The 59,592-nt window shown below is 32.6% G+C and overlaps 5 protein-coding genes across 8 annotated transcripts; all 5 read left to right on the top strand.

The window, feature by feature from the left end:
* The first annotated feature begins 6,572 nt into the window (after positions 1-6,572).
* Positions 6,573-17,802, top strand: LOC113760569 (2-oxoglutarate-dependent dioxygenase AOP3-like). 4 transcript variants are annotated; one of them, XM_027303202.1, is made up of 3 exons: positions 6,573-7,076; positions 16,853-17,174; positions 17,443-17,802. In XM_027303202.1, the coding sequence occupies exons 1-3, from the start codon at positions 6,712-6,714 to the stop codon at positions 17,680-17,682; spliced, it is 927 nt and encodes a 308-aa protein (XP_027159003.1). In that variant the 5' UTR covers positions 6,573-6,711; the 3' UTR covers positions 17,683-17,802. The 4 variants fall into 4 exon arrangements, 3 of the variants coding, with proteins under 3 accessions (XP_027159003.1, XP_027159002.1, XP_027159001.1); XM_027303201.1 differs by lacking the exons at positions 16,853-17,174; positions 17,443-17,802 and adding exons at positions 7,193-7,514; positions 7,798-8,267 and having other exon boundaries at positions 6,575-7,076; XR_003467074.1 differs by lacking the exons at positions 16,853-17,174; positions 17,443-17,802 and adding exons at positions 7,322-7,514; positions 7,798-8,267 and having other exon boundaries at positions 6,992-7,076.
* Positions 17,803-25,371: 7,569 nt separating this feature from the next.
* On the top strand, positions 25,372-27,181 carry LOC113760570 (probable 2-oxoglutarate-dependent dioxygenase AOP1.2). The gene is made up of 3 exons (XM_027303203.1): positions 25,372-25,880; positions 26,000-26,322; positions 26,616-27,181. The coding sequence occupies exons 1-2, from the start codon at positions 25,507-25,509 to the stop codon at positions 26,190-26,192; spliced, it is 567 nt and encodes a 188-aa protein (XP_027159004.1). The 5' UTR covers positions 25,372-25,506; the 3' UTR covers positions 26,193-26,322; positions 26,616-27,181.
* A 6,446-nt stretch (positions 27,182-33,627) lies between these two features.
* LOC113761679 (probable 2-oxoglutarate-dependent dioxygenase AOP1) lies at positions 33,628-35,244 on the top strand. The gene is made up of 3 exons (XM_027304765.1): positions 33,628-34,162; positions 34,289-34,610; positions 34,906-35,244. Exons 1-3 carry the CDS (start codon positions 33,789-33,791, stop codon positions 35,143-35,145), a joined length of 936 nt encoding a protein of 311 aa, XP_027160566.1. The 5' UTR covers positions 33,628-33,788; the 3' UTR covers positions 35,146-35,244.
* Positions 35,245-44,012: 8,768 nt separating this feature from the next.
* On the top strand, positions 44,013-46,003 carry LOC113762301 (probable inactive 2-oxoglutarate-dependent dioxygenase AOP2). The gene is made up of 3 exons (XM_027305689.1): positions 44,013-44,475; positions 44,611-44,935; positions 45,237-46,003. The coding sequence occupies exons 1-3, from the start codon at positions 44,099-44,101 to the stop codon at positions 45,486-45,488; spliced, it is 954 nt and encodes a 317-aa protein (XP_027161490.1). The 5' UTR covers positions 44,013-44,098; the 3' UTR covers positions 45,489-46,003.
* A 7,431-nt stretch (positions 46,004-53,434) lies between these two features.
* LOC113760536 (probable 2-oxoglutarate-dependent dioxygenase AOP1) lies at positions 53,435-56,017 on the top strand. The gene is made up of 3 exons (XM_027303162.1): positions 53,435-54,317; positions 54,453-54,777; positions 55,616-56,017. The coding sequence occupies exons 1-3, from the start codon at positions 54,232-54,234 to the stop codon at positions 55,862-55,864; spliced, it is 660 nt and encodes a 219-aa protein (XP_027158963.1). The 5' UTR covers positions 53,435-54,231; the 3' UTR covers positions 55,865-56,017.
* The last annotated feature ends 3,575 nt before the right edge of the window (positions 56,018-59,592 follow it).

Here is a 59,592-nt window from a genome sequence, read left to right as displayed (position 1 = left end):
TAAATTGATGACATTATCCTTACACTTAATAGTTACTAGTTGGCCAGGGCTTCGCGCAGATTTTCAGGGATTGAGTTTTCAGGAATTTTCAGGGATGTTCTTATAAGTATTTCTATTTTTACATTCATACATGAGATATATTTATATATGGCCTTTGGTAAGTATTCTCAGTAGGCCATCAAAAGTTAGCAAGAGCTAATTAGCCTCGACAAAAGGATTCTTCTAGCTGTTAGAAATACAGTGGATGGAGATGAGGCTTTTAAGTTTCACAAAAGCAGCATAAAGTGCATACTATACACATTAGCTAGGCAAAACCGCAAAAGTTGATCCCTACAATGTGATCGTGATGGTCGGAAGTTGATTTAGTTTGTCTTTGGTCACTTGGCCGGGGTGTTGTTGCGTGCAGGTGGGTTCTTGTTGATTTGCTGGAACTGGCAATAGTGCTCCTTCAGTTGGTAGGCATGCTGTTATGTTATACATTGTTACTATATTATTTCCGAGAGGATGAGTAAATTTCCTCACTTGGAGGCGGTAGATTTCTTTTCCAAGTCTTTTGCTGACATTAAGCACATCTGGTGGTTGTTGATTCCGTGACAGATTTTATTTGGACAATTGATTGAAGTTATAAAATTGATTGGGAAAATTTTTTACTGTAACAAAATATTACCTTTTGTGCCATCAGTAGTATATCATCTGCACTAATCCGTAGTATTTGATAGGCAAAATTTGTACCTAAAGATATATATGATATCATCTGCACTAATCTGTTGTATTTGATAGGCTAAAGCTATATATGAATGTTCTTGATGGGCAAAATTGGTACCTAAAGATATATATGAGATCATCTGCACTAATCTGTAGTATTTGAAGGCAAAATTGAGACCTAAAGATATATATATGAATGAATGTTCTTGATGGTCCTAATCATAAAGGGGAAGTTGATGAAATGTAGCATACAGAACCACGCAATAGGAAGCCACTGCGTGGGAAAAAGCGCAGCACGCCGTTTGCTCTGTGAAGACAATTCAAGAAGCTGGGCGATCAGACAAAAAAGCCAACCTTGGCTTTGATAACCAATTAGTCACTCGGGGGCAAAATTGGTACCTAAGGATATAATGGTCAGTATACAGTCCCCAAACGAATTCTAGCCACAAATGTCTCCAATGGCACCGCTTTACTCTTTGGAAATCACTGCAAAAGGACCAAAAAGCCCACACACTCAAGGTGCCAATGAGGGGCCAAATTCACTGTTCATTTCCTCGTTCGCTCTTTTATACTCTTTGGATTTAACCAAAAGTCAAAACAAAATAAAATTTTTAAACTAAAAATGTAGATTAAAAAAATAAATCGCTATCTAATAATTGTCCATATTTTTCTATATCGAGATCATAGTGGAACAACAAAGGACGTAGATAAATTAAATTTAATCAAATTCAATTACTTACGAAAATTTTAGTAAGTAATTAACACCTTGAAAAATATCGTGGATAGTTATAAGGAGTCAAGAAAATTTTTAGGAGATATATTTTAATACATGATGTAGTTTAAGTTGTGCTGAAAACTAAAATAATCTCCTAATGTGCATAGTTTGTAATATAAATCCTACTTCTAGAAAAAAAACTTTCTAAATAAGTCAGAATTTAAAAATAATCAAAAAAATTATCTAATGACCAAATATATATTTAGAAATATCCTTTATTTTGTTGAACATCATGCATTATATTATATAATAGTTGTTGTATATCTATAAAATTACTCATTATTGCATTTATAACCTCTCATATTGTCCTTTTTTATTTGTTAACCATATTTTTTTTTATTGTTCGTGTAAGCTTCATAAGTAGGATAACATAAGGGTAGTAGTGGAATAAAAGTTTTGTCTTTCTTGTATTTTCTCCAAAGGGGTTAAAATGTTACAAAAAATATCAATCCAAGAGAGATATATGAGATTGTAAAAACTTAAGGGACATTGTGTGATATTATGCAAAAACATTAGGAGAGATTTCTAAAATTATCCCTACATCTTATGAACAATCAGGCATGGGTAAATTTGTCATATTGGGGAAATATGATGATATTTTTCCGAATATGGATATAGATATAATTTCATTTACTCGGATCCGATCTGGACCCGTTTATGCTAATCTAAAAATTGATCAAATATGGAATATTAAGTTTCGACTCAAATTTGACTCAAACGTGTTTGAATAAGTAATTATTTTGATTATGTATTTGAGTATTTAATATTTGTTTGGATTTTTTTAGAAATTGTAATTTGTAGGCATTAGAATAATTAACTAAAGTAATTTGTGATTTTTAATTGGAATTTGTGGTGTGCAATTAATATTTGTTTAGAAAAATATTTTCTTCATTTCTTTGCCTAAAATTTTTGGCCGGAGATATCCAACTTGTATTCAGACCCAATCAAACCTGGGCTCCATTTGGAACTTGAGTTTTTTGAAAGTTTGTTTAAACTTTACTGTAGTGCACTGTAGAAGTTTTTGAAAAAATTTTTTAAGATAAAAAACTTTTTATTCCTTTTCTTTTTTTTTCTTTTTCTCTTTCTTTTTCTTTTTCTTTCTTTCCTTTTTCTTTTCTTTCCTCTCTTCTTCTTCTTTTTCTTCCTTCCCCCTCCCCCTTCCCTCCCCTGTCACCTCTATCTCCAACATTGAAGAACCAGCAGATGGTCCAAATTTTTTTTTCTTTTCTTTCTTTTTCTTTTTCTTTCTTTCCTTTTTCTTTTCTTTCCTCTCTTCTTCTTCTTCCTTCCCTCTCCCCCGCCACCTCAACCTCTAGCGTTGAAGAACCAGCAGCGGCCTTACCCAAATTTTTTTTTCTTTTTCTCTTCCCCTCTTCTCCCTCTCCCCCTCTACTTCCCTTCACCCTCCCCCTCTCCTTCCCGAAGGCAGAGAACTAGCAGCCATGGTTTTTGCGTAACTAGATCGCATATGCGGTCTGGCGACCAGATCGCAGCTAGGGGAAGGGGGAGGTTGGCCAGGGAGGGGACGGAAGGAGAGGGAGAGGAGAGAAAAAAAAAAAAAGAAAAGAGAGAGGTTGCAAATCGATCAAAGGGAGAGGGGAGGGGAGAGGGAGAAGGAGAAAAGAAAAAGGAGAGGGGTTGCAAATCGATCAAAGGGAGAGGGAGAAAGGAAAAAAAAAAAAAAAAAAAAAAAGGCCGGCACCGGAAGCAGCGGCCGAGGTGGTGACCGGCGATGAAGGTGTGGTGGATCGGGGTGGGGGAGAAAGAAGAAGAAAAGAGAAAGTTTTTTGTGTATTAGATATTTTGAAGTGTGTAGATTAAAAAACTTGATAAGTTTTTTTGGGTTCTGTCGCTAAAGTTGTTAAAAAATTAGTAACTAAAAAACCTGGTAAAAAACTCTAGTTCCAAATAGGCCCCTAGATTCGAAAGAATAAGTTCAAGAGTCTTCGGGTATTCGGGTCAAATCCCATTCAAGCATAGCTAAGCATCCGGTCCAAACCCAATCCGTTGATAATTACATCTTCGCTTCCGCAAGGCTAATGAACTACCGCAAACGCCACCATTGTCGCTTTCTCTCGTTCTCCCCGATCGGTACCAGCATAAAACTCCTACAAATTGTCAAATCACATCCTACCACAGCGCATATTTCGAGGTCCGTCCCCAGCAACTGGCTAGCCCGCACCTAATTCCCTCCCTACGAATTTCGCAACGGCAAGCAACGTCATTATGCAAGGCAATTTTGGTGAAGGTGTGTGCATTGACAAGAGAACCTTTCTTATTGTCAAAGTCGTCGCTGGTGCAAGTGGCTATTATATTCTGAATCTTTCACGCAATGTGGTGGTCGATGCCGTCTCCAGACGGGATACCATTCCCCACTTGCTGCTCTGAAAGCGATCATGAGATGATGGTTTTGGCCCTTTCGGGGAAGGAACTAGGTACTCTTATTCCTTCCTTAAAAATCTTCAAATAGAGGGTCAAAATCTAATTGGCAGATTAATATATCCCCACTTCACTTGATCAAATTCAAATGCCGTCAACCAGCTTGATCAATATATTCCCACTTCACTTTACAAAAACAATCACAGGCATATACCATAATGAATTTCACGAGCTGCAAATGTTATTTATGTCCCATTCATATAGTAATTCCATGAACGAAAAAAGTAAGATGTCAAACTATAGCACAAATTAAGAACATTCAACAAACCTTTAATATTGTGATAATTAGTACGGTAACCAGCCACCAGCAACTAAATTGGCAACTGGCTAACTCTCACGAATGGAAGTTACAAAATTATTGAGGCAGTTTATTTTGTGTATTTATTAGTGCGGCGCCAGTTAATTTTGTGTATTTATTGAGGCATTATTGGTACGGGTCTGGGAGTGTGGTTGTGACTATTTTTGCTACACATGGGCACCATGGGTGGGAAAGTGACCTCAACGGATCTTCTGTCCCATAATTTGTGTCACTATCTGTCCCACTTTTTATTATATTGTTATTTCTCCTTCATAAATATTATGTTTTAGTTCTTTTTTATTTCCTTAAGATTCAATAACTATTAATTCAGTAAAAAATAAATACAACAACTTCAAAAAAGCAATATATAATAGAAAATTAAAAAATACAGTAGAAAATTCATAAAAAAATCTCATTTTTTATGCATTTTGATTTTTTGATTTTGTTAAATTTTATGTATTACTCAATTAATAGTTATTGAATCTTAAGAAAACAAAAAAGAACTAAAACATGATGTTTATGAAGGAGAAATAGCAATATAATAAAAAGTGGCATAGAGAGTGGCACAAGATGTGGGACAGAAGATCCGTTCCAGAATGCGACCCGATGTGACAAATTTATTCCCATTTGGTTGCGTGAAGGATGTAAAATGCGGCCGTCCCGCCGCAACCGCAAAAGTCTTATATGGGAACTCAAACGTTCGAGAACTTAATTGAAAAAAAAAATCTTGAAAGATGAAATTGATTTTACCGTAAAAGTTTAAAAATAAAATTGACAAATTTTTCAATATACAATTATTTTATTATTATGTTAGAAATACTGATAATTTTAAATATTATATGTCTTGAGTAATTTTAAGGACAAATAGATAAGTTAAAAAAAATTGATATTTGAGTGGAAAGTGCAAAATGCGTTATACCCAATGTTTTGAAAACCGGACCGGACCGGCCGGTCGACCGGTTGAACCGCGAACCGGCCATGGCACCGGTCCGATTCAATGACATTGTTGACTTTGCTAGAAAACCGGTCAAAGACCGGTTGAACCGTGAAAACCGCCGAACCGGATTGAACCGGCGGTTTTCCGGTTTTCAGCTTTCCCTTTTTCTTTTTTTTTTTTTTTTTAAAGTTTTGCAAAATGCAGCTATCAAGATTAGAACCAAGACCTTTGTAATAAAATACCAATGTATTAACCGTTGCACCATCACATCTTATTAGTTTTTTTTGATAACTTATTTATATAAAGCAAACACTCATATTTCTTTTTTCCATTTTTCTTACAAAATCTCATCCCCTCATGGCTCTTTCTTTTTAATTTTCAACTCTCTCTCTCTCTCTCTCTATCCTCTTTTCTTTTGTCACTCCCTTTTTAATCAAACCTCTTTATTTTTAATTTATTGATGTTTTCTTCCATCTTTTAATTTTGTTTTTGTCCATTAAATTGAAAAAAGTTAAAAAAGAATTTTTTTTAACCCAAATTATTTAATGCCACAACCACTCACTTTTATCTTATTTTTTGTTTTTATCAAGTTTACATTTCTATTTTCGATTTTCTTGACTTCCTTCGAACTCCAAATTTTCTTTTTTAAATTGCAATCTCTAAATCCCAAAACGTAAATTAAAATTTAAGTTCATAATATCTAAATTCTCAGAGACATGAATTTTGTATAATTTCAAAATATTGTGATATTTTGGGGTTGGATTTAGATATAATTGAAATTGAGATGAAATTTATTTGTTTTAACTTATAATTTAAAAAATTTATTTTTAAAAATCCAAGTTATTAAAAAATAGTAAACTTTTCATCATATAAAATATTAAATTAGTCCATTACATGTCTTATTTTGTACATATATGTATTTTTGTAAATTATTTTTTAAAAAATTCATTGAACCGAGGTTGAACCGGTCCGACCGGTTGAACCTCGACCCTTTCACTTCACCGGTTCAATTAACGGTCCGGTTTTTAAAACATTGGTTATACCTCGAGGACATATATTGGAGTTAACCTCAAGGGATGTAAATGTCTTTTTGATATTTTTATTAAAAAATATTTAACTATTGGTTTTGGAGATAAAGTAAGAAAAATATAACATTAGGGGGTAAAGTGCAAAATTGGTTAAACCTTAAGCGGAGTTTTTCTAGTTAATCCAAAAAAAAATATGGTATTTGGAGGTTGACAGTTGACACAACGGATAAGACATTTTTTCCCATTTCAATCTCAGTTAGGAATAGTTCAGCACAAATTATTTAAACTGACCAATTACTTCCTCCAACTAGAAAATACAATATTTCATCATTGATACAAATGTTAATCATTAAGCAAGATTAATATCCTTGAAAGCTCTCAAAATATCTACTTATTTTATTGGCTGCCGACTGTTTTATCTTCTTTCTTGGTTCTTTAAATACCAGCGCTGGCTGGCCCTCATTGTTAATTGGTCAAACTAAATTGAGCTACGGGGAAGTGCGTATAAGGAAAGAGGCTGCATAAAACCATGGATTCCGTGTCAAATATCAGGCTTCCGGTCATAAATTTAACGGAGGAAATCCTACGATCTGGAAAAGATTCTTGGACTGAAGCGCGAAACACAGTCACACGGGCATTTGAAGAGTATGGCTGTTTCATGGCTGTTCATGATAAGTATCCTTCAGATGTTAGTGATTCCATATTCTCTGAGCTGCAAGATTTGTTTGACCTCCCGTTGGAGATTAAAGTCCAAAACACTTCTCAAACTCCCTTCTTTGGTTATTATGCGAAGCTGCCCCTCAAAGAAAGCACGAGCATTGAAGATGCAACAAATCTTGAAGCAGTCCAGAAGTTCACAAATCAGATGTGGCCCTCCAAAAATAACCATATCTGGTAAACCTGTTTCCATTAATATGCAATTCTTCTTATAGTTTATTGCTACTATTCATTATTCATATCCGAAGTGCTTACCTTTTTTTTTTTTTTGAATATCCTGTTTCCATGACTAGTGAACTGTTGCATTGCTATGCAAATCAAGTAGCAGAATTAGATAAAATGGTGAGCAAATTGGTGTTTGAAAGTTACGGTGTGGAGAAGTACCACGAATCTCATGTGGGATCAGTGACTTATTTTCTTAGATTCACAAAGTACAGAGTACCCGAACAGAATGAGACGAATCTCGATGCTACTCCTCATACTGACAAGAACTTCATAACCATACTTCAACAGAATGAAGTTAATGGTTTAGAAGTTCAGTTGAAGAATGGAAGCTGGATTCCTGTTGATTTTCCTCCTTCCTCCGTAGTAATCATGGCTGGAGATGCATTCTCGGTGAGATATTTTCTTTTTTGTCATTAAATCTGCAAGCCTGAATCATGTTAAGCTTAGTTACAGCATTGCAATCTGGTTCAATTAGAAAACTTGATTCAATAATGGCTTCGCCATACATTATCTAAGTTGGATGTGTTATGGTCAAATTATAGCGAGAAGGAAAAAGGCCTCACAGATGTTTCTACCTAAATCATCTAGAATGTGGGCATGGCATTCGTGCCATTAACTTTCGGTATTTTTTGTGGATATTAATACATTGATTGTATACATTTTTGAAATGCAGGCGTGGAGCAACGGCAGAGTGCATCCCCCATTTCATAGAGTAACTATGAAGGGAAAAGGAAGAGGAAGGTATTCGATTGCACAATTTTCCTATTGCAAGAAATTGGTAGAGGCACCAACAGAGCTGGTTGACGATGAACACCCCTTATTATATAAGCCATTCGACAATTTTGGTTTTCTACGATTCACAAGCACAGATGAGGCTTGGAAAGCTCAAGATTCACTGAAGGCCTATTGTGGCGTCTAAAACACCATACGCATGGATTTTTAAAATTCTGACCTTGCAACTGGAAATCAATCCGGAACAAGACGAATGATGCAAACTATTGAACAAATGGATTGATTAACTTGTCTATTTAATTGAAGTCGTGCACCTTTTGTCCATTAACAATTTCTTCTGTTTTGTTTTTCCCCTGAGGAGCGGTGCATTTTCTATTTATTGAAAAAAAAAATTATGAATTGTGTTGGATAGTGAATTATCCATTAACACTGTTTTAATGAGATATATAAGACATAAAAATGTAGTTAAAAAATATGTTCACGATGCAATTAAACAAAGGCTCCGTTTAGCAAATGAGTTTTTTAGATGTTTATTTAAAACTTTATTGTAGTTTACTGTAAAAGTTGTAAAAAAATTTTTTAAAATGTGTAAATTTTAAAATATTTTAAAGTGTATAATTTAAAATTTTTGAAATTTTTTTTAAAGTTATTATAGTTAAAATTGTTAAAAAACTTGTAATAGATAAATTTGGCTAAAAATTTGCTTGTCAAATAGATCCAAAGTTTGGCAAATAATCTACCACCAATCAAAAGTATTTGGAGATTGACGCGACTGATGAGATATTTTTTCCCATTTCAATCTCAGTTGGAAATAGTTGGGCATAAATTATCTAGACTGACCAATTACTTCCTCCAACTAGAAAATACAACTCAATCATGAGATACATATGTAAATCACAGGACAAGATTAGTATCCTTCCAAAAAAAAAAAAAAGATTAGTATCCTTGTGGGCTCTCAAAATATCTACTTATCTGTGGCCTCAAGTAAAAAGCCAATTGTGACGAGACAATTGTCAAACTGCTGATAATGCACATTGCACCCTTATCTCATTGAAAAAGAAAAGAACGAGACCAGCCTGGTTCGAATTGATTTAGGGTTGGAAACGAATCGAATCGCTCGCAAGTGGAGTCAAGCTCAGCACGAGTTCGAACTCGAGTTTAAAATATTAAACTAGTTAACTCGCGAGTCGACTCACGAGTTCGAGTGTATATATATATATTTTTTATTTTAATAGTAAAATTATATATATCTTTTAATATTTTATTATTTATTAAAAAATATTATTTTATTTATTTTTTAAAAATAAAATAATTATTTTTATTTTTTCGAGCTCGAGCTCGAGTTTCAAAATTGTCAGCTCATCAAGTTTGAACTCGAGTTCGAGTTTAATAAAATTAGATCAAGGCTCGATTTGATTATGCCAAAATTCGACTCGACTCTGTTCGTTTACGCCCTGGAATTAACGTCTCACAAATCCACTATGGAAAAGACTTGGCAGCAGCCCCTTAAAGAACTTACCAGCACAGCGTCTAACTCGTTTAAAAAGAGCGAGTGAGGCCAACCTGACTCGAATTCTAAGATTGAGGGCATCTAAAACACGACGATTTTTAATGATCATAAGCCTGCGTGCCTTTTGTGCAATAATGATCCATGTCATTTCTCATCCATTCGAAATCGTTGAGTTGACATGTTTGTCGAGATGAATGAAAAGCTTTTGTCTTCTGTTCCGTCCATATATGTACTTCTCCCCTTTCGTGTCCACTTTTTCTAGGTTAATTTCTTCGTTTATTGCTAAAAAAAATAGTGCAAATATTGATCTGATAGAGGGAAGGTATTAAACTATGCTTGCCAGACTTAAGGCTACGAATTTTTGTTTTTAAATTGCTGGGCTGTCTGGCTGAGTCAGTCCAGCAATCACCTGGATTTAAAAAAATAATAATAATATTGGAGTTCACACATCAAATAATATATTAACTCTCACTTGACACTTAATTCACACACCAAATAAGTGGATTTCAAAAAAAAATTTAAAAGAAAATAAATGAAAGTCACTTTCTTCCGCTTTCCTTTTACTCCATCATTCTCTCTTACTCATTGTTTGGATGACTATGCAATATTTTAAATGTAAATTACAATAAATTAAATTTTGTTTATCTTTTATTTTTTATGATTATGATAAAGTGGGGTATGATTTATTTGCTTATTTTGAGTTACTTTTTATAATGATTGGTACAATTTAATAGTTTGCGCAAGGGTTGAGAAGATGTTGAAAAAAAAAATGTAAATCGGTTTTAAGCATATAAAGTTAAATTGGTGCAAATCTATTTCTTTTCAAATATTTTTTTATTTTTTAAATTTATATTTTTATGAAGTATAGCATTATGATATGGTAATACTACAAGAGATTATTTTTTAGGGGATGAATTTTTTGAAGTGAATAAAGTGATTTAGAAGTATTTTTATTTAACAAGTGAATGGGTAGTTTGGAGCTTTTAAAAATTTTGTTACACAAATAAAAAAAAGTAAGGAAGGTAAGTGATATTTTAAAATCTTAAGGGTGCCAGGTGATATTAAGAGAGATCTTGGAGGAGGTTTCTGATATAATACTAACCAATATAATTTTGCTCTCCTACAATGCTTTGCCTATCCATTCTGCCAAGGAACGTATTGATGCCGACCAACCATTTCCTGAAGAAAAGTTTGAATACCAGCCTGAACACCTGGTCATGACCGCTGACATTTTTTTTGGCCTTTTGATGATGGCAACCCCTCACTCAGCCAGCAGCCCAGCAATTTCAAAAAAAATAAAATAAAATAAAAAATTCATAAGCTGCCAGGGATAGTTTAATACCTTTTCCATGTCATATCAATATTTGCACGATTTTTTTTTAAAGAAGATGTTAGGGAGTAGCTTTCTCCAAGATTATTCTATGAAATAATTTATTGCAATGCACTATCTGTTTTCTACTGAGAAGTAATAAATAAATCAATTTTCATTCTGGCAAAAGAAGGAAATTCAATGTTCATTGGTAGGGTGCAAGATACTGATTACAGCCTGAACAGGGCCTAAATTACAAGCAAGGGCCTCACTTATACCGTCTTCCCTGCACAATTCAACCTATCTCTCCTTCTAAAATTTTGGACTCAAATTCTCATTTTACAATAAAAAAAATTATGATGAGTTACTTATACTTTGATATAGTTACGTAAGTGCATTGAAGGCATTAATCGAATTAAATTAAGCAAAAAATCTGAATGGCTCTCAAAATATATAGTTGATCAACTTTTAACCTCCAATTATTAAACACATACAATTATCCCCCAAACTTGTAAAATGGGTATTTTTTTTTACATTTTTGGCAAGAGATAATGTCAGAAACCTCTCCCAAGATTTGTGGTAATATCACTCGACACTCTTGAAATTTTAAAAATATCACTTAACTTTTATATCAATGAGATGGTACTATTAATCACTATCATACAATACAAAATTAATAAACTGTCTTCACTACTTTAACAATATTTAGGCAAAACATTATAGAAGAGAAAATTTTTAGGCAAGACATGTAAATCTTATATTATAGCCAACTTAGTAAAAAATTCAATATAAGACAATACAAAAGGGTAGAATTGGGAGAAAAATATATCTCTCTCGCTAACTGATTATTTTAATAATTTTTTAATAATACGAGGGCGAGATTATTACAAAGGCATAGTTTTATGGAAGGTTAGTGATATTTTTGAAATTTTAGAGATCCTAAATGATATTAAAGTAAACTTCAAGAGAGGTTTCTGAAATTATCTCTAGTCAAAAGGGTAAGGATATACCATTTTACAAGTTTGAGGGTGCAAAGGGATGTACTTAATAGTTGGAGGGTTAAAAGTTGACCAACTTAATATTTGAAGACCATCCAAATTTTTTACCCAATTAAATTATACTTACAAATCACATAGATATGGATTTATAATCCTCAAACTTTTAACTCCTTGTATTAATAAAATAATTTATATTTTTATAAAATAAAATAAAAATTTAGTTGATTAAATGAATCTTTCTTTGAATCGTAAGTACATTCAACAGATTAATAAATTTATTAATTTATTGGTTAATTAATACCTCTTTAAATTAATAAAATTTTCATGGTCCCAAAATTATTAATTTATAAAAGTTTTACTTTACATCTAAATCCGCTAGTGCTGGTGCTCGTATTTTAAATTTATAACTTATCATCAGTTTTGAATTATATATTACAGAATACAAAAGTATGTTGAAGTAAATGCTAAAAATCATATTTTTTTCTATCTTAAATGCAATATTTTAGTTTGAAGACATACATTTTAATAATTTAAAGAGAAAATGAAACACATTTAGGATCTGTTAGCTTAATTATATCGAGAGAGAGAGAGAGAGATAAAAAAAATCAAGAATCGCGTTCAAAACAAAAAAAAAATATTTGTTGTGCCACAATTTTTTTTCCCTTTATAGTAAGTATTGAAAGAGAGGATAGAATTTCCAAAAAGAGCATTTTTGGGTCAATACGAGTGAAAGGCAACCTACAGTCTACACCGATATGCAGATTTTTGCAGATGTTACCATCCATCGTACCTGTTCTCCAGAGGTTTGCAAGCTGATGCTGCAAGAGTAGCTAATGGAGGTTGATACCTTATTGGTGATTTATGGTTTGCAATTCTTCTAGTGGCATTTTAATGGACATGAAGTTCTAGTTTTTGTTGTTTATTGTATTATTTTGGTTCAACTACAGAAATAGATGGAGCAGGGCCCCTTGTAGAATACTAACGAAGAGTTGCCTCTGGTGAACTTGTGGATGGAGATATTTGCTAGGTTGGTTAACGGAATTACCACTCTATGATTTAATTCCTTTGAAGGTAATAGAGTGCATAATGATTAGTAGTTTTAACACAAGGCAAGGATTTTAAGAATAGTAATCCTATCGCTTGTACTCTTGTTAAGTTTGTTGCATCTACACTTGTTGAGCTACTCTCCTTTCAAAAGATTTTTTCTGGTTAGCTTGTAACAATAATGGCAAACTAGAAATGATATCTTAGCTTGCTGGTATCATGTGTAAATGTGCTGGATTTTTCAGACGTACTGGCTACAGATAATTTTAACAGTTAAATAGGTGTTAGGTAAAAATTTTGCTATACATAGTTTGGCGCTTTGAGAGAACTTCAGAGACTCTACGACCAGCTGGTTGAAAATGCTGATGCTTGCCAGCTTGATCGATATGCGGCATATGAGAAACAGGAAGGTATAGTTTATTGAACTCTCTACCATCTGTCTGTCATGAGTAATACTTGTAGCTTTGTCCTTTCATATAGTTTGGGGATAATTTCAAAAACATCCCTAGAGATTTTTAACAGTCTCACTCCCTTCTCCTGAGATTTCAAAAAAATTAGAGACCTCCCCTGATAGAATATTAGGTCCCAATTTTTACATCATCATGGGTGAAATAACTCAGATACCTGCATAACTTAGTAGATATTTCGCAATTATCTGGACAAATTTATTTAAGTTAATTATAAATATGATTAATGTAATTAACAATAATTTAAAAGTACGATCTGGATCTATTCTTCCCTTTGTATTGCTCAAATGTCTTCCTTTTCTTGGGTTGCTCACCTCTTGCTCTTCGGAACCTTCATACTATTAAAAAAAATCTATAATTTGCTCATCAAAAGTATAGCTTGTGTGGATTCTGTTCACTCTCGAAAATTTTAATTCTTGCTTTGCAATTATATCGGCAATATCTGTTTCTAATTGTAAATGATATAGGTGAATTCCAAAATTTACCTCTATTGCTTGAACTGGCTATTTATGTATGTGTTTGTTACTGCTGCAATTGCTTACTTCATTTGCTGCTATTACTTTTAGCTCATCCAATACCAAGCACTTTAATTGCATAAAGGCTTATACAAAGTCCCATCTTGCTGCTTCATTTTTGCTCTTATAAATAGTTTGCTGAAATGGCCTGTGTACTGTTCATATGAAATTATCTCACTAATGCAAGATTTGAGGGCATTTGTGATATCAGGTTGTTTTCTCTCTTCAACTCCCAATTTTTTATTGTTTCTTCTTTTGAATTGGATTGGATTTGATACTACCTAATTACTTTTAGGGGAAGTCTTTGATATATTGAAAACTTTAGGGGAGGACGGTGAGATTATTAGAAATCTCAAGGGAGGTTTTTGAAATTATCCCTATAGTTTGTTACAAAAGATTTTCAAGCCAAGTTCTCATATAATTTATTCTTCAAGTTGCTTTAAGCATTTTATGGATCTTTGGTCCATTTCAGGAGTAGGTGGTGGTGGTAGCCAGCTTTTTCTTCCAGATTCCTGACCGTGACATTTTTTTTTAACCTTTAGCCCAAAAAAAAAAAATTTCCATTGCAGGCATAGTTCAATACAACTTTCATGTCAGATCAATATTTTTGTGATTTTTTTTCGGCAATAAACAATGGAATTAGCCGTTATATCCAAGAATTACTAGAAGGCCTTGTCTGTCTTGGAATAGGTTAATCTTTTCTCCTCAAAATATTTTAGCATCCACGAGGATCATTAGTAGATAAGAAGTGAACGGGTTTTACCTATTAAGTGTGTCTAGGAAGACATGAAAAAGCATTAGTTATCTTTAATCCTAAGTTAATTACTTCCACTTCTTTGTTAAAGTTCTGACTATGCAACTGGAAATCAATTCGGAACAAGGTGGATTGATTAACTTTTTTATGGGTAAAAAACCGTTGTGGCCCTCGAATTTTTTATTTTGCGCACTTTTAATCCTCCAACTAATAAGTGTGTAAATATAGTTCTCCAATTAATAAAAATGTGTAGTCATAGTCCTTCCGTCTAATTTGGTTGTTAAGATGGACGAGATGATACAAAAATGATACAAAAAATAAAGGGATAATTTCAGAAACCTCCCTTGAGATTTTTAACAATTTCATTTAGCTCCCTTAAGGTTTTAAAAATTACACTTACCTCCCTTATCATTTAAAATGATAATACTACCCTTAAATGTTTTAATAAAATTTCCTTGTTTGATATGTGTATACTTAGAATGACTTTTAAAATTATTTTTTCATTCTTTTTCCTTCTTATTCCTTTTTTTAAAAAAAATTTTTTGCCAATAAAACTGTAGAACTACCACTATCACCTCTAGTTTCTATTGTAACCGAATGTCCAACTAGTGATCTTTTTGACGAGTTAACTTTATATGCAATCCAATGTATTTGCTGATCTTTGTTTTCTATTTTTTGGTATTAAAATTAACAATAAATGAAAAGAAAATGGTCCAAAATTACTATTAAATTATGATAATCCAACTACTCGAAAAATTCATAAACTCTAAATGAATTATTTCAATATTTTTTTCTATCTTATAAATTTAAATCCATAATAAAATACCATCAAAAGTATCCTATCATAGTGATAAAATTATTATTATAGTTGTTTATCAAATAGTAGGTATGGACTTGAAAAATTTGGGACATTTTTCTTATAATTATACTAGATAATCTTATAATTATATAGGGAAGTAAATTAAAACTCATTTCACAAGGGTATTTTTGGATATTCATTTAAAAATTTGAACAAGTCAATATTATTTTAAGGCTTTGTTACTAAAACAATCAAATCAAGGGAAGTAAGTGTAATTTTTCAAATCTCATGAGAGCTCAATGAAATTGTTAGAAACCTCTAGGGAGCTTTTTGTAATTATCCCAAAAATAAATGTCATGTGAACAATCCCTGATGCGTTTCCCATCCATCTTAGCGGCCAAATTGGACAGAAGAACTACAACTACACATTTTTATTAATTGGAGAACTATATTTACGCACTTATTAGTTGGAGGACTAAAAGTACGCAAAGTTGAAAGTTTGAGAACTACCGCGAGTTTTTGCCCCTTTTTTATTTAATTGAAGTCGTGCATGTTTTGTCCATGAACAATTTCTTTTGTACATCAAGGCATTTGCTTTCAGCAAAGCTCAGATGAGCATGTGCATTTTCTATTTATTGAAAAAAAAAGAATTGTGTTTGGATAATTTTGTTGAAAAAAATTGTAGCATTGTTTTGATGTTATATATATATAAAATAAAAATACAGTTAGAAAATATGTTAATGATGCAAATAAATAAAATTTGTCAGATAATCTACCACTAATCAAAAGTATTTGGAGGTTGACGCAGCAACTGATGAATTATTTTTTTCCATTTCAATCTCCGTTTTAAATGGTTAAGCATAAATTATCTAAACTGACCAATTACGTCCTCTAACTAGAAAATACAATTTAATCACGTGATACAGATGTTAATCACTGAGCAAGATTAGTATCCTTGTGGGCTCCCCAACACGTAAGCATGAATTGTTTAACCCAACACGTAATCTGAATTGTTTAACCTCTTGGCTCTTCAAATACCAGCACTGGCTAGCCCTTATTGCTACGGGGAAGTGCGTGTTAGGAAAGAGGCTGCATAAAACCATGGATTCCGCTTCAAATATCAGGCTTCCGGTCATAAATTTGACGGAGGAAATCCTAAGATCTGGAAAAGATTCTTGGACTGAGGCGCGAAACAGAGTCACACGGGCATTTGAAGAGTATGGCTGTTTCATAGCTGTTCATGATAAGTATCCTTCAGAGGTTAGTGATTCCATATTCTCTGAGCTGCAAGATTTGTTTGACCTCCCGTTGGAGATTAAAGTCCAAAACACTTCTCAAATTCCCCTCTTTGGTTATTTTGGGGCAAGTTGGGACTTGCCCCTCTACGAAACCACAAGCATTGAAGATGCAACAAATCTTGAAGCAGTCCAGAAGTTCACAAATCAGATGTGGCCCTCCAAAAATAACCATTTCTGGTAAACTTGTTTCCATTAATATGTAATTCTTCTTATCGTTTATTGCTATTATGCATTATTCATATCCGAAATGCTTACCTTTTTTTTTGGTTTTTTTCCTTTGAATATCCTGTTTCCATGACTAGTGAACTGTTACACTGCTATGCAAATCAAGCAGCAGAATTAGATAAAATGGTGAGCAAATTGGTGTTTGAAAGTTATGGAGTGGAGAAGTACCACGAATCTCATGTGGGATCAGTGACTTACATTGTTAGATTCACAAAGTACAGAGTACCCGAACAGAATGAGACGAATGTCGGTGTTCTTCCTCATACTGACAAGAACTTCATAACCATACTTCATCAGAATGATGCCAGGGGTTTAGAAATTCAGTTGAAGAATGGAAGCTGGATTCCTGTTGATTTTCCTCCTTCCTCCGTAGTAATCATGGCTGGAGATGCATTCTCGGTGAGATATTTTCTTTTTTTTGTCATTAAATCTGCAAGCCTGAATCATATTAAACTTAGTTAGAACATTGCAATCTGGTTCAATTAGAAAACTTGATTCAATAATGGCTTCGCCATACATTGTCTGAGTTGGATGTGTTATGGTCAAATTAAAACGAGAAGGAAAAAGGCCTCACAGATGTTTCCACCTAAATCATCTAGAATGTTGGCATGGCAACTTTCGGTATTTTTGTTGTAAATACTGAGTTCTCTAGCGGATATTAATGCAGGTGTGGAGCAACGGTAGAGTGCATTCCCCATTACATAGAGTAACTATGAAGGGAAAAGGAAGGTATTCGATTGCACAGTTTGCCTTTTGCAAGAAATTGGTAGAGACACCAACGGAGCTGGTTGACGATGAACACCCCTTATTATATAAGCCATTCGACAGTCTTGGTTTTCTCGGATTCATAAGCACAGATGAGGGTCGGAAAACTCAAAATCCACTAAAGGCCTATTGTGGCATCTAAAACACGATTTTTAATGATCACAAGACTGCACGCCTTTTGTGCAATAATGAGCGATGTCATTTCTCATCTATTCGAAATCGTTGTGTAGACATGTTTGTTGAGATGAATGAAAAGCTTTTGTCTTCTGTTCCGTTCGTATATATACTTCTCCCCTTCCGTGTCCACTTTTTCTAGGCTAATTTCTTCGTTAATTGCTAAAAAAAAAATCGTGCAAGTATTGATCTGACACAGTGAAGGTATTAAACTATATGTTTGCCGGACTTAAGGCTACGAATTTTTGTTTTTAAATTGCTGGGCTGTCTGGCTGAATCAGTCCGGCAACCACCTAGATTTAAAAAAAAAAAAAAACTGATGGCCCGGTAGCCATCATCAAAAGGAAAGGAAAAAACGTCAGTGGTCATGACAAAATTCTGCAAATATTATGGTAATCATGCTTTTTGACAAGATTCTGCAGATATTATAGCCACTGGTGCTTATCTTCTGGTGGTTCATTTCATGCATCTTTAATAAACTATTTGTCTCCGTCTACATCCTCGACCAGTTTGAATACTTAGTGTTGCCCAAAATTCTACACAAAAAAAAAAAAAAAAAATCAACGTAGTTGATATTGCTTCTTTACCAATTGGGATAATATTAGAAATCTCCCTTGAGGTTTTTCTTAGTATCATTTGACACCCTTAAAGTTTTTGAAATATCATTTAACTCCCTTAATAATTGTAAAAAGTTTATATTTACTCTCACTTGACACTTAATTCACACATCAAATAAGTGGAGTTCAAAAATTTTTAAAAAAAAGAAATGAAAGTCACTTTCTTCTCTTTCCTTTTTCTCCATCATTCTCTCTTACTCAGTGTTTGGATGACTATGCAATATTTTATATGTAAATTATAATAAATTAAATTTTGTTTATCTTTTTTTTATGATTATGATAAAGTGGGGTATGATTTATTTGCTTATTTTGAGTTACTTTTTATAATGATTGGTACAATTTAATAGTTTGCGCAAGGTTGAGAAGATGTTAAAAAAATAATGTAAATCGGTTTTAAGCATATAAAGTTAAATTGGTGCAAATCTATTTCTTTTCAAATATTGTTTTTATTTTTTAAATTTATATTTTTATGAAGTATAGCATTATGATGTGGTAATACTACAAGAGATTATTTTTTAGGTGATGATTTTTTTGAAGTGAATAAAGTGATTTAGAAGTATTTTTATGAGTGAATGGCCCAAAAGATCACTAAACTATTAAAAATGACACTCTTTGATCACCAAACTTTTTTTGTGGCCAAAAAGTTCATTAAACTCGCAAAAACTCTCCAGCGGAGCCATTTTACCGAATTTCAGCGGTTTCTCATCCCGTGGCAGGTGCAACATGGAATGGAGGAATATAGTCAAGGGGCAAAAATGTCTGAAAGGTTATTGGAATAGGTGAAGCCATAGATTGTCTCATTCCCAAACCACTTTTGAACCCATATATTAACTTCGTCTTCTCCGGCGGTAAAAATAGAGACTGTAATTTAAAATGAGAAACAGGGAATGATTAAAGGCGGTGGCAATAATTTAAGAGTATTATCGTTGAGCATGAAGAGAGGGGGATGGGGATGAGGACAGGAAGTGAATCAGTAAAATCTGCTGCTTTGAAATCAAATTGAGATTTCTCGTATTTTAAGAGCTTGACTGAAGCTATTGGAAGTGACTCAGGCTATACTCCAAAGTTGTCTGGGCTGGGTCCCTCAGCCCAATAGTTCGCTAGGGCGGTGCTCAGATCAACACAAATAAAAGAAGAAAACCCGTATGCCGTGTAACTGGCTCGCTGACTAGCAGAAGGCTTTATTCCTTTTCTTTTCTCGAAGAATGGGATAGCACAGCACTCCCTTCAACGGCTGCCCTCGGCAACCCACTGGTGACGGATGGGAGCACACGGCTGCGGAAATACAAAAAAAAAGTATCATTCTGTTCTTTTCTTTTTCTGTAAAAGAAAAAAAACATTTTTCTAGGTAAACATTTTTTTTTTTTTGGCTGGGTGTAGTCATTGGAACTGCCAAGACTCTTTCCAACTCAGCTAGGTGGCTGGCGAAGGAAATCGAAGACTGAGCAAATAATGGGTATGGCTCGAGAGACCAAATTGAGAAAGCAGTGATGAAACCTATGGGCTCAAAGGGTCATCGTCGTCGGAGTTGGATGTTGGGTCGGGGTTAGTGGTGGGGCGGATAGGGATAGTAGGGAGGTCAGAAGTGACGAGACAGAGAGGAGAGTGAATCTCGGTCACAACCAGTAAACTTCTACGCTGGGTCAAATTGAAAAGTGAAGTGTTCCCAGCTAGTAAACTTCACCGGAGAAGATGAAGTGAATGTCGATCGATTGGTCAACTTTGGGAATGAAACAATCTGTGAGTTCACTTGCCCCAATAATCTTTTGGACATTTTTGCCCATATCAGAATATTTATTCAACTCAAGACCCTTGTAACCGGATGATTCACCGCTAAAATTCGGTAAAATGACTTCGCTGGTGCGTTTACGTGAGTTTAGTGACTTTTTTGGCTACAAAAAAAGTTTGATGACCAAAGGGTGCCATTTTAAATAGTTAAGTGACCATTTCGACCATTCACTCTATTTTTATTCAACAAGTGAATGGGTAGTTTGGAGCTTTAAAAAATTTTATTACACAAATAAAAAAAAGTAAGAGAGGTAAGTGATATTTTAAAACCTTAAGGGTGTCAAGTAATATTACGAGAAATCTTAAAGGAGGTTTCTGATATAATACTAACCAATTATAATTCTGCTCTCCTTCAATGCTTTGCCTAACCATTCTGCCAAGGAACGTATTGATGCCGAACAACCATTTCTTGAGGAAAAGTCTGAATACCAGCCTGAACACCTGGTCATGACCGCTGACATTTTTTTTTTCCCTTTTGATGATGGCAACCCCTGACTCAGCCCAGCAGCCCAGCAATTTCAAAAAAAAAAAATTCATTAAGCCCGGCAAGCATAGTTTAATATCTTTTTCATGTCAAATCAATACTTGCACAATTTTTTTTTAGAAGATGTTAGGGAGTAGCTTTCTCCAAGATTATTCTATGAAATAATTTATTGTAATGCACTATCTATTTTCTACCGAGAAGTAATAAATAAATCAATTTTCATTCTGGCAAAAGAAAGAAATTCAATGTTCATTGGTAGGGTGCAAGAAACTGATTACAGCCTGAACAGGGCCTAAATTACAAGCAAGGGCCTCACTTATACCGTCTTCCCTGCACAATTCAACCTATCTCTTCTTCTAAAAATTTTGGACTCAAATTCTCATTTTACAATAAAAAAATTATGATGAGTTACTTATACTTTGATAGAGTTACGTAAGTGCATTGAAGGCATTAATCGAATTAAATTAAGGAAAAAATCTGAATGACTCTCAAAATATATAGTTGATCAACTTTTAACCTCCAATTATTAAGTACATACAATTATCCCCCAATTTGTAAAATGGGTTTATTTTTTACACTTTTGGCTAGAGATAATGTCAGAAACCTCTCCCAAGGTTTGTGGTAATATCACTCGACACTCTTGAAAGTTTAAAAATATCACTTATCTCCAATATCAGTGAGATGGTACTATTAATCACTATCATACAATACAAAATTAATAAACTGTCTTCACTACTTTAACAATATTTAGGCAAAACATTAGAGAAGAGAAAATTTTTAGGCAAAACATGTCAATCTTATATTATAGTCAACTTAGTAGAAAATTCACTATAAAGCAATACAAAAGGGTAGAATTGGGAGAAAAATATATCTCCCTCGATAACAGATTATTTTAAGAATTTTTTAATAATACGAGGATGAGATTATTACAAAGGTATAGTTTTATGGGAGGTTAGTGATAATTTTGAAACTTTAGAGATCCTAAATGATATTAACGTAAACTTCAAGAGAGGTTTCTAAAATTATCTCTAGCCAAAAGGGTGAGGATATTCCATTTTACAAGTTTGAGGGTGCAAAGCGATGTACTTAATAGTTGGAGTGTTAAAAGTTGACCAACTTAATATTTGAAGATCATCCAAATTTTTTACCCAATTAAATTATACTTACAAATCAAATAGATATGGATTTATAATCCTCAGACTTTTAACTCATTTTATTAATAAAATAATTTATATTTTTATAAAACATTTAGTTGATTAAATGAGTGTTTCTTTGAATTGTAAGTACATTCAACAGATTAATAAATTTATTAATTTATTGGTTAATTAATACCTCTTTAAATTAATAAAATTTGCATGGTTCCAAAATTATTAATTTATAAAAGTATTACTGTATATCTGAATCCGCTGGTGCTTGTATTTTAAATTTACAACTTATCATCAGTTTTGAATTATATATTACAGAGTACAAAAGTATGTTGAAGTGGATGCTAAAAATCTTATTTTTTTCTATCTTAAATGCAATATTTTAGTCTGAAGACATACATTTTATTAATTTAAAGAGAAAATGAAACACATTTAGGATCTATTTGCTTAATTATATGGAGAGAGAGAGAGAGAGAGAGAGAATCAAGAATCAAGAATCGCGTTCAAAACAAAAAACAAAATTGTTGTGCCACAATTTTTTTTCCCTCTATATTAATTATTGAAAGAGAGGATAGAATAATATGCATTTCTACTATTTATAAGAACATTATATTCGGCTAATTCTTTTGTTTATTGCTGAAAAAAATTCGAGAATATTAACCTGATATGAGAGTGGTATAGAACTATGCCTGCCAGGTTAGTAAGCTCAATAGGCAAGGCAATTTTTAATTTTTAATTTTTTTAAAATGTTGGGCTGCCGAGAGAATTTTTCTAAAAGGCTGCCGGGCTGTCAGCCAATGTTGGGCTGCCGGCTTAGGTTGGGAACTTTTCTAAAAGGCTACGGAATTACCACTCAATGATTTAATTCCTTTGAAGGTAATAGAGTGCATAATGATTAGTAGTTTTAAACACACAAGGCAAGGATTTTAAGAATAGTAATCCTATCGCTTGTACTCTTGTTAAGTTTGTTGCATCTACACCTGGTTGAGCTACTCTCCTTTCAAAAGATTTTTTTCTGGTTAGCTTGTAACAATATGGCAAACTAGAAATGATATCTTAGCTTGCTGATATCATGTGTAAATGTGCTGGATTTTTCAGACGTGCTAGCTACAGATAATTTTAACACTTAATAGATGTTAGGTAAAATTTTTGCTACTTGTATTTCTCTTTCGTGGCCTTGTTTGGATTGGAATTTTCTATCAGAAAATTTTTATATTTTTCGTAATCATATTTTTCAATCAACCTTTTACTTCACATACATCAAATAATTATAATACATTTTTTTATATAAAAAAATTTCTAAAAATAGCAATCCAAACAGCTGTAGCTGTAGCTGTAGCTTTCAAAAGTGAATAGGTTTTAAAAGAGAGAAATTTTGGATGATGTTTAAGCAAATCATTTCTATACTATGTGAGAAGTGTATGGTCAGAGTCATCTATGTTGTCTTTTAAAAGTTAAACACCTTCTGAAATGGATTTGTAGTTTGGCGCTTTGAGAGAACTTCAGAGACTCTACGACCAGCTGGTTGAAAATGCTGATGCTTGCCAGCTTGATTGATATGCGGCATATGAGAAACAGGAAGGTAAAGTTTATTGAACTCTCTACCATCCATCTATCTGTCATGAGTAGTACTTGTAGCTTCGTCCTTTCATATAGTTTGGGGATAATTTCAAAAACTTCCCTAGAGGTTTTTAATAGTCTCACTCCCTTCTCTTGAGGTTTTAAAAATATTAGAGGCCTCCCCTGGTAGAATATTGAATCCCAAATTTTACATCATCATTGGTGAAATGACTCAGGTACCCGCATAACTTAGTAGATATTTCGCAATTATCTGGACAAATTTACTTAAGTTAATTATAAATACGATTAATGTAATTAACAATAATTTAAAAGTGCAATCTGGATTTATTCTTCCCTTTGTATTGCTAAATGTTTTCCTTCTCTTTGGTCGCTCACCTCTTCCTCTTCAGAACCTTCATACTATTAAAAGAATCTATAATTTGCGCATCAAAAGTACAGCTTGTGTGGATTCTGTTCACTCTCGAAAATTTTAATTCTTGCTTTGCGATTATTTCGGCAATATCTGTTTCTAATTGTAAATGATGTAGGTGAATTCCAAAATTGACCTCTGTTGCTTGAACTAGCTATTTATGTGTGTGTTTGTTACTGTTGCAGTTGCTTACTTCATTTGCTGCAATTACTTTTAGCTCATCCAACACTAAGTACTTTAATTGCATAAAGGCTTATACATAGAGTGCTATCTTGCTGCTTCATTTTTGCTCTTGTAAATAGTTTGCTGAAATGGCTTGTGTACTGTTCAAATGAAATTATCTCACTAACGCAAGATTTGAGGGCATTTGTGGTATTAGGTTGTTTTCTCTCTTCAACTCCCAATTTTTTAATGTTTCTCCTTTTGAATTGGGTTGGATTTGATACTACCTATTTAGTTTTAGGGGAAGTCTTTGATATATTGAAAACTTTAGGGGAGGATAGTGAGATTATCAGAAATCTCAAGGGAGGTTCTTGAAATTATCCCTATAGTTTGTCACAAAAGATTTTCAAGCCAAGTTCTCATATAATTCGTTCTTCAAGTTGCTTTAAGCATTTTATGGATCTTTGGTCCATTTCAGGAGTAGATGGTGGTGGTAGCCAGCTTTTTCTTCCAGATTCCTGATCGTGACATTTTTTTTTCAACCTTTAGCATGGGATCGGTAGTCATCAGTTTTTTTAATTTCAGCTGTGCAGTCTGGCAGTTCAACTTTTAAAAAAAATAAAAATAAAATTCCATATCAGCAATAAACAATGGAATTAGCCATTATATCCAAGAATTACTAGAAGGCCTTATCTGTCTTGGAATAGGATAATCTTTTCTCCTCGGAATATATTAGCATCCACGAGGATCATTAGTAGATAACAAGTGAACGGGTTTTACCTATTAAGTGTGTCTAGGAAGACATGAAAAAACATTAGTCATCTTTAGTCCTAACTCAATTACTTCCACTTCTTTGTTAAAGTTCTGACCATGCAACTGGAAATCAATTCGGAACAAGGTGAATGATGCAAAATATTGAACATATGGATTGATTAACTTGTTTATTTAATTGAAACCGTGCATCTTTTGTCCATGAACAGTTTCTTTTTTCTTTTCCTTGAGGTGCAGTACATCAATGCATTTGCTTTCAGCAAAGATCAGATGAGCATGTGCATTTTCTATTTATTGAAAAAAAATATGAATTGTGTTTGGATAGTAAATTATTTAATTGTCTTGATGTTATATATATAAAATAAAAAGGTAATTAGAAATTTGTTAATGACGCAAATAAATAAAATTTGTCAGATAATCTTCCACTAATCATAAATATTTGGAGGTTGACGCAACCGCTGAAATATTTTTTTTCCATTTCAATCTCCGTTTTAAATAGTTAAGCATAAATTATCTAAACTGACCAATTACGTCCTCCATCTAGAAAATACAATTTAATTCATGTGGTACAGATGTTAATAACTGAGCAAGATTAGTATCCTTGTGGGCTCTCAAAATATCCACTGATTCGGTGGCCTTTTGTAAAGAGCCAATTGTGATGACACAATTTTCAAACCGCTAATTACTGTACATTCCACACCTACCTCCTTGAGAAAGAACAAACGAGACTGTGTACTTCTGTGTAATTGGAAAAGAACTTAGCGGTTCTCCCATCATCCCACGGGGAAATTGAACTACGGGGAAGTGCGTGTGAGGAAAGAGGCTGCATAAAACCATGGGTTCCGCTTCAAATACCAGGCTTCCGGTCATAAATTTGACGGAGGAAATCCTAAGATCTGGAAGAGATTCTTGGACTGAAGCGGGAAACACAATCACACGGGCATTTGAAGAGTATGGCTGTTTCATAGCTGTTCATGATAAGTATCCTTCAGAGGTTAGTGATTCCATATTCTCTGAGCTGCAAGATTTGTTTAACCTCCCGTTGGAGATTAAAGTCCAAAACACTTCTCAAACTCCCCTCTTTGGTTATTATGGGCCAAATCCCTACCTGCCCCTCTACGAAAGCACGAGCATTGAAGATGCAATAAATCTCGAAGCAGTCCAGAAGTTCACAAATCAGATGTGGCCCTCCAAAAATAACCATTTCTGGTAAACCTGTTTCCATTAATATGCAATTCTTCTTATCGTTTATTGCTACTATGCATTATTCATATCCGAAGTGCTTACATTTTTTTTCTTTTTTTTGAATATCCTGTTTCCATGACTAGTGAACTGTTGCACTGCTATGCAAATCAAGTAGCAGAATTAGATAAAATGGTGAGCAAATTGGTGTTTGAAAGTTATGATGTGGAGAAGTACCACGAATCTCATGTGGGATCAGTGACTTATATTGTTAGATTCACAAAGTACAGGGTACCCGAACAGAATGAAGACGAATGTCGGTGTTCTTCCTCATACTGACAAGAACTTCATAACCATACTTCAACAGAATGATGCCAGGGGTTTAGAAGTTCAGTTGAAGAATGGAAGCTGGATTCCTGTTGATTTTCCTCCTTCCTCCGTAGTAATCATGGCTGGAGACGCATTCTCGGTGAGATATTTTCTTTTTTTGTCATTAAATCTGCGAGCCTGAATCATATTAAACTTAGTTACAACATTGCAATCTGGCACAATTAGAAAACTGCATTCAATAATGGCTTCGCCATACATTATCTAAGTTGGATGTGTTATGGTCAATTTAAAACGAGAAGGAAAAAGGCCTCGCAGATGTTTCTTCCTAAATCATCTAGAATGTTGGCATGGCAACTTTCGGTATTTTTGTTGTAAATACTGACTTCTCTAGGGGATATTAATACATTGATTGTATATATTTATGAAACGCAGGTGTGGAGCAACGGTAGAGTGCATTCCCCATTTCATAGAGTAACTATGAAGGGAAAAGGAAGGTATTCGATTGCACAGTTTGCCTATTGCAAGAAATTGGTAGAGACACCAACAGAGCTGGTTGACGAGGAGCACCCCTTATTATATAAGCCATTCGACAATTTTGGTTTTCTACGATTCACAAGCACGGATGAGGGTCGGAAAGCTCAAAATCCACTGAAGGCCTATTGTGGCGTCTAAAACACCAGACGCATCGATTTTTAAAATTCTGACCATGCAACTGGAAATCAATCCGAACATGATGGATGGAATAAATGGATTGATTAACTTGTTTATTTACTAGAAGTCGTGCACCTTTTGGCCATTAACAATTTCTTCTGTTTTTTTTTTTTCCCTGAAGAGCGGTGCATCAGGGCATTTGCTTTCGGCAAAGCTCAGATGAGCATTTTGCATTTTCTATTTATTGAAAAAAAAAAATATGAATTGTGTTTGGATAGTAAATTATCCATTAATACTGTTTGTTTGAATGAGATGTATATGAAATAAAAATGTAGTTAGAAAATATGTTCATGATGCAATTAAATAAAGTTTGGCAAATAATCTACCACCAATCAAAAGTATTTGGAGGTTGATGCAACTGATGAGATATTTTTTTCCATCTCAATCTCAGTTACTTCCTTCAACTAGAAAATACAACTTAATCTGGAGATGCAGATGTTAATCACTAAGCGAGATTAGTATCCTCGTGGGCTCTCAAAATAAGATCTACTTATTCTGTGGCCTAAAGTGAAAAGCCCATTGTGACGAGACAATTATCAAACTGCTGATTAATGTGCATTGCACGCCTATCTCATGTCTTTCGCGAAGCTAAAAGATGGGCGGACCTTTTTGGCAAAAATGGGCACCGAAGCTTCCGAAGAATTTGTTCTGTACCCCAACCCCCATGTGCCCTTAATTAGTCTTTTGGATGCTAATTGTAGGGGTCTCTTCTTGACCCGTCTTGTAATCGCTTAATCTTTATTATTGTCTATCTCTTTTCCTACAAAAAAAAAGAAAAGAAAAGAAAAAGGATCCTATCAAAAAGCTCCCTCAAAGTTTCTAATAATTACATTTTAATGCCCTCTAATATAGAAAATTACACTGCTCTCCTTTTTTAGGTAGATGTGACCGAATGTGCCATCGATAGCTTCCAAATGACCAAGGGTGTTTTATGGGAGATTAGTGATGTTACGAAGGGTGAGATTATTAAAAAGTATAGTTTTATGGGAATAAGGTGAATGATGCAAAATCTTGAACAAATGGATTGATTAACTTGTTTAGTTAATTGAAGTCATTTGCACCTTTTGTCCATTAACAATTTCATTTTTTTTTTCTTTTTCCCTAAGGCGCGGTGCATCAAGGCAATTTGCTTTCAGCAAAGCTCAGATGAGCATCGTGCATGTTCTATTTATCGAAAAAAATATTTGGGATAATTTTCTAAAAAATACTACAACGCTATTTTTATGTAATATATATCAAATAACTATAATACATTTTTTTATATAAAAAAATTTCTAAAAATAGCAATCCAAACAGATATAGCTTTCAAAAGTGAATAGGTTTTAAAATGGAACTTCTGGATTTGTAGCACAAATGGAAATTTTTAGTAGGCAGAGAGGATAGCAACATCTAGATTTATAGCACAAATGGAAATTATTCAGTTAGCTCAGCCTATAGGGTACAAACTGAAGGACTGAAGGAACATGAGCAGGAGTCCAGGGGGCTAGCTAGCACAAGCTGGAGCAAACAAAGTCAGAGAAATTGGAAGCACCTATGGAAACTGAATATCAAGCACAAAGTGAGGATTTTCTTATGGAAATGCCTGAACCAGGCATTACCAGTAAGACAACTCATTCATAACAGGACCAAACAAGGTGATCCTACATGTAAAGTGTGTGGTGAGGAAAGTGAGACAGTTGAACATGCGTTGCTCAACTGCAATCATGTCAAACTGGTGTGGAGAACGGCACCTATCCAATGGGAGGGAATTCTAAACCAGCAAGGTAGTTTCAGCAGGTGGTGGACTACGGTGATAGAGGCTAGTTTGAGAAGAGAGGGTTATAAACACATCTCTCTAACTGCTAACATTCGTTGGCAAATCTGGAAGAGCAGAAACGAGAAGGAATTCAATGGAAAACAGCATCCCCCACTCAAAACAGTGCAGAGAGCTCAGGAGGAATGGCTGGAATCTGATGAAGCTATGATAAAAACTTCAAGGATGAGCACAGAAGAAACAGGAAATCAGATGAGATCCCCTCAGCAACAGGAAGAAACAGAAGGCATTCTGAGATTAAGGTTTGCTACAGAAAAGAGCAAAGACAGTCCTCAACTTGGGATTGGAATCACTGTTTCTATGGACAAACCAATACCTGATGAGAGGATGGGCTTTACAGGAAAGATGTTCTGGTCACGAGCTAATTGATGAGCTAACAGCTATCAAACTCCTGATGAGTAAAGCTGCAGTTCAGAATTTGGATAAGATAGAAGTTCAGGTCCAGAATAAGCAGACGCTCCATCTCATTCAGCAGAGGAAATCTCAGGATATGCGATTGGCTACATTGCTGGAGGATATACACAGCCTAAAGTACCTGTTTCGCATGTGCTCCTTTTGCTTAGTTAACAGGAATCTTAACCATATTAGTCATAGAATTAGCGCTTATGCGTTAGACTTTTTTGAAGATCAGGAATTTTGGATTCCTCAGTGATAGTTAGCACTGATTGTACAGTCCCCTCAAGTCTTTACTTGAAATTGTAAAAGTGTTTGTTTATCTATAAAATCACTTATCGTTTCAGAAAAAAAAAAAAGAATAGGTTTTAAAAGAAAGAAATTTTGGATGATGTTTAAGCAAATCATTTCTATACTATGTGAGAAGTGTATGGTCAGAGTCTTCTATGTTGTCTTTTAAAAGGCAAACACCTTCTGAAATGGATTTGTAGTTTGGCGCTTTGAGAGAACTTCAGAGACTCTATGGCCAGCTGGTTGAAAATGCTGATGCATGCCAGCTTGATCGATATGCGGCATATGAGAAACAGGAAGGTAAAGTTTATTGAACTCTCTACCATCTGTCTGTCATGAGTAATACTTGTAGCTTTGTCCTTTCATATAGTTTGGGGATAATTTCAAAAACTTCCCTAGAGGTTTTTAACAGTCTCACTCCCCTCTCTTGAGGTTTTAAAAATATTAGAGACCTCCCTGGTAGAATATTGAATCCCAAATTTTACATCATCATGGGTGAAATGACTCAGGTACCCGCATAACTTAGTAGATATTTCGCAATTATCTGGACAAATTTACTTAAGTTAATTATAAATACGATTAATGTAATTAACGATAATTTAAAAGTGCAATCTAGATCTATTCTTCCCTTTGTATTGCTAAATGTTTTCCTTCTCTTTGGTCACTCACCTCTTCCTCTTCAGAACCTTCATACTATTAAAAGAATCTATAATTTGCGCATCAAAAGTACAGCTTGTGTGGATTCTGTTCACTCTCGAAAATTTTAATTCTTGCTTTGCAATTATATCGGCAATATCTGTTTCTAATTGTAAATGATGTAGGTGAATTCCAAAATTTACCTCTGTTGCTTGAACTAGCTATTTATGTGTGTGTTTGTTACTGTTGCAGTTGCTTACTTCATTTGGTGCAATTACTTTTAGCTCATCCAACACTAAGTACTTTAATTGCATAAAGGCTTATACATAGAGTGCTATCTTGCTGCTTCATTTTTGCTCTTGTAAATAGTTTGCTGAAATGGCTTGTGTACTGTTCAAATGAAATTATCTCACTAACGCAAGATTTGAGGGCATTTGTGGTATTAGGTTGTTTTCTCTCTTCATCTCCAAATTTTTTGATGTTTCTCCTTTTGAATTGGATTGGATTTGATACTACCTATTTACTTTTAGGGGAAGTCTTTGATATATTGAAAACTTTAGGGGAGGATAGTGAGATTATTAGAAATATCAAGGGAGGTTCTTGAAATTATGCCTATAGTTTGTTACAAATGATCTTCAAGCCAAGTTCTCATATAATTCGTTCTTCAAGTTGCTTTATTTTAAGCATTTTATGGATCTTTGGTCCATTTCAGGAGTAGATGGTGGTGGTAGCCAGCTTTTTCTTCCAGATTCCTGATCGTGACATTTTTTTTTCAACCTTTAGAATGGGATCGGTAGTCATCAGTTTTTTTAATTTCAGCTGTGCAGTCTGGCAGTTCAACTTTTAAAAAAATAATGGCTCCGTTTGGATTAGCTGTTTTTGGGTTTGTTTTTCAAAAACACCACTGTAGCATTTTGAATCTGAAAAACAAGTCCGTTTGGATTAGTTGTTTTTTGGGTTGTTTTTCAAAAACTATATGAAAAACTTTTATTGTAGATTTTTTTGGATTATTTTTAGAGGTATTTTTGAAACATATTTTTGAGTATTTTTAGAATATTATAATTTTTATATTTTTATATAAATATACATTTATGCATTTATAATACATTTATAGATATTTATAAATAAATATATTTATATATTCATATAAAAATATATAAATGTATTATATTATATATAATACATAATATAAATATATTTATAAATGTATAAGTGTATATTATTATAAATGTATAAATTATAAATGAATATTATAAATTATAAGTGTATATTATTATAAATGTATAAATTAGTATATTATAAATATATATTAATATTATGTAGAAATGTATTTATATAATTAATATAAATGTATATATGTATTGATATTATGTATAAATGTAAAATTAATATTATGTATATTAATATAAATGTATAAATGTATTATATTATATATAATACATAATATAAATGTATATTTAAATGTATACGTGTATATTATTAAAAATGTATAAATTATAAATGAATATTATATAAATGTATAAATGTATAAATTAATAAATTATAAATATATATTAATATTATGTAGAAATGTATTAATATAAATATATACATGTATTAATATTATGTATAAATGTAAAATTAATATTATGTATATTAATATAAATATATATTTGTATTATATTATATATTATACATAATATAAATGTATATTATAAATATACATAAATATTTATATATTATGTATAAATGTACATTTATATAAATGTATAATATATTATATATTATATTATATATAATTTATATAACATATAATATTTATGTAAATATATTATAAATATATAAAAATATATTATAAATAAAATAAAATATTTATAATATGTATGTATAAATATATAATATTAGAAATGTATAATATATATAATATACATTATTATTAATATAATTTATGTATAATATACATAATTGAAATATACATACATATTAATATATATTATAAAACAAAATTGAATAAATATATTTATAAATTTATATATAAATAAATGTATTTATATAAATATATAATATTTATTTCAATTGATATAATATATATAATATTATACATAATTGAAATAAATATATTTATATTAATATAATATATATAATATACATAATTGAAATATACATATTAAAATACATAATTGAAATATACATATTAAAATATATTAAAATATAATTGAAATATACATATTAAAATACATAATTAAAATATACAAATTGAAATATACTTATTAAAATATACAAATTAAATATACATAATTGAAATATATTTGGAGTTGTTTTTGATATATTGTTTGGATATGGTGTTTTTGAAGTTGTTTTTGAAATACACATTACTGTAGCATTTAGAATGTGAAAAACAGTTTTTCAAAAACAGCTGCAAAAACACTCAATCCAAACGCAGCCAATAATAATTTTCCATAGCAGGCATATAGTTCTATATCACTTTCATGTCAGATCAATATTTTTGTGATTTTTTGTTTCAGCAATAAACAATGGAATTACCAACTGGGGTTGAGCCAAGTGGTAAGCAGCTTGGTTCCGCTTAAGCAGGTCTCGGGTTCGAAACCTGGCGTATGCAGCTACCCTTGTTGGGAGACTCACCCACCATAGCCAGGTGTGCGACCCGGGTCGACCAACGGATTAGTCAGGGCAAAGCCCTGGATACCGTGGCAGGCAACCAAAAAAAAAAAAATAAAATAAAATAAACAATGGAATTAGCTGTTATATCCAAAGAATTACTAGAAGGCCTTATCTGTCTTGGAATAGGATAATCTTTTCTCCTCAAAATATATTAGCATCCACGAGGATCATTAGTAGATAAGAAGTGAACGGGTTTTACCTATTAAGTGTGTCTAGGAAGACATGAAAAAACATTAGTCATCTTTAATCCTAAGTCAATTACTTCCACTTCTTTGTTAAAGTTCTGACCATGCAACTGGAAATCAATTCGGAACGAGGTGAATGATGCAAAATATTGAACATATGGATTGATTAACTTGTTTATTTAATTGAAACCGTGCATCTTTTGTCCATGAACAGTTTCTTTTTTCTTTTCCTTGAGGTGCAGTACATCAATGCATTTGCTTTCAGCAAAGATCAGATGAGCATGTGCATTTTCTATTTTTTGAAAAAAAAAATATGAATTGTGTTTGGATAGTAAATTATTTAATTGTCTTGATGTTATATATATAAAATAAAAAGATAATTAGAAATTTGTTAATGACGCAAATAAATAAAATTTGTCAGATAATCTACCACTAATAAAAAAATATTTGGAGGTTGACGCGACCGCTGAAATATTTTTTTTCCATTTCAATCTCCGTTTTAAATAGTTAAGCATAAATTATCTAAACTGACCAATTACGTCCTCCATCTAGAAAATACAATTTAATTCACGTGATACAGATGTTAATAACTGAGCAATATTAGTATCCTTGTGGGCTCTCAAAATATCCACCGATTCGGTGGCCTTTTGTCAAGAGCCAATTGTGATGAGACAATTTTCAAACCGCTAATTAATGTACATTCCACACCTACCTCCTTGAGAAAGAACAAACGAGACCAGCGGTTCGAATTGTCGTCTTACAAATGTACTGTGTACTGCTGTGTAATTGGAAAAGAACTTAGCGGTTCTCCCAGCATCCCACGATCATGCTAAGGGATAATATCAAATACCTGCACTGACTAGCCCTTATTGAACTACGGGGAAGTGCGTGTGAGGAAAGAGGCTGCATAAAACCATGGATTCCGTTTCAAATATCAGGCTTCCGGTCATAAATTTGACGGAGGAAATCCTAAGATCTGGAAAAGATTCTTGGACCGAAGCGGGAAACACAATCACACGGGCATTTGAAGAGTATGGCTGTTTCATAGCTGTTCATGATAAGTATCCTTCAGAGGTTAGTGATTCCATATTCTCTGAGCTGCAAGATTTGTTTAACCTCCCGTTGGAGATTAGAGTCCAAAACACTTCTCAAACTCCCCTCTTTGGTTATTATGGGCCAAATCCCCGCCTGCCCCTCTACGAAAGCACGAGCATTGAAGATGCAACAAATCTTGAAGCAGTCCAGAAGTTCACAAATCAGATGTGGCCCTCCAAAAATAACCATTTCTGGTAAACTTGTTTCCATTAATATGTAATTCTTCTTATCGTTTATTGCTACTATGCATTATTCATATCCGAAATGCTTACCTTTTTTTTTGGGTTTTTTTCCTTTGAATATCCTGTTTCCATGACTAGTGAACTGTTACACTGCTATGCAAATCAAGCAGCAGAATTAGATAAAATGGTGAGCAAATTGGTGTTTGAAAGTTATGGAGTGGAGAAGTACCACGAATCTCATGTGGGATCAGTGACTTACATTGTTAGATTCACAAAGTACAGAGTACCCGAACAGAATGAGACGAATGTCGGTGTTCTTCCTCATACTGACAAGAACTTCATAACCATACTTCATCAGAATGATGCCAGGGGTTTAGAAGTTCAGTTGAAGAACGGAAGCTGGATTCCTGTTGATTTTCCTCCTTCCTCCGTAGTAATCATGGCTGGAGACGCATTCTCGGTGAGATATTTTCTTTTTTTTGTCATTAAATCTGCGAGCCTGAATCATATTAAACTTAGCTAGAACATTGCAATCTGGTTCAATTAGAAAACTTGATTCAATAATGGCTTCGCCGTACATTATCTAAGTTGGATGTGTTATGGTCAATTTAAAGCGAGAAGGAAAAAGGCCTCACAGATGTTTCTACCTAAATCATCTAGAATGTTGGCATGGCAACTTTCGGTATTTTTTGTTGTAAATACTGACTTCTCTAGGGGATATTAATACATTGATTGTATATATTTATGAAATGCAGGTGTGGAGCAACGGTAGAGTGCATTCCCCATTTCATAGAGTAACTATGAAGGGAAAAGGAAGGTATTCGATTGCACAGTTTGCGTATTGCAAGAAATTGGTAGAGGCACCAACAGAGCTGGTTGACGATGAACACCCCTTATTATATAAGCCATTCGACAATTTTGGTTTTCTACGATTCACAAGCACAGATGAGGGTCGGAAAGCTCGAAATCCACTGAAGGCCTATTGTGGCGTCTAAAACACCAGACGCATCGATTTTTAAAATTCTGACCATGCAACTGGAAATCAATCCGAACAAGATGGATGGAATAAATGGATTGATTAACTTGTTTATTTACTAGAAGTCGTGCACCTTTTGTCCATTAACAATTTCTTCTGTTTTTTTTTTTCCCTGAAGAGAGCGGTGCATCAGGGCATTTGCTTTCAGCAAAGCTCAGATGAGCATCGTGCATGTTCTATTTATGGAAAAAAATATTTGGGATAATTTTCTAAAAAATACTACAACGCTATTTTTATGTAATATATATGAAATAAAAAAATAATTAAAAAAATATGTTCACGGTACAAATAAATAAAATTTGGTAAATAATCTACTGCCCAATCAAAAGGATTTGGATGTTGATGCAACTGATGAGATTTTTTTTTTTTTTTTTTTTCCCATTTCAATCTCGGTTGGACATAGTTCAGCATAAATTATCTAAACTGACCAATTACTTCCTCCAACTAGAAAATGCAACTTAATCATGTGATACACATGTTAATCACTAAGCAAAATTTAGCATACTTGAGGGCCGTCAAAATATCTGCTGATTTGGTGGCCTTTTGTAAAAAGCCAATTGTGATGCGACAATTGTCACACTGCTAATTAATGTACATTCCACATCTACCTCCTTGAAATTGCACACCTAGCTCGTTTAAAAAGAACAAACGAAGCCAGCCTGATTCGAGCTGAACGTCTCACAAATGTACTAAGTATTGTGTAATTGGAAAAGACTTAGCTGTAGGCCGTCCCACGGGTACGTCTACGGTGGCAAGTTCACTTTTCTGCCCTTGGCAGCAGAACAATGCAGGGAGGCCAACTGTGTTATGCGGAGAGGCACAAAACAGCAAAATGATGCAATGGGCACCGGAGAAAACCGATTTTGAGTGGATGAAATAATGCAATACACTTTAAAATTACAATAAAACTCCTCTTAAAAATGTGTTCATCATTTAATGCCCAGTACTTAGAAAATATTTTGTGAACACTCTAAACGAAATGTGGGCCCCAATGTCATTTATTTTAAATAATTATATTTCAAATGAAATAAAATGTGAATTAGATTAAATGCATAAAAAATGTGTTCTCAAATCTCATAAAAATCCTTTAAAAGTACTCCACAATGTCAAAATACTATTATTTATTCTAAAGAGCATCTCTTCGTTAAATTAAATACAAACAAATGACAACACATGAATCATATATTAAAAAATTAGTGCAAAAAAGAGAATTTTAATTTGGTATATAGTAATTTTCATTCTAAACAGTATATCACAAATTGTTACGTAGTTAGACATTATGATTACATTAACAAGTAAAGGTGATTATCAACATGAAGGATTCATATGTATTTTTTAAAAAATTTCTTGTTGTTTCTTCTTGTATTTCCTTCATATTAAACCAAATATTTCAATAATACAATTTAATGTATTTATATTTACGTTCATCTAAAATTGATACTTTTGTTAAATAATTTAAACAATTATAAAATCTTTATTTCAATTGAAACTTAATTAACGGCTAGTTGAAACGACAAAAAAAAAGAAAAATATTATTGAATCAACTCAATGACATATGATTGTTCATATTATAATATAATATTTAATTAACTATTTTAATCTATCAAATATCAGTATTGAACATTAGATGATGAACAAATTTTTAAGAGAGTTATTATTATTGTGATTTCAAAGTGTATTGTATTATTTCAGTCACGCACAACCGGCTTTCTCTAGCGCCCGGTACATCTTTTTTTTTGCTGTTTGTCTTCGTGCGTCTCCACAGAATACAGTTGGCCTCGTTGGATTGCTTCTGCCCATCGTGGGCCGAAAAGTGAACTTTCCACCGTAGACGTGCCCGTAGTCCCACATAGAACTGACCAGCACTATGTAATTAATGTCCACCCATCTCATTGAAAAAGACAGAGTGAGATATGCGTCTGACAAAAGTACACTGATAATTAATGTACACTACCTCCTGCAAAAGAAAATAATTGTTGAGACCTGCCTCGAATTGACGTCTGACATGTATTAATCCCAATTGCTATCTAACTTAATTTTGCAATCGATTTTGTCCTTTTGTTTCTTCAGCATTTTCCACTGCTGCAATTGTTATCTGACTTTATTAACAAAAATATTAATTTATCGATTTCATTTATTAACTTCCTTCAAAATATAATTCTCACAAAAATCTCAATTTCCTAACTTCATATTAACGTGTCTTTCTTCAAATATAATTCCCTTTGCTCTTTTATATTTATTAACTTTCTCCAAAATATATATATTAACAAAGATATTAATTTTCTAAAAAATATGCCAATCGATAAAAATTCTGTGTGCATCTAATATATACAGAACTGTACAAATTCTATATGTTACGTTATGCTACTTCATATTAACAGATAATGAGTGTTATTCGAGTCAGCTAATTGTAATTTAAATTTCCCTTACACATAAGTCCATGTGCTATTCGTTGATTTAAAATAAGACATTGATTAATCAATAAATAAATTACTTCATCATTAAATAGATATTTATTCATGTATGCTATTCAATCAAGCATTATTAATTTTCGATATCAATGAACTAACGGACTCTTCGAAATTGTGTTATCTTTAGATTTTAGAATCTTATTAATTTTCAAAAAATTAATGCAAGTATTAAATTTTGTGTGCATCTAATAAATATAAATCAATTGTGCCGCTTTGTATTTGCTTGCATTAATACGACTAATTGTTTTTAAAAATACAGGATAATTTTCCTCTATTTCAAAAATGTTACTTCGATAATATTTCAAAATTTTCAAAATTCAAAAATATACCGCTGAAAACCAAAATAAAAAGACAAACTTTTCTCTAAACTATAACAAAGATAACCAAACTACCATAAATTTACAGACAAATACTTAAAACCGCACCCCTATATATATAGCAAAAATACACTTGATGCAACTCAAAAAAAAAATTATCATATTGACACATGAATCACAAGACAAATAGAAACACCACAAATATAACAAACAAACAAAACTAGAAAATATAGACACGCTAAAACAATATTAAACAATCATACAAGCTCAAATAAAATATTAAATATACATACACATATATATATACACATATATAAATAAATAAATAATAAAATATAACAAACAAACAAAACCACAAAAAATATAAACAATAAAAAATTAAACCATCATATCTCCTAAAATAAAATACTAAACACACACGCGCACACACACACACATATTTATATATGCACACATATTACAAAATATATCATATACCTATATCTATATATTAATACAAAATTCACTACAACTTTGAGTACCATAAAATAAGTCGCATAAACATCAAACAACAAATATTTAAAAATTCTACTGTAAATTACAATGATTAAACTCTATAATTTTAATGTGCAATCATTTCTATTTCTTATAAAAAAAATTTATACACATCACCTTACTTTCAATAATATCCATTTATAACTAAACTATGAATATAAAATCTCTTAACTCTCAAAATTAATATTATCCTTTACCTATTCAGATTCTATTAATTAAAAAAATATAGCTTCTATATATTTCAATCACATTCATTCATAACTAAATCAATATCATCTTTACTTATCGAAAAAAACCTACTTAATGAATAAACACATATTTTACCAAGCTATAGTATCAAATTATTCCAAATTCTTAATTTATCTCATCACACAACACCCAAACTATATCAAATTTGGCCAAAAAAAATCTATTACCCATTTATTTTTCAACAAACTTCCCATTCTTTTATCTCCTTTTCATAGACTTTTCCACTACAACAATGCACACTTTCTCATCCTAGCTATCCAAATTATGAAATATCATCATCCTAAAATACATAAACTACCAACGCCCAAAGTACAATAAATTATAACACTCTCAATGTAATTCTCCACCTAATTTTCCATCCTATCAACTTTAAAAAATTAATATATATTCCATTAATTTAAATAATATTTACTTATCACTAAATTAAAATTTAAAAACAAAATTTTTTGAAATCAATATTATCCATCAAATCTTTAGATCATATTAATTTTAAAAAACACAATATAAATCACATCAATTTTACTATATCTATTTATAAATAAATCAATCCAATATATCACTTCTCTATCCACTATTCCAACTCCATTATCATACAAAATACTCTAAATTTATGTTATTAAATAAATCTTACATTAGCCTAAGACAGTCAATAATGGGCACTTCCGCGGGTCACCAAGCCTAGTTGTTAATTGGTTGGTCAAAGCTAAATTGATCCACGGGGAAGTGCGTACAAGGAAAGAAGCTAAATTGAGGTCGGACCCTCATCCTGGATCTCTTCTCCTCTTGCATACTACTAAAAACTTTTTGTTGTCCACACTCTTATCTTTATTTTATTGGCTGCCGACAGTTTTATCTTCTTCCTTATTGGTCTGATTGAATTCACCTAATCTTCTAGGAATCTATCTTTTGTATTATCCGAGACCCTTTTAAATTACACTCCATTTCATTCGGTCTTGTGCACATGGTCCATCAAACGGAAACGGGTGTGAGCTGAAGCCAGCCGATGCTGCTGCGTCTGTGTCCTTTTGTCTTGTTTTGAGAAAGTTTACGTACTGTTGAACCATTTCTGGATCCTTCAACGTGTTCTTGAAAAAATCATTTACAGTACCAAATTTTGTTGATATATTTATTTAGCTGTTGGAAGATTCTTTTTTTTACTTGCTATTGAAAGATTCTTTGAAAGGTCCATTTGAAGCCTCTTTAATATCTCATTTTAACTTTTTTCCAGTTTGCAGAAATTTTAGGGATAATTTTAGAAACCTCCCTTGAGGTTTTTGATAATTTTACTCAGCTTCCCTGAAGTTTCAATAATTACATAGATCTTCCTTGATCCAATCAAATGACTAAAATATCCTCCACTTAATATTTAATTCATAAAAGAACATTTAAAGTCAAAAAATATCTCTTATTATTCTACTTGCCATTTCCTAATATCAAAGAATAATTTCCATTAATTTTCTAATTTTTATCTCTTCCTCCATCCCTCTTTCATACTTTTCTCTCTTTTCTCCCACAATCGATTCTTCCTCTCATCAAATATCATACTCCATTGTTAGTAGTCATACCACTATCAATTTTTTACCAGTTTCAAAATTTATTTGTGCTTTTTTGTTTTTCTGTCTCTTTCTTATTGTAAAAATTTTTGACCCTTTCTTTTTAAAAAAATAGTTTTATTCTTTTCAAATGTTAGCTAATTGAAGTTATCAAATTAACAAAGTGCAGACTATAGATTTTATTGTCAAACTAGGGGAAGATGAAAAAGGTGGCAGTGATATAGAAAAATAAAATAAAATTGAGAGTTGGAAGATAAAGAAGTGAATATTATGTTTGTTAAGCAAAAAAGTCTAGCAATTAAAAAATTTATTGGTTCTCTCTTTTATTTACCTATTGATTGTCGTTTTACTATGAAGGTAAAATTGTCTCTATTTCTAACAGTACTAGAGTAATAATGAATCATGTTCTTTGGGACATGGGGGCATTTTTTGGTTCAATATTGGTAGTGGTAGTAGTGAGTTGCATTAGTCAAGAATCAGCAAGTAATGAATTTTGAGATGAGTTCGAGTCACTGAACTATATTTGATTTAGTGAGTATGTTACGTACAAAAAATTAAAGATTAAAATCTTATTTTATTTTGTCTTGTTCTCTAGAAAAGGAATATTTTAGGATATTTGCGAAAAATATAGGCTATTGGGTTTATCTTGTTACATAACCTTAAAAGTGAGGGAACTAAGTGTAATTTTTAAAACTTGAGAATAGCTCTCTGTAATTGTTTGAAACCTCAAGGGAGGCTTCTGAAATTATCCTGAAAGTTTAACACATTTTCTTGGGAACAGTAGTATTTTAATGAGATTCCTGTCAACCATTGATTTTGAATTCTCCTCACAAATTCAAGGTGCTGGCTAATTTTGTAACTCCAACAAAATATTCAAGAAACCTTGTATTCTAAATGAAATACAATTATATGTATTTCTACTGTTTTATAAGTACGTTATATCCATCTAAGAATTACTAGAAGGCTTTATTTATTGAGGTCAGTGGACACTTGTCCTGTACTAGGTTAATCTCTCCTCCTCTAAGATATTTTTCCTTAAAAAAAAAAGAGAACCCAGAGTCGCTTCCAGCTTTGTAGTTGCTTATATTACTTGACAAAATGAAGCATTGTGCCAATGAGTTCTGCTAACTTGTGCTTTTGGAACCAAAATGACTCATTTATAATGAAAATTTAAACGAAGTATTGACACGTTAAAAAACGACGCGTTGATAGTGATACGTTCAATAATTTTACATATTAAATCCTTATATTACTTTTTTTTTTTGTAAAAAGTTTCGATAGATTCAATTGATCACCACTGTTGATCAAGACATATATTTTTCCTTAAAAAAAAAAAAGAAAAAAACCCAGAGTCGCTTTCAGCTTTGTAGTTGCTTATATTAATTGACAAAATGAAGCATTGTGCCAATGAGTTCTGCTAACTTGTGCTTTTGGAACCAAAATAACTCATTTATAATGAAAATTTAAACGAATTATTGACACGTTAAAAAACGACGCGTTGATAGTGATACGTTCAATAATTTTACATATTAATACCTTAGATTACTTTTTTTTTTTTTTGTAAAAAGTTTCGATAGATTCAACTGATCACCACTGTTGATCAAGACATATATTTTTTCTTTAAAAAAAAAAGAACCCATAGTCGCTTTCAGCTTTGTAGTTGCTTATATTACTTGACAAAACGAAGCATTGTGCCAACGAGTTCTGCTAAATTGTGCTTTTGGAACCAAAATGACTCATTTATAATGAAAATTTAAACGAATTATTGACATGTTAAAAAACGACGCGTTGATAGTGATACTTTCAATAATTTTACATATTAAATCCTTAGATTACTTTTTTTTGTTTGTAAAAAATTTCGATAGATTCAACTGATCACCACTGTTGATCAAGACATATATCGAATCACAGGTTGCTTATAAGGGTTTTTACTTGTCGTCTACCAACACAATGTACACATCGACCGTAAAATTCAAACGCAAGATTTTTTTGTGCTGAAGTGATCCCTTCTTCTAACTGAGTTAACTTGTGTTGGATTAGATTACCTGCAAGATACATTGACAAATTAATGGGGTAAAGACTTAGATGGAACATAATAAAGTAACATAACATTATTGTTCTTTTTGGTTCTTTTAAAAACATCGTAACTCATTTTGTAGTCTTCTAAAGTAGTTTCTAACGTAATAGGGGTCTAAAAAATTTGTAATCTTGCATGTGCAGTTGAGAGTAAACTGGAATAGTTTGGGGGAATAATTTCCGTGCTAATTTGTTGATGATACGATGGAGTAGAATCAAAGTCGGCAACTGGTATTGTACAGTGAAATAGACAAATCGTAGTGTTACAATTATTCTTCAAGCTACACGTAACAACTAACAACAGCCTTGTCGTCTACATAGGGCTGCAAACGAGCCGAATCGCTCACGAGTCAAGCTCGATTCAAGCTCGATCAATATCGAGTTCGAGTTGGTCCGAGTCGAAATCGAGCTCAAAATATTAAATTCGTTAGCTCGCGAGCCGGTTCGCGAGCTCGAGTATATATATATATATATTTTTAAATGTTAGGTATATATATATGTTTTATTTTTTTTATTTTAAGTATATATATATTTTTATTTTAATAGTAAAATTACATATATATGCTTAATATTTTATTATTTATTAAGAAAAAAATTTTATTTTATTTATTTTTTAAAAAATATAATAATTATTTTTTATTTTTTTCGAGCTTGAGCTCGAGCTTTACATTGTCAGTTCATCGAGCTCGCGCTCGAGTTCGAATTCAATAAAATTAAGTCAAGACTCGGCTCGATTAGGACAAAACTCGACTCGGCTCGGTTCGTTTGCAGCCCTACGTCTACACAATAAATTTTTTTTTTTGACTCAACCAAGAATTATGCTTGGATTGCTTGTTTCAGTCGGAAAATATTGTCGTTTTCCGTGATCACATTTCCCTATCACATTTTTTCCTCACATATATCAAATCGCTATAGTAATTTTTCCATGAAAAATGACGGAAAATACAATCCAAACACAACCTAGCAATGCACACTAGAATATTCAATTGTGTACAAAGAAAATTTTGGATTAATGTGCTTAATACGCAAAGTTTTAGGTAATTATGTTGTTGTTGACAAACTTTTTCCGTAACCACAACAAGGGGCTTCTCTCTCTCCGCAAACCCAATGGCTGCTTCATCCTCCTCAGCTCTGTCATCTACGCAACCAACCCCTTCTCATCCGCCTTTCCTGTCTCCATTTCCTTTGCACCTTGGCCTTCCGCACCAAGATCGAAACCCCTAACCCCTAAAAATTATTGCCTCACTAATAAGTTTGGACTAGCTGTTTTTGGAGGTGTTTTTGAAAAATTTTATTGTAACAGTTTATATGAAAAATTTTTACTATAAAATTTTTTTAAAATATTTTATATATTGTATGAATGAGATATTTTTTAAATTATTGTGTATTACTGTAATATTGTATTTAAAAAACTTATTTTAAAAAAAGGAGCACTACAAACGGAGCTTGTTTTTGAAGAAAGCCGAAGGAGACTCTGCTGTCTTCAATATTAAATTGTCCACGTGGCAAATTAAATTATGGACCACTCTGCAGTACTTCCCGTGGTCTACAGGCGAGACCGCAGACCGTACGGACCTACACAAGTTTTTGCCCTATGCAGCTATGCTATAAATCCACATCCTACACCCTTGCTGGGAGCAGAAGAGAACGCAGTATGCTCAATACACTTGAAGCATCGAGCTAGCTCTGCAAAATCCGTCTAGTTGAATTTCATGGATAGCCCAAAGTTGCAAAAACTTCCTGTCATCAACTTCGGCCAGGAGAATTTGCAGCATGGCACAAAAAGCTGGTCCTTGGCACGCAACGAAGTCCGCCACGCTCTTGAAGAGTGCGGTTGCTTTCTTGCTGTGTATGATGCAGTTTCTTTCAAGTTGAGGGATTCAGTATTTTCTGCGCTAGAAAAACTGTTCGATCTACCCGTGGAAACAAAAAAGAAGAACACTTCTGATACGCTTTTCTTTGGTTATATTTGCGACGACCGTGACCCATCTATTCGTGAGAACATGGGAATCGAAAATTCAACCGACATAGAAGAAGTCAAGAAATTCTCCAAGCTCATGTGGCCCCAAGGAAATGATGACAATTTCAGGTACAACTTGATTTATTTATCCTCGTCTCATCAATTCTTGCTAGTAAATCCAACAATTAATTAGCGCGCAATGTATTGAAATGATCCCAAGTGCATTGAACCTTCAATTTGTTTCCTTTTATGAATAATTGTTAGTGGGATCATCCATGAATGTGCAAATCTGTTGTCGGAGTTGGAACAAGTGGTGATTAGAATGGTTTTCGAAAGCTATGGGGTAGAGAAGCTGAAGTGTGATTCTCACATAGATTCAATCATGTACGTGCTTCGGTTCAACAACTACAAGGCGCCTGGAGTAGACGAGAAAACCGTGATTGCTCCCCCTCATACTGATAAGTGCCTCATCTCAATTCTTGCTCCGAGTCAAGTTAACGGATTGGAGGTAAACTTGAAGGATGAGCAGTGGATCCCTGTTGACTTCTTGCCTTCATCATTTGTTGTTATGGCAGGAGATGCATTAATGGTAGGTTACATCCTCTGCCTTTTCTTAAATTTATTAATAACTAAAAGTTGGAATTTTTACCACTCGCGTGACTTTTAAGGTATCAGTAGTGTTCATGGTTTCTCATCAAATTCCAACAACTAGTGGTAAATGGTAAGGGTTTCATATGAATTAATACTGCTTGATTTGTAAATGGTAAGTTGAAGTTTGATAAAGTTGTTCCTTTTCTCAAATCTCTATATATATATATATATATTTTGTCTCTAGAAAGCGTCTTTATTTTTTTAAAACAAAAATCTAGATGATCAATCTATTTTTGCAGGCATGGAGCAACGACAGAATACGACCTTGTCTTCATCGAGTTCAAATGAACGCGAACGCAAGAAGATCCTCAGTGTTGATGACCTCTTACCACAAGGGGGTCGTGCACATTCCTCAGGAGTTAATTGATGAGGAAAATCCACAGCGCTATAAGCCATTTGATCACCTGGAATACCATAATTTCTTAAAGAAAGAATTGCAAACTGGGCAGCACGTTCAGTTTGACGCCATCAAGAGATATTGTGGCGTTTGAATTGAAGTACCATGATCCTTTGAGAGGGGTGGATCTCTTGTGCATATGGCTGCGGATCATGATAAAGCGTGCATATCCATCTTAGCTAAACTATCCACCAATCATTTTCTCTCTTCATTAACCTTCCAGCATTTGAATACCAGATATCAATTTCCCTTCAGATCAAGAGAATCTTTCAGTACAAGTAAATTATCTTCGGCCTTAATAAGCCACTAATTCTAGTCCATTAATGGTGACGCAAACTCTTTTCAGCTCTATTTCTTTCTAAAAACAATACATTTATGTACTGCGTGACGGATTCTTAATTCTTGAGTCCAAGCAGGGAGTAAAAGGAAATAATCACAATATCCACTTTGGGCTGGTATGATGTCGTAGTACGCTCAGACATTAGTGCAGACGCCGGGCCGATGGAGGAGTAGGTAGGTGCAGACGCCGGAATGATCATAAGACTACATGCCTTTTGTGCAATAATGAGCTATGCCATTTCTCATCTATTCGAAAATCAATTTTTTTTTTTTTTAGTATACTAATGTGTTTTTGATAAATTGGTGGAGATATTAGTTAATTAAGAGACAAATCATATTTGTCGAGATGGATGAAAAGCTTTTTGTCTTCTTTTGAGTCGATGTATATTCTTCTCCCCCATTGTGCCCTCGTTTTTGTAGAAGATGTTAGGGGAGTAGCTTCCTTCGGGATTAATCTATGAAATAATTTATTTTAATGCACTATCTGTTTTATACCAAGAAGAAATAAATAAATCAATTTTCATTCTAGCAGAAGAAAGAAATTCAATGTGCGTTGGTTGGGTGCAAGAAACTGATTGCAGTCTGAACAGGGCCTAAATTACAAGCAAGCGCCTAGAGACGCAGTCCAAAGTCCAGGTGGCTAAGACTTATGGATCTGTGTTAGACAGCCACAGTTGTAATCTTTTGTGTCAAAGACCATTCTCAATTTAGGCCCGATTCAAGTTGGAAGAACTAGTCTGTCTATTTCATCTGTGTTGTTTTACTCCCTTTTCTTAGGCTTTTGTTGTTTTACTAGCTTTCATAGGCTCAATGGCCGGTCCCTTTAGCTAGAAAAGAGGCATACCCATTGCACTAAAATCTCTATAAATTAATAATATTTATTAAATAGTAATTTTTTCAGTCCTAACTTGAACTAAATTAATAATTCGGATGAAATGATAAGATAATTTTTTTTTGAAAACCTTACATAATCCTTTGGTCCCATTTATATCATAAATTAATAATTCACTAAAATTACCTATCATATTTTCTTAAAATGAGTTCCTTAAAAATTAGATCTACCGGAATCTCATTTCTAATTTTTCTTATCAGATCTAAAAGTTTTGAGATTTTTTTAGTATAAGTGGGAAGTTTCGAACCCGTAACTTCTCACTTATATGCTCTCCCCCGTACAATTCAACCTATCCATCCTCTTAAAAATTTTGGACTCGAATTCTCGAGTTACATTAAAAAATTATGAAGAGTTACTTATGCTTTGATAGTTTGATATGAGTTAAGTAGGTACATTGAAGACATTAATATAATAATCTGAATGGCCCTCAAAATAGGTATAATCATTCAAAACGTATCTCACATTTTGTAAAATGACTTTTTTCGTCCCCTATTTTTAAAAGTATAATTTTACGTCCCTTACAAATTTACATTGGTCAAATTTGGTCCCTATATAAGTTTCCGACTAGTTTTTTGTCAGAATTTATCACGTGCCTTGCATGTGATCATTTTTTAATGGCAAAATTGTCAAATTAAACTTTATATACTCCGATCTATAGTCCCTTACATTTTACAAAATGAATTGTTTCGTTCCTCATATTCCACAAAATGAATTTTTTCATCCCTCATTGACCATGTGTATGAATAATTTTTTTTAAATCCATGAATATATCTATTTGATTTCACCTGAACAATACGAATAACATGTAATATATCTCTATTTCATTTCACCTAAACTAACTAATTGTAGTTGTACATATGCTATTCAATAGATATATACATGGGTTTAAATCTAACAATTTTGTTTTAAACCTATATCTATTTGATTTTGTCATATGAATCTATTCAATATTTGTAGCCTTTTCTTTTTTAGTAATAATTCATTTATTGAGTTGTGTAATAAGGTCATCTAATTAATCGGTTCTAATTCGAATTTTATAATCATGCTAACAAATTGCAGTTTAAATCTGAAATTTTTACTCACCACCTTTAAGACCAACAATTGAATTTCTTTTCTTGTGATTGTTTTAAAATTTGAAAGTGTCAATCACTTACTTCTTTTTGTCATACTTTTCCTTTGTTTATTTTTTATGCCCAAATTTAATTCGATATATACACTTACTAATGTTTAGAATTAAATGTCTTTTTTATTTTCAATTTTTGAGTAAAAGAAAATGAACATGAGTGAAAAACTAACAATTCTTTTTAAATTTCTATATATATCTATTTAATTTCACCTAAACAGTATGTTCAGACGAAATCAAATAGAAATATATTACATGCTATTTGTATTGTTCAGGTGAAATCAAATAAATATATATATGAGTTGAAAACAAAAAATTTATTCATACACATGATTAATGAGGGGTGAAAAATTTATTTTGTAAAATGTGATGAATGAAGCAATTCATTTTGTGAAATGTGAGAAAAGAAAAAAATTATTTTGCGAAATGTGAGAGACTATGGATCAAATTACAATTTTACTCTTCAAACATAATAACGTGTAAGGCATGTGGTGGATTCCGACCAAAAATTAGTCGGAAACTTTGGCAGGGGCCAAATTTAATTAATATGAATTTGTAAGGGACGTAAAAATACACTTTAAAAAATGAGGAATGAAAAAAGTTATGTTGCAAAATATGAGGGACGTTTTGAACGATTTTCCCCTCAAAATATATAGTTGATTAACCTTTAACCTCCAATTATTAAGTACATACATTTATCCCTCGAACTTGTAAAACGGGTATACTTTTTACACTTTTGGCTAGTGATAATTTCAGAAACCTCCCCTAAAGTTTGTGGTAATATTATTCGACACTCTTAAAATTTCAAAAATATCACTTAACTCCTGTAGCGGGGAGATGAGATTGTTAATCACTATCATAGCATACAAATTGATAAAATTGTCTTCACTACTTTAACAATTTTTAGACAAAACATTATAGAAGAAAAAATTTTTAGGCAAAACATGTAAATCTTATATCACAGTCAATTTGGTAAAAAATTCAATGTAAGACAATACAAAATGGTAGAATTTGGAGAAAAATATCTCTCTCTCATTAAGTGATTATTTTAAGAATTTTTTAATAATATGAGGGTGAGATTGTTGCAATGGTATAGTTTTATGGCAGGTTAGTGATATTTTTGAAACTTTAGAGATCCTAAATGATATTAACATAAATTTCAAGAGAGGTTTCTAAAATTATCTCTAGCCAAAGGGGTGGGAATATACCATTTTACAAGTTTGAGGAGCAAAGATATGTACTTAATAGTTAGAGAGTTAAAAGTTGACTAACTTAATGTTTGATGACCATCCAGATTTTTTACGCGATTAAATTGTACTTACAAATCAAATAAAACGATGGATTAATTTATAATCCTCAGACTTTAAACTCCATTTATGAATAAAACAATTTATATTTTTATAAACTAAAATAAAATTTAGTTGCTTAAATGAATGTTTCTTTGAATTGTAAGTACACTCGACAGATTAATAAATTTATTAATTTATTGATTATTTAATACCTCTTTAAATTAATAATAATTTATTGATTATTTAATACCTCTTTAAATTAATAATCTTGGAACATTAAATTATTTAATACCTCTTTAAATTGATCTTTAAATTAATAAAATTTATGGTTCCAAGATTATTAATTTATAAAAATTTTACTGTACATCCGAATCCACTGGTGCCTATATTTTAAGTTTACAACATAAAAATCATCAGCTTTGAATCATATATTACAGAGTAGAAAAGTACGTTGAAGTACCTACTAAAAGTCGTATTTTTTCTATCATAAATGCAATATTTTAATTTGAAAACATATATTTTAATAATTTAAAGATAATATGGAACACATTTAGGATATGTTAGCTTAATTATGTCGAGAGTGAGAGAGATCAAAAATCAAGATTCGTGTTCGAAACAAAAGAAAAATAATAATTGTTGTGCCACGATTTTTTTTCCCTTTGTATTAAGTATGGAAAGAGAGGGTAGAATAATATGCATTTCTACTTATATCCAAGAATTACTAGAAGGCCTTATTTATGGAGGTCCACGGACCCCTGCCTTGGAATAGGCTAATCTCTTCTCCTCCAATATATATTAGCATCCACGAGGATCATTAGTGGGAAAAAAGTGAACGAGTTTTACCTATTAAGTGTGTCTAGGAAGACTTAAGAAAACATCAGTCATCTTTAATCGTAAATCAATTACTTCCACTTCTTTGTTAAAATTCTGACCATGCAACTGGAAATCAATTCGGAACAAGATGAATGATGCAAAATCTTGAACAAATGGATTTTTTTTTTTTTTTTTTGTCGAAATAACTTAAGCTAGCCTATTCTAGGGGGAGGGAAAGGGGACTCGATGTGAGTAGAAACTCCATCGAAACTGGTCAATGAAAACCGTCACATATTGTGACAAATTTTTGTGGGAGGCAAGGTTCGAACCCTTGACCTCCCGCACCACCAAACCTAAGAAGGCTTGGGATGACCACTGGACCAAAGGCCAGTGGCTTGAACAATTGGATTGATTAACTTGTTTATTTAATTGAAGTCGTGCACCTTTTGTCCATTTACAGTTTCTTTTTTTTTTTTTGCCCTTTTCCCTGAGGCGTGGTGCACGTGCATCAAGGCATTTGCTTTCGGAAAGCTCAGATGAGCATCATGCATTTTCTATTTCTCGGAAAAAAAGAATTGTGTTTAGATAGTGAATTAGTTGAGATAATTTTCTGAAAAGAATATTATAATACTATTTTGATGTAATATATGTGGGATAAAAATATGGTAAAAAAATCTATTGATGATACAGATAAATAAAATTTGACAAATAATCTACCATCAAAACAAAAGTATTTGGAGGTTGATGCAACAGATGAGATATTTTTTTCCAATCTCAGATAGAAATAGTTCAGCATCAATTATCTATCTAAACTCACCAATTGCCTCCTCCAACTAGAAAATACAACTTAGGGATAATTTTAGAAACCTCCCTTGAGATTTCTGATAATTTCACTGAGCTCTCCTGACATTTGAAAAATTACACTTACCTCCCTTGATTGATAGTTTTAGTAACAAAATTTTAAAATAATATTGACTTGGTCAATTTTTAAAATGAATACTCAAATTGCCCTTGTATAATGAGTTTTAATTTATTTTTCTATACAAGGAAAATGTGTCAAATTTTTCATGTTCATACCTACTATTTGATAAATAACTATAATAATAATTTTATCACTATGATAGGATACTTTTGATGGTACTTTATTATGGATTTAGATTTATAAGATAGAAAAGAAAATATTGAAATAATTCATTTAGAATTTATGAATTTTTTGGGTAGTAGAATTATCATAATTTGGTAGTAATTTTGGACCATTTCTTTTTGATTTATTGTTAATTTTAGTACTAAAAAATAGAAAAAAAGATCAGCAAAAACATTGGATTACATATAAAATTAAATAGTCAAAAAAATCACTAGTTCGACATTTTGTTATAATTGAAACTAAAACAATAGTGATAGTTCTATGGTTTTATTAGTAAAAAATAAAAGAAAGGAATAAGAAGGAAAAAGAATGAAAAAAAATTTTAAAACTCATTCTAAGTATAAACATACCAAATAAGAGAATTTCATTAAAATATTTATGAATAAAATTATTATTTTAAATGATAAGGGAAGTATGTATAATTTTTTAAATTTTAAGAGAGCTCAGTGAAATTATCTGGAACCTTAGGGAAGTTTCTGAAATTATCCCTACAACTATCACACGTTGACTGCTAAGCAAGATTAGTAGCCTCATGGGCACTCAAAATATCTCTATAGTCTGCAAAAAGCCAATTGTCAAACTGCTAATTGATGTACATTCCACACCGGGACCAGCAGTAGGGCCAGTAGGCCCACAAAGAACTTATCAGTACAATGTAATTGGTCAACGTACGCCTACCCCGTTGAAAAAGGAAGAATGAGGGCAGCCTCTCTCGAATTGACGTCTGACAAATGTATTATTTGGAGAACAACTTAGCAGTACTCCCACGTTTATGCTAATACAAATCATGAATTGTTTATAATACAAACGATTCGAATTGCTCACGAACAAATCGTTCGATCAATATCGGGTCGAGTCGAATTCGAAGGTAAAGATATTCGTTCGTTAATTTGTAAGCCGATTCGATTATATATATATATATATATATATATTGTTTTAATAATAAAATTATATATATTTATAATATTTTATTATTTATTAAGAAAAAATTATTCTTTTATTTATTTTTTTAAAAATAAAATAATTACTTTTTATTTTTTAAACTTGAGTTCGAATTTACACTCGATTCGAATTTGAATCGAGTTGAAGTTCGAACTTACATTTTGAATTCATGAAATTTGAATTTGAATTCGAACTTCATAAAATTAATTTAAAATTTAATTTGATTAGATCAAAATTCAATTCGATTCGAATCGTTTGTACCCTAATTCATAATCAACTTCTTTGTCATGATTATGGATTGTTTAGCCTCTTGGCTCTTCAAATCTTTGAATCTAATCTCACAACAGCATGAAAATACCAGCGCTGGCTAGCCGTTATTGGTTGATTGGTCAAAGCAAAATTGATCATAGGGTTACGTGTCAAACATCTCGAAGGCCGGGACCCTTGACCTGGAAAGGTGGCGTACCAATTACATCTAAATCTGCTGGTGCTTGTATTTTGAATTTTACAATATAACCCTAATTTTTTTTTTTTTTTTACAATATAAAGAGCACTAGCTTTGAATTACATATTACAAAATACAAAAGCATGTTGAAATACATGCAAAAAATTGTAATTTTTCTGTCTTAAATGCAATATTTTAGTTTGAAGATGTATATTTTAATAATTTAAAGAGAAACTGAGACACATATAGGATTTGTTAACTTAATTAATTCAATATATATAGGGTGAGAGAGAGAGAGAGAGAGAGAGCAAAAATCAAGAATTGTTCTCAAAAGAATTTAAAAATATATATATATATATTTTGCTTTTCTGTTGTATTAAGTATTGAAAGAGAAGATAGAATAATATGCAGTTCCACTGTTTTATAAGAGATCTCTTCTCCTCTAACATAATAACTTTTCGTTGTCCATCCTCTTGTCTTTATTTTATTGGCTGCCGACGGTTGTCTCTTCTTTCTCATTGGTCTGATTGAATTCTCCTTATCCTCTCATCTTATCTTCTTGGTATCTCTTTTGTCTTTTGAAGTACGTCCTGAGCTGCAGCGTCTGTGTCCTTTTGTTTTTTGTTTTTTTTTTGAGAAAGTCTACGTACTATTTTTTTTGGAAGGAAGTCTCCGTACTATTTGACCATCTCTAGATCTTCCGTCATATTCTTGAAAAATCATTTAACAATGCCAAATTTTGCTGATGTATTTCTTTTAGCTGATGATTCTTTGGAAGTTCCTTTTGAAGCCCCTTTAATATCCCATTTTAACTTTTCTCCGGTTTGCAAAAGTTTTAACACATTTTCTTGAGAACTGTTCCTGTCAACCATTTGATTGTGAATTCTCGTACCAAAGGTATTTTGATAAAAGTTTTTCAACCTACGGGGTAATTTTGTACCTCCAACAAAGTATTCAAGAAACCTTGAATTCTACTTATATGCATTTCTACAGTTTTATAAGTACGTTATATCCCCCCAAGAATTACTAGAAGGCTTTATTTATTGAGGTCAGGGGACCCTTAACCTGGAATAGTTTAATCTCTCCGACATTAACATATTTTTTGTTTTTGCCTAGGATTTGTGCTAACTTAACTGGATGGAACATAATAAAGTAATCTTATGTATTCGTAGCTCTGCGCCTGAATCATCTTTTTGTATGGGTATTGTTCCTTTTGGTTCTTCAAAAAAACACACTCCACGCCCTCGAATCATCTCCTCTAAAGTCTACGCCCTCAAATCATATGCTCTAAAGTCTAAATCCACATTCCACACCCTTGACGGGACGGGAGCAAACGAGATCGTATTCTCAATACACTAAGCATCGAGCTAGCGCTGCAAATTCCGTCTAGTTCAATTTCTTCACGTAAGACCGCAGATCGTACGGGCCTACACAAGTTTTTGCCCTATGCTATAAATCCACATCCTACACCCTTGATGGGAGCAGAAGAGATCGTAGTTTTCTCAATACACTAAAAAAGCATCGACCTAGCGCTGCAAAATCCGTCTAGTTCAATTTCATGGATAACCCGAAAGTTGCAAAAACTTCCTGTCATCAACTTCGGCAAGGAGAATTTGCAGCATGCCACAAAAGGCTGGTCCTTGGCACGCAACGAAGTCCTCCACGCTCTTGAAGAGTGCGGTTGCTTTCTTGCAGTGTATGATGCAGTTTCTTTCAAGTTGAGGGATTCAGTATTTTCTGCGCTAGAAAAACTGTTCGATCTTCCCTTGGAAACAAAAAAGAAGAACACTTCTGATAGGGATTTATTTGGTTATTTTGGCATTGACGGTGACTCATCTAATCATGAGAGCATGGGAATCGAAAATTCAACCGACATAGAAGAAGTCAAGAAATTCTCTAAGCTCGTGTGGCCCCAAGGAAATGATGACAATTTCAGGTACAACTTGATTTATTTATCCTCATCTTATCAATTCTTACTAGTAAATCCAACGATTAATTAGCTCGCAATGTACTGAAATGATCCCAAGTGAATTGAATCTTCAATTTGTTTTCTTTTATGAATAATTGTTAGTGGGATTATCCATGAATGTGCAAATCTGATGTCGGAGTTGGAAGAAGTGGTGATTAGAATGGTTTACGAAAGCTATGGGGTAGAGAAGCTGAAGTGTGATTCTCACCTAGATTCAAACATGCACTTGCTTCGGTTCAACAGATATATATCGCATGGAGTTGACGAGAAAACCGTGAGTTCTAATGCTCATACTGATAAGACCTTCATCACAATTCTTACTGAGAGTCGAGAAAATGGATTGGAGGTAAAATTGAAGGATGGGCAATGGATCCCTGTTGATTTCTTGCCTTCATCATTTGTTGTTATGGCAGGAGAAGCAGCAATGGTAGGTTATATATATCCTCTTACTTTATTAAATTTAATAGCTAAAAGTAGAAATTTTGTCAATAAAAATCCACTCGCGTGACTTTTAAGGCATCAGCAGTGTTCATGGGTTCTTATCAATTTCAACGACTAGTGGTAAGTGGTAAAGGGTTTCATATGAATTTATACCACTTGAAAGATCGATAGTATTAGTAATTGAACCAAATTAGCATGCATGTATTAAGCGTGCAAAGTGTTTAAAGTAAAATTTCAGCTCACGGAAAGTGTCTATAGCAATTTGGTCAAAAAAATAAATAAATGAAAAAAATCAACTATGGAGCAATTCTAACATCATTATTAAGTTGCAAATTGACTTTATTTGGCCCACAACATTTTTTACCGATCATTTGAGTAACTTATTTAGAAGTATTTGCTTAGAGGGATTTTTTTGGGTTAATTATTGCCCCAACTGAAAAATATTTTTAGCTCATTGTCTAAAACAAGGTGAATATTTTTGGGTTGGGAGCAAAATTAAATAAATTGAAGAAACATAAAAAATGCAAGGTGAAATCGTTCTTATTATAATAAACAAAACAGTTGCACACCACAAGAAAGAGGAAAAATAAAACAAGAATAAGAATGCGATCGCATGTGACGTGAACATGTATATCAATGACCTCATTGTAGTAGCGACAATTGTTCTCTAGTAGAAGAACTTTTATATTTGTTTTCTAAAATAATTTTGATATAGTTATTCTTTTTTGTCCTCTATATTTTTTAATAAACGATATTTTTTGTCCTCTAGAAAGCGTCTTTATTTTTTAAAACAAAAATCTAGACAATCAAGCCTTTTTTTGCAGGCATGGAGCAACAGCAGAATACAACCTTGTTTTCATCGAGTTTTAACGAACGCGAATGCAAAAAGATTGTCATTGGGGTTGTTCTCTTTCAATAAGGGGGTCATACACATCCCTCAGGAGTTGATTGATGATGAACATCCACAGCGCTTTAAGTCATTTGATAACCTGGGATTGCTCGATTTCTTTCTCGAAGAAAAGCGAATGGGCCTGCCAACTGATTCTACCACCAAGAAATATTGTGGTCTTTGACTTTTGAAATCTTTCTCAAAATCTCACACACACACACACATCTATATATACTAGTGAGATGGCTTGCGCGATGTGCAAGGGGACAAATATTTTTTTGTGTTAATTGTGTTTTATTGTGTGGATTTATTAGTAAAAATCTCTGTTATTATCTAATTCATGCGCATCATTAGGGAATTATCGTTTTTGTTAAAGGTTAACAATTATGAAATATATAGAATGTGAGGACAATAATATATAGAATGCGTGAGGGCGCTTATATAGAATGCATAAGGGCAATGTTATTTTGCATTTGGATTAGGATAATTAGAAAATTATAAAGTAAATGATTCCCAAAAGAGTATTAATCATGGTTGACACAAAAAAGAAGGGACCCTGCAAGCCAATTAAGCACTTAAACCATAGAACTTGACATTGCTAAAAATTAATCACCACTAATTAAGCACGTAACCATACAAACCCAAATTAAACGACGTGTCAATTTGATCAAAGCAATCAACTTTCTGATCCCAATCTCTGACAATTTATTTTCACATTCAAATGACAACCCAAAAAAAACTCCAATATAAAAGAAGCGAAATTAAATTACTCTAAACTGAAAAAAAGTCATTATTAATTAGCTGAAAATTAAGGAAGTGACCAGCCCAACTCAGCTACTCATATGCATAAAAGTAAACTTTATTTTATTTATATACAAATATTCTAGAAATTTAAAATAGAAAATGAGGCAGTATTACTGTAAAGGGAAAAAAGTCACAATGACTCTCCAACTTTTGGCCGCGTAAAGTTTTAGCCCTTTAACAATTATGAGAAAACTTTTGGCCCTCAATCTAGTAAAAGTACAAATTCTTGACCCTTCTATCAATTTCAATAGTTATGAGTGATGGAGAACATCATCATGTGCGATGCATGAGAAAATAACAAGGGCATTCTTGTCCATACGAGAGTATTAATCGAGTAAAAATTTACTTGCTTCTTCTCCTATCCACCTTCAATCCCTAGGAATTTGGGAAACGCTATCCTTGCATAATTCGATTTGGGACTTTTCAGTTCAAGAATAATACAAAATAGACAAATTCCTATCGGCACGAGAAAGAGCTCATAGTAATGGTTTTCTATCCCACTGAGGTACCTTGTTCTAACATAAAAGAACAAAAATTCTTCACCGAAAGCAAAAAGAAATAGCACATTGAGGATAGCTGAAGGAAATTGAAACAAACTCTTGACATGCATGAACAAATCCAAAGTTGAGTTGAAAAAGAAAGGAGAATGATTACTGTTACAATCTAACTGGAAGACAAAACTAATGTGGTCTTTGGAGTTGAGGGCGTCAGAGATGGAGCTGAGAGAGTTTAGAATGAAGAGGAAAGAAATGATAGAGATTGATAAGCATGTTACCAATGATAAGGAGGCAGAAGCTTTTTCATCTGAGTGCTGTTGTTGTTAATAGCTGAAACAGTGTGCGGGCTACTAAGGAGAGGAGATGGTGGGGTATTTTGGACACATTCAGAGGAAGATACAAATGATTTCCAAGACCAATCAAAGATGGAACAACCGCCTGCTATGGTGAAGGTGAAAAGTCCAATTCTTGGTTCTTGATTTCTGCCCTCTGGTTTACTTTTCTTCCTTTTCCCTTATTAAGAAATGAACTATGAGTGTGTGATTTGAGTGTTTGGGAAATTTCCTCTATTACAACTTGGGATTGAAGATGGATAGGAGAAGCAGCGGCTTTTGGTCAAGAATGCCTTTGCAATTTCCTGGTGCATTGCACGTGAGTTTACTCATAACTGGTAAAATTAATAGAAGGGCAAAAAATTTGTACTTTTAATAGATTGGGGATTAAAAATTTTCTCATAATTGTTGGAGGGTTAAAACTTTGCGTGGCTAAAAGTTCTAGGGTCACTGAAACTTTTTTCCCTACTGTAAATGACTGACTAAAATGGAGATTTGAGGGATAAGATGTGCAGGAGTGACAAAGAATAAGAAGCACGAAGACAATGGAGGACAGTAAATAGGACAAATTGAACACAAAAAGGGATTAAAAATTTATATATATCTTCAAACAAATACATTTGAAAAAAATATTTATAATTAAACATAAGTTCAATGATTCTAGACATACTGAGTTCAAGCATTAAAGAGAATCTAATCCTTATGACACTCGTTAAAGTCTATTTAAAAATGTTGAATGCAAATCCTACATAGCCAATTTTTTTTTTTTGTGGAGAATTGGTGAGTTTTATATAAACAAAATATAAGAATTTACACTACAACAGTCAACTTTCCTCTCTTTTCCTCCTCTACAATTTTAAGAAGATCCCGAAAAGGGGGATGAGATAGGAGTTTGATTAAAAAATAACTTTATTTATCCTATTGAGATAAACAAAATGAGTAGCCTAGATGACAAACAAGATGAGGAAAGAGAGAAGAGAGAAGTCATAATAAATTCAGAGTAGAAAACTTGTGGCTGGCTGGCTACACAAAGGAGTTCCAAATCACTAAAAATGGAAAAAAGTGAAATGACAAAAGGAGGGTAGAAGGTTATAATTGCATTATAATTGGCCATTTGGATAATTGTTAAGGCACATAATACCCTAAAATTACAGTAAAACCAGCAGAAGAGGGCAAAAAGGACAATAGGAGAATAAAAATTGAACGAAACACATCTATCCACGGAGAAGAAGCAGCAACTAGAACCGAATGAAACAGCCCAATTGACAAAAAAGAGGGCCAACCATTTAGCAAGAATTACAGGATAACGGCTTGACAAAAAAAATACTATTCATAGGGCAACTCGATATTTTATATTATTAAATATTGTTATATATATATATACACACACACGCCCATACATACATACATACTGGGTTTGTATCCCGCATATCGAGTAACAAACGTTTAATTCTGAGAATAGTCACATGTGCATATGTTAGATCCTTAATTCGATATTGGACTTATATGTGAAAACTTATGTATTGCAGACTGTCAAATAAGGTTAAGTTCAATTAAAATAATCAATTATAGTTTGGATTTTAATGTATCTAGTTGGATGTAAGCCTTTAATATGTAGAAACCTAAGGTAATTTCTATTTCTATGATAGGTTGAAATAGGAATCCAAACAATAACTTGAAAGTTATCTATAAATAGGGTTATGGTCCTTAGGTCACACGTATTCTTATTGTTGCAAAATTGCTATTTCCTGATATCCCAGGAAATATACCAAAGAGAAAATAAAGGGCTTTCTCGAGGGACCAGCGAATTTGTGTTGATTTGGTAGGTTACCCTAAAATCTCCAAGGATTCAAGTACCAGTTAGTTAACATAAATTCACCTACGCTTCCACAATTTTGTTGTTAATTTATTTCTCAATTATTACCATAAAGATTTTGAATTTAATAGGTGATAGTTTTCCCTAAAAGTCAATATAAACAACCACCAACAAGTGGTATCAGAGCTAGATATGGTTGATTATTGGGAAATAATTAGTATTTAGTAATTCATAGTTTTTGAGTTTTTAGTAAAGAACTATGATTAATTCTGATTTTGTTTGCATGGCCAACGAGTTTTTGTTTCGTGGTTCTGGTCTCGTTCACGATTCCATATTTGTACGTAGTCTACCATGTAAAAATTATGACAAGTTGGCACGTGTTTCGGGAATCAAGTTTTCTTGTCCTAGTTGATTGTTTAATTTGATTATATCACATGAATACAAAACTTGAATGGCACAAGTC

The sequence above is a fragment of the Coffea eugenioides genome, chromosome 2, assembly GCF_003713205.1.
Source record: "Coffea eugenioides isolate CCC68of chromosome 2, Ceug_1.0, whole genome shotgun sequence".
In the NCBI taxonomy this organism is placed as follows: Eukaryota; Viridiplantae; Streptophyta; class Magnoliopsida; order Gentianales; family Rubiaceae; genus Coffea; species Coffea eugenioides.
The sequence above is the reverse complement of the archived record's forward strand: the minus strand, read 5'-3'. Positions and strand labels throughout refer to the sequence as shown.

Excerpts from the sequence above, each read along its gene's own strand:
- LOC113760569 (XM_027303200.1), top strand. The coding sequence starts at position 16,354 with ATGGATTCCGCTTCAAATATCAGGCTTCCGGTCATAAATTTGACGGAG. Across the intron at positions 16,728-16,852 it reads TCCAAAAATAACCATTTCTG|TGAACTGTTACACTGCTATG; the intron begins GTAAACTTGTTT and ends TTCCATGACTAG. Across the intron at positions 17,175-17,442 it reads TGGCTGGAGATGCATTCTCG|GTGTGGAGCAACGGTAGAGT; the intron begins GTGAGATATTTT and ends ATATTAATGCAG.
- LOC113760570 (XM_027303203.1), top strand. The coding sequence starts at position 25,507 with ATGGGTTCCGCTTCAAATACCAGGCTTCCGGTCATAAATTTGACGGAG. Across the intron at positions 25,881-25,999 it reads TCCAAAAATAACCATTTCTG|TGAACTGTTGCACTGCTATG; the intron begins GTAAACCTGTTT and ends TTCCATGACTAG.
- LOC113761679 (XM_027304765.1), top strand. The coding sequence starts at position 33,789 with ATGGATTCCGTTTCAAATATCAGGCTTCCGGTCATAAATTTGACGGAG. Across the intron at positions 34,163-34,288 it reads TCCAAAAATAACCATTTCTG|TGAACTGTTACACTGCTATG; the intron begins GTAAACTTGTTT and ends TTCCATGACTAG. Across the intron at positions 34,611-34,905 it reads TGGCTGGAGACGCATTCTCG|GTGTGGAGCAACGGTAGAGT; the intron begins GTGAGATATTTT and ends TATGAAATGCAG.
- LOC113762301 (XM_027305689.1), top strand. The coding sequence starts at position 44,099 with ATGGATAGCCCAAAGTTGCAAAAACTTCCTGTCATCAACTTCGGCCAG. Across the intron at positions 44,476-44,610 it reads GGAAATGATGACAATTTCAG|TGGGATCATCCATGAATGTG; the intron begins GTACAACTTGAT and ends AATAATTGTTAG. Across the intron at positions 44,936-45,236 it reads TGGCAGGAGATGCATTAATG|GCATGGAGCAACGACAGAAT; the intron begins GTAGGTTACATC and ends CTATTTTTGCAG.
- LOC113760536 (XM_027303162.1), top strand. The coding sequence starts at position 54,232 with ATGGGAATCGAAAATTCAACCGACATAGAAGAAGTCAAGAAATTCTCT. Across the intron at positions 54,318-54,452 it reads GGAAATGATGACAATTTCAG|TGGGATTATCCATGAATGTG; the intron begins GTACAACTTGAT and ends AATAATTGTTAG. Across the intron at positions 54,778-55,615 it reads TGGCAGGAGAAGCAGCAATG|GCATGGAGCAACAGCAGAAT; the intron begins GTAGGTTATATA and ends CTTTTTTTGCAG.